General features: G+C 46.6%; 1 protein-coding gene and 1 long non-coding RNA gene across 2 annotated transcripts; one reads left to right on the forward strand and one right to left on the reverse strand.

The window, feature by feature from the left end:
* Positions 1–41039: 41039 nt before the first annotated feature.
* Positions 41040–43051, forward strand: LOC138657891 (uncharacterized). Its single transcript, XM_069745500.1, has 2 exons — positions 41040–41721; positions 42198–43051. The coding sequence occupies exons 1-2, from the start codon at positions 41278–41280 to the stop codon at positions 42996–42998; spliced, it is 1245 nt and encodes a 414-aa protein (XP_069601601.1). The 5' UTR covers positions 41040–41277; the 3' UTR covers positions 42999–43051.
* Positions 43052–43211: 160 nt separating this feature from the next.
* LOC138657892 (uncharacterized) lies at positions 43212–44636 on the reverse strand. Its single transcript, XR_011317242.1, has 5 exons — positions 44269–44636; positions 43929–44015; positions 43706–43846; positions 43549–43620; positions 43212–43346 (listed from the first exon to the last, which is right to left on the reverse strand). It is a non-coding gene; the product is annotated as an uncharacterized lncRNA (long non-coding RNA).
* Positions 44637–72089: the final 27453 nt, after the last annotated feature.

The raw sequence follows: 72089 nt of genomic DNA on the forward strand, positions 1-72089 counted from the left end.
CTGGCACACAAGCCCAGAGGCCAATATTAATCTCCCTTTTTTCAGGGAAAATTTATAAAACAAAAAAAAAAATTAAATAGGCTTTCTATGGCCCACTATTTGTGAGAGAGATGGCACGCTCAGGGCTGGCACAGATGGCACGCTCAGGACTGGCACACAAGCCCAGAGGCCAATATTAATCTCCCTTTTTTTCAGGGAGAATTTATAAAACCAAAAAAAAAAATAAATAGGCTTTCTATGGCCCACTATTTGTGAGAGAGATGGCACACTCAGGACTGGCACACAAGCCCAAAGGCCAATATTAATCTCCCACTGTATTTTTATCAGGGAGAATTTATACACCCCACAAAAAAAAATACAGAAAAATGAAAAGGCTTTCTATGGCCCACTATGTGAGAGAGATGGCACACACAGGGATGGCACTCTAGCAGAAATGCCAAATTGCCAATCTTAATCTCCCACCAAAAAAAAAAAAAAAAAAAAAACAGGGAATGTCCTACAATTACTATCTCCCTGCCTGCAGTAATCTCAGCCAGGTATGGCAGGCAGCTACTATCTCCCTGCCTGCAGTAATCTCAGCCAGGTATGGCAGGCAGCAATAAGGAGTGGACTGATGCACAAATGAAATAAAAAGTGTGGACAAACAAAAAAGATAGCTGTGCAGAAAGGAAGGAACAAGAGGATTTGTGCTTTGAAAAAAGCAGTTGGTTTGCACAGCGGCGTACACACAGCAATGCAGCTATCAGGGAGCCTTCTAGGGCAGCCCAATGAGCTACAGCGCTGAGGGGAAAAAAAAAAAAAAAAAAAATTCCACTGTCCCTGCACACCGAGGGTGGTGTTGGACAGTGCAAATCGCTGCAGCACAAGCGGTTTTGTGGTTAATGGACCCTGCCTAACGCTATCCCTGCTTCTGACAAAGCGGCAGCAACCTCTCCCTAAGCTCAGATCAGCAGCAGTAAGATGGCGGTCGGCGGGAACGCCTCTTTATAGCCCCTGTGACGTCGCAGACAGCAAGCCAATCACTGCAATGCCCTTCTCTAAGATGGTGGGGACCAGGACCTATGTCATCACGCTGCCCACACTCTGCGTTTACCTTCATTGGCTGAGAAATGGCGCTTTTCGCGTCATTGAAACGCGACTTTGGCGCGAAAGTCGCGTACCGCATGGCCGACCCCGCACAGGGGTCGGATCGGGTTTCATGAAACCCCGACTTAGCCAAAAGTCGGCGACTTTTGAAAATGTTCGACCCGTTTCGCTCAACCCTAGCTGTGGCCACTTCCTGTGCTGCTGTTATATAAACTGCGCATGACCGCACGGCCATGCGCTAGTATTGTTTTACAATTGCTTATGTGTGTATGTTGTGAGTGCAAGTCGTCCTTGGAAACCCCTACCCTATTGAATGTCTGTTCGCGGAAGGTGTATGGCTGCTACCTAGCGCCCGACTTAGCCTACAGCACTAACACACATCACAGCGTCCTGTAGCTGTGCCTGCCAGTACGGCGCCGTGCGCCTGCCTTGCGCTTTCCATACCCGAGTCTGGGTGGTTAGTGGCGTCCGTTAGTGCGGCATCGCTCGCACTCTTGTGCACATATTGCTTAAGGTTCTCTACACACCCAGTTGCGGTGTTACGCCAGCAAGGGTCTAATCGGGCTCCAATCCCTTCTGGGGTTAAGTCCGCTGACCACTTGCTCGCGCACTAGTGCGGTACTGCGGTCCTGTGAATTAACAGGATCGCTTTCTTCACGCTGGGTGAGGTTTAACCCACGCGTGTATACTTTAGTGTACCGCCATATTGTCTGCTAATTGCTAGCAGCAGGTTCTCACCTGCACGGTGGACCCCGGACTGCGAACGCACCTTTATCATCTGTCTTGGTGCGTTCCGCCAGTCCTAACAGAATACTAGCGCCAGGGTCTGGCTAGTAAAATGGCGGACGATCAGCGTTTACAGCGGTACATCCAGCAGTTTGAGGGAAGGTTGGCGGCTTTTGAGCGTTCAACCTCAGCTGTGGATGTTACTGCTGTCGCTGTTCAGGCTGCAAGTGTGGCTGCAGCTACCTTGTCCACTGCCGCTCCTGTACCGACGCTATCTCGCCTCCCGCTACCAGAGAAATTTTCTGGTGACAGTAAGTCCTGTAGGGGTTTCGTGAGTCAGTGCTCAATACATCTCGAGCTTCTGGCCTCTCGTTTCCCTACAGAGCGGGCTAAGGTGGGCTTTATAATTTCCTTATTGTCGGACAGGGCGTTGCAGTGGGCTACGCCGCTGTGGGAGCGTGGCGATCATGTGGTGCAGAGTGCTCCGTTATTCCTGAGCACTCTGAAACAGGTCTTTCTTGGACCTCGTGTCACCCATGACACGGCGCTCCAACTGTTGGCACTGACTCAGGGCTCGTCCTTGGTCAGCCTTTTTGCCGTCCATTTCCGCACTCTGGCATCTGAGCTGGAGTGGTCGGATAAAGCCCTTATCCCTATATTTTGGAGGGGGCTGGCTGACCACGTTAAGGACGCTCTGGCCACTAGGGAGATTCCCGCCACACTGGAGGAGTTAATAGCAGTATCTACTCGCATTGACCGCCGTTTTCACGAGCGGAGGTTAGAGCGAGCCCAGTGTAGGCAGAGGTTTCGGCTGGCTCCCACCTTCGCCAAACCTTTGGAATCTCCAGTTCAGGCTCCTGAGGTTCAGGAACCTAAGGTGGTGTCACGAGCGGGATCTAAGTCCCAGACTGCTCGTGCACTCCAGGGTTGCCAGGTTTGCCAACAGTCAGGACATCTTGCCACCAGATGTCATCAGCGGTCGAGGAAACGTCAGCGTCTAGTGGTAGTAGGTGGAGGTGCACTAGACACTGCGACGTTTGCCTCCAAATTGTCCTTTAAGGGGACAATTACCTTTGGCTCATCCTCCCACTCGGTAGACCTCTGCGTGGATTCTGGGGCGGAGGGCAATTTTATGTCTTCTGCCTTCGCCCAACGTCACGCAATACCCCTGGTTATGCTATCCCAACCAGTAACGGTACGAGTGGTGAATGGGTCGACACTCCCCGCACAGATAACACATCAGACCATCCCTGTTACTCTGTCCCTGTCGCCATCCCATCAGGAGATTATTTCTCTACTCGTCATTCCTGAGGGTATTGATGAGGTCCTGTTGGGGATACCTTGGCTACGGTACCACTCTCCTCACATCGAGTGGTCCTCAGGCAGAATTCTGGGATGGGGTGAATCATGTGGGGGTAGGTGTCACCGAGAGTGCGTTCAGGTTGCTACTACTGAGGTACCCGCAGATCTATCCTCTCTCCCCAAGCAATATTGGTCTTATGCAGACGTGTTCTCCAAGAAGGCGGCGGAGACCCTTCCGCCCCATCGCCCCTATGACTGTCCTATCGATCTCTTGCCTGGTGCTGAGCCTCCCCGGGGTCGAGTCTACCCATTATCTCTCCCGGAAACGGAGGCAATGTCTCAGTACATACAAGAGAATCTGGCAAGAGGGTTCATTAGGAAGTCAGTGTCACCTGCTGGGGCAGGGTTCTTCTTCGTGCAGAAGAAGAATGGAGAACTACGTCCATGCATAGACTACAGGGGTCTTAATGCTATCACAGTTAAGAACAAGTACCCTTTGCCGTTGATATCTGAGCTTTTCGATAGGCTTCGGGGAGCTAGAGTGTTTACGAAACTAGATCTGCGGGGTGCTTACAACCTGATTCGCATCCGTGAGGGGGACGAGTGGAAAACGGCATTTAACACCAGAGATGGGCACTATGAGTATCTGGTGATGCCCTTCGGGCTCTGTAATGCACCTGCCGTTTTTCAAGACTTTGTCAACGACATCTTCCGGGATATGCTTTCCACCTCGGTTGTAGTCTATCTGGATGATATTCTCATCTTTTCTCCAGATATTGACTCCCACCGGAGGGATGTTGGCAGAGTCTTCGACCTCCTACGGGCAAACTCTCTTTACGCAAAGTTGGAGAAGTGTGTGTTTGAGCAGGAGTCCTTACCTTTCCTGGGCTATATCATCTCCGCCCAGGGATTGGCTATGGATCCTGCCAAACTACAGGCTGTGATGGACTGGCAAGAGCCCCATTCTCTTAAAGCGGTGCAGCGCTTTATGGGGTTCATAAACTATTACCGCCAGTTCATTCCCCACTTCTCAACTCTGGTGGCTCCCTTGGTAGCCCTCACCAAGAAGGGAGCGAATCCCAAATTGTGGTCGGAAGAGGTCTCCAAGGCCTTCACTTCTATTAAGTCCCACTTTGCTAGCGCTCCCATCTTACATCGTCCCGATGTGGATAAGCCATTCCTACTGGAGGTGGATGCCTCGTCCGTTGGTGCTGGAGCAGTCCTCTACCAAAAGGATGCTCAAGGTCGGAAGCATCCATGCTTCTTCTTCTCCAAGACCTTCACGCCAGCGGAGAGGAACTACTCCATCGGGGACAGGGAGTTGCTAGCAATGAAGTTGGCCTTTTCGGAGTGGAGACACCTTCTGGAAGGTGCGCGGTTTCCCTTCCAAGTTTACACGGACCACAAAAATTTGGTCTATTTGCAGACAGCCCAGCGGCTAAATTCTCGCCAGGCCAGATGGTCCCTGTTCTTCTCCCGGTTCCACTTTTCCCTGCATTATCTCGCCGGGGAGAAGAATATCCGTGCTGACGCTCTCTCTCGCTCCCTTATGTCAACTGAGGAGGAGGAAGAGGAGCCTCGGCTTATTGTCCCTTCCGAGAGCCTGAGAACCGTGGCGCCGGTATCGCTAGAGTCTGTGCCTCCGGGCAAGACTTTTGTGCCCATTAATTTGCGACCGGAGGTTCTCTCTTGGGCTCATTCGTCCAGGGTGGGTGGACACTTTGGGACAAAGAGGACATCTGAGCTACTGGCGAGGACGTACTGGTGGCCGCATATGGTCCGGGATGTCAGGGATTACGTTCTGGCGTGTGTCTCCTGCGCCAAAAATAAATCTCCGCGTCAAAGGCCAGCTGGTTTGCTCTATCCCTTGCCGGTGGCAGATAGGCCCTGGGAGATGGTCGGGATGGACTTTGTTGTGGGTTTGCCCAAGTCTCGCGGCTGTACCATCATTTGGGTCATCACCGATCATTTCTCAAAAATGGTGCATTTGGTGCCGCTGCCGCGGTTACCTTCTGCACGGGCCTTGGCAGCGTTGTTCATCAGACATATCTTCCGCCTACATGGTATGCCAGACAAAATTGTCAGTGACCGGGGTCCCCAGTTTGCGTCTCGGTTCTGGAGAGAGCTCTGTCGTCTTCTCAGTATTGAGTTGAATCTCTCTTCCGCTTATCATCCCGAGACGAATGGGTTGGTAGAGAGGGCCAACCAGACCTTGGTCACATACCTGCGACATTTTGTTTCAGCCAGGCAGGATGACTGGGCATCCTTGCTATCATGGGCAGAGTTTGCACTGAACAACGCCGTTGCCGACTCCACTGGACAAACCCCATTCCTCCTCAACTATGGTCAGCATCCACGGGTACCTGTGCCTATGCCCGTGTCTTCCGCCGACTCCAGGGTGGCAGACTGGGCTGTGGAGGCACGGGATATTTGGGACCGCACTTAGGATGCCATTCGGGCCTCTAAGGAGAGAATGAGGTCCTCCGCTGATGCTCATCGGCGCCCCGCCCCGACCTTTGCTCCTGGCGACTTGGTGTGGCTCTCCGCCCGTAACATCAGGCTGCGAGTTGAGTCCACTAAATTTGCTCCTCGCTACTTGGGTCCATTCAAGGTCCTCGAGCAGGTTAATCCTGTGGTCTATCGTTTGGCCCTTCCGCCACGCCTGGGTATCACCGACACCTTTCATGTGTCCCTCTTGAAACCCGTGTATATGTCCCGCTTTTCCGAGTCATCTGCTGGGACATCGGGTTCGTCTACGGACGATTATGAGGTGAACGCTATTTTGGGGTGCAAGGTGGTGCGTGGTAAAAAATTTTATTTGGTGGACTGGAAGGGTTATGGCCCCGAGGACAGGTCCTGGGAACCTGTTGAGCACATTCGGGCCCCGCAGCTCATTGCTGCCTTTGAACGTAGCGAGGCCCAAGGAGGGGGGGGCCCTAGGAGGGGGGGTAATGTTAGGGGTCGAGTTCCCGCTTCTGCACAGGGGGAATCTCGAGCCACTTCCGCTGCGGTCTCCCATTCTTGTCCAGCCGCAGTGGAGCCTGCTCAGCAAGGACGTCGGTCCCAGCGTCTTGCTCATTCTCACTCTGTTCTGAGAGTTAGTGCTGCTTCTCCAGTCTCTGCCTTTAAAGTCAGTGCTGGTCAGCAGCGAGCGGACTTCTCTGGGACTAAGTCCTTGTCTGCATGTACTGAGCATGCCCAGCGTAAGGTCTCCCGTTGGAGATCGAGGGTCATGTGCTCAGGCTCTGCAGCACATTCCATTGGTCCTCTTGGCAGGTCCTAGAAGGGCAAAAGTGCTGTGGCCACTTCCTGTGCTGCTGTTATATAAACTGCGCATGACCGCACGGCCATGCGCTAGTATTGTTTTACAATTGCTTATGTGTGTATGTTGTGAGTGCAAGTCGTCCTTGGAAACCCCTACCCTATTGAATGTCTGTTCGCGGAAGGTGTATGGCTGCTACCTAGCGCCCGACTTAGCCTACAGCACTAACACACATCACAGCGTCCTGTAGCTGTGCCTGCCAGTACGGCGCCGTGCGCCTGCCTTGCGCTTTCCATACCCGAGTCTGGGTGGTTAGTGGCGTCCGTTAGTGCGGCATCGCTCGCACTCTTGTGCACAGATTGCTTAAGGTTCTCTACACACCCAGTTGCGGTGTTACGCCAGCAAGGGTCTAATCGGGCTCCAATCCCTTCTGGGGTTAAGTCCGCTGACCACTTGCTCGCGCACTAGTGCGGTACTGCGGTCCTGTGAATTAACAGGATCGCTTTCTTCACGCTGGGTGAGGTTTAACCCACGCGTGTATACTTTAGTGTACCGCCATATTGTCTGCTAATTGCTAGCAGCAGGTTCTCACCTGCACGGTGGACCCCGGACTGCGAACGCACCTTTATCATCTGTCTTGGTGCGTTCCGCCAGTCCTAACATAGTGTTTGGATAAGAACCAAGCTTATGTATCCATAGACCTCTGAAAGGCAACAACTGGCAGACCTAATTTAAATATTGAATAAACACTTTATGTGCTGCTATCATCTGGTGGTGTGGAAAGGCATGTGCTAATCCAGACTTTATTCATTTTTTAGAAAGTGAGCCTTTCAGCATTCTCAGTTGACAGAAGAAAATGCCTGACTGTTATGACCCCGGCGGCACTAAAAACCAGCTCAGAGAAGACGCTAGCAGCAGAACAGCATGACACCTCCAAAGCATAGAGTGACAGTTCATGCCATGTGTTCATCTTTGGGAACCAATAATTGAAAGTCGAGGAAGAAATAGGGAGTATGGTGGTTTGGTTGGCAAGGTATTGCTTGGCCATCTTTAAAACCTTTTCCTTCCTTGTCAAAAACACTGGGATCATGCTGGATGCTGGACTGGTATCATGAAATTGTCCCACACCTTTTGTTAGGGGTCGAGTTCCTGCTTCTGCACAGGGGCAATCTCGGGGCATCTCCGCTGTGGTCTCCCATTCTTCTCTGGCCGCAGTGGAACCTGCTCAGCGGAGACGTCGAGCCCAGCGTCTCGCTCAGTCTGACTCTGTGCTAAGAGTTACTGCTGCATTTCATGCTTCTGCCATTGAAGCCAATGCTGGGCAGCAGCGAGCAGATGCTTCTGGGACTAATTCCTGCTTTTCACGTTCTGAGCATGCCCAGAGTAAGATCTCTCAGTGGAGATCGAGGGTCACATGATCAGATACTGCAGCTAGGACATTGGTCCTTCTTGAAAGGTCCTTGTAGGTGCTAGGACTAAGTCCTGCTTTGCACTCTGAGCATGCCCAGGGCAAGATCTATCAGTGGAGATCTGGGGTCACATGCTCAGGTACTGCAGCAACTCCATTGGTCCTTCTCTGAAGGTCCTAAACGTGCTGCAACTATTTAAGGCTCGCATGGCCGCACGGCCATGCGCTAGTATTGACTTTTGTAAACGTGTGTGTTGTGAGTGAAAGTCGTTCTTTAAAATCCCCTCCCTATTGTATGACTGCTCGCGGAAGGTGGATGATTGCTATCTAGCGCCCGACTTATCCATCAGCACGTTACACACATTACAGCGTCTAATTGCTGTGACCACCAGTGCGGCGCCGTGCGCTTTCTCTGCGCTTTCCTGACCCAAGCCTGGGTGGTTAGTGGTGTCCGCCAGTGCGGCACCACACGCACTCTCGTGCTTCTTAAATAATATTATTTCTGTCTCTCTGACACCCCAGTAGCGGTGTCGAGCGCATGAGGTCTTTATGAACTCAAATTCTGAGTCTTGGGATTGAGTTCTGAGACTCCTTGCTTGCGCTCTTGGTGCGGTACCATGGCCCTGTGACGCAACAGGGTTCGCTTCCTTCACACAGGGTGAAGTTAACCCATGTGTGTATTCACATTGTACCACCATATCGGGTGTCTCTACTAGCAGCAGGGTTTTCACCTACACGGTGGACCTCAGACTGCGAATGCACCTAACACCATTACATCTTAAACTTGGTGCATTCCGCCAGTCCCAACACCTTTGACAGTGTACCCATGCCTCTGTTGTGTGTCTCTCTGGTCTCAAATCCTTGATTGGGCAAGGTAGCATGCCCCCTTCTGCTAGTGATATCTGATGGGAATTTTTTACAACATATTTCCCACCTTCTGGTATAGCACCATTTTATAGGACCTCTCCACTTCAGAAAGAAGAGATGCAAAGTTCTCCTTGTAGCGTGGGTCTAGCAGGGTGAACAACCAGTACCCTTTTTTTCCCAAGATGAATGTAACGCGAAGGTCATGGGAAAGGCAGAAGTGCATAAAGTCGGCCATATGTGCCAAGCTCCAACACCTCCCTGCCTCCACCATGATGATGACTCTCCATATTTTCCTCTCTCTCCTCCTCCTCATTCCCATCCTCAGCCCATCCATATAGGAGATGGGACAAAGGTTTTGTGGCTACTAGACTCTGTTGCACTAGCCATTAGCTTCTGTTCCTTCCGTTCCATCTCTTCAGTATCCACCTCCTCAGTGTTACCCAATCTCTGCTAAGCAGATTAGATAATCAAATAAATAAGGCAGCACACTGCGGCGCTAAAACATGCAAACATGAAACATGAAAATTGAACTACATTACTGCATTAGAAATATGAAAAAATGAGAGTGTTTAGCGCATAATTTGGCCAATTCATGTGTACCTGGTAGCCACATTAAGGCATCTCTCGTATACCAGGACCTAGACATTCCTTTCCTCACTGAGAATAAACATCTTCATCTGAATGAGAACCTACTGTGAATCCTCTTCAAAGACTATAATCTCTCTTTCTCTGTGGAGGGGTAATGGTCCTGCTGCGATTAAAACACCTGTGGCTAAAAGGTGGAGTGCTCAGTCAGAAGGCTAATGAATACAAATTTCAAAAAACTGACCGTCACATCCAAACATAGAATAAGTGTTACTGTATACGAGTTGGTGACTCTAGGTAAAGCACCTGTTCACACTTATTCTATGTTTGGATGTGACAGTCAGTTTTTTGAAAGCAGATTAGATAAGGCTGGGCTGGCTAGAACCTTTCTGTGTTAGGTCTTCCTCCGTCCCCACCTGGTCTGCATGCAAAGGTTCATGTTTAATTGTGAGCAGCGACTGTTTAAGTAGGCACAGAGGCAGGATAGTTGCACTGACTAAGTTGTCATTGCCACTCACCTTCTTTGTGGAGTCTCAAAGTCTCTCTTCAGTTGTTATGTGTGTAGGCTGCCCTGAATTCTGAAGGGCATTTTCCAGCTGGTACTCAACCACTGGCCTCTTCTGCTCACAAAGCCTTTCCAGCATGTGCAGTTCCAGTGCGTGGTGACATCGCACAACAGTTGGTGAACTGACTGCTGTAGCACTGCCAGAGCGGCAGCAGCTGTTGCCGCCAACTTGTAGAAAAGGGCACAGACGCTGCATACCTTGACCAGAAGCTCTGGCAAGTCTGCGTAGGTTGTAAGAAACCACTGAACTACCAAGTTGAGGAGATGTGCCAGGTATGGTACATGTATGAGCTTGCCAAGCTTCACAGCCGCCACCATGTTACACCCATTATATCACACAACCATGCCTGGTTGGAGGTTTAGCGGCATAATCTACAGGTCTGTCTGGTTTGTTAATCTTTTAAGTAACTATGCCACGGTGTGCAGTTTGTCTCCTAGACAAATTAGCTTATGCAGAACCTTTTGCCGCTTCCAGCTTCTGGCTGATGTGGACGACGTGCTCTGAGATAGCACATCAGAGATGGAGGAGTGGGGTAAACCCTGATCAAAGTAGGGCTAACAATCCTCGGCATTGGGAGAACATGTGCCATGCCAGGGTGTGACTTGGCCAAAGCCTCCACAATGTTTTCCCAGTGTGCCGTCAGAGAAATGTAGCATCCCTTGCCACAAGCGCTTGTCCATGTGTCGGTTGTTAATTAGGCAATCCCAGTAAGTGTGTTTGTAAAGGCACAGGTGATGTTCCTGGACAATTGGTGGTACAATTCTGGGACCCCACATCAGGAAAAAAAGTGGTGGTTGGGGACAGACTACCAAGGGAAGGCTGCTGCCATAAGTGGGTGGAAAGCCTCCGTGTCAACAAGCCAAAAAGGAAAAATTTGATCAGCAAGCAGCCTGGAAATGTGTCCATTTAGACTATGGACTTGTAGGTGGTTGGCTGCAAACTTTCACTTTTTTCAATGGCCCGGGGTAGGAACAGCTGAATGCTTTGCTGGGACAAGGATTTGGAATTGCCTGATGATTGATGATATAGAATATGCAAGGACAGGTGCAGGGCAAGAGGCATTTGTGCCAGTGTTTTGGACAGGGGACAGGGGATTGGGAAGCACCTAGCACAGGGAAAGAGACAGTATTGTCAACTGATGGCACCAATTGTAGACACAGACATTCAGCCCACCGAGTCGGCTGGTTAGATTATATGTGCTTGATCATGCTGGTGGTGGTTAGTTTCTAAGTGGTCAGGCCCCTACTGATCTTGGCATGGCACAGGTTGAAAATGCCCATTTTGTTTATCTCAGAACCCTCTTTAAAAAATATTCCCAGACTAGGGACTAGAGATGACCAAGCCTTTCAAGGTTTGGTTTGGTTCGGCAAATGTCCCAATGTTCATCGAACATACCCGAACCCAACTGAATTCAATGGGAGGCAAACATATACACAACACCTTAAGGTGGGACAAAACACTTCCCAAAAAGCTCAAATTAGGGGCATTTACCATGACAAGTGGCACCAATTGATCCAGAGTACAAATAGCATTATTGTGCTGCATGGCTGCATGGGACAGGGCCTGGGACATTGCTTGGACCAGCATTTCTAGGTTATACATTGGTCAGTAACAGGTGGATAAGTGACTGGTGTAGGCCTAGTGCACATATGAAGGAGACTCAACTTGGAATACAAACATTACAAAAGTTTATGTCCAGACACCAGGAAAAGTGTCATCAATTGACCCACAGTAGAAATTTGAAAATGACACAGCAGCAGTCAGCCATGTGCCATGCATGAGGTATCAGGGTCTGGGCCAGCATTTACAGCTTTGAAGTGTAAAATTGCTTTGCTGGGAGCCCTAATACCTCACGGAACAGCTCAATTTTTTTTCCCAGCGCCACTCAGGAGGCCCAAATATCAGCTTGATAGAGCACTAATTTAAGAAAAATGTAAGAATAGTAGCACAGGTAGTTGACTGATCAATTGACCCACAGTAGAACATTTATAATGGCACAGAAGCAGTCAGCCATGGGCCATGCATGAGATATCAGGGTCTGAGAGGATTTAGAGCTTTGAATTAAAGTTTTAAATAAAGACGAGGTGGATAAAGGAGCAGTGTTAGCCTTATCTGCTCGGCAATTGGCGTGGAACCAATTTAGAGACAGTATGGGAGGCAGGGTGCTAGTGGATCTTCCTAGGGGTCTCCACCCCCTTTTCCCTAGTGTTTGGACTTCCATCCACTCTTTCCCTCATATTGCATTTATTCTTCCCACACTCTGCGTGACAGGATCATTATCCTCTTCATTACATGACTGTTGCGCACCCATCACCTATTCCTGCTCATCCTCCTCCATTTATTCCTTAACTCCTGCACCTTTTACAACAGTTTGTCTCGTATCCCGAATCGCCCTCGATCACTGTCATTCACCCTCCCATGGCATCCACCTGTGCAATGACAGTCCAAAATTTAGAAATATTGTTATCTCTTCTATATGCTCCTCTGCTTCCATCTCTTCCTCTGGGACCACCACTATTAAAAATGGGCTTTAGCATAAAAAGGTCCTTCATTAGTGCCCACTCACAAGGGTGAGTTGCATGATGTCCATACTGCATTGGCCCAGGATATTCAAAAGCACATACTGCACCAGCTCGTCACTGGTGCCGCAGTCGCTGCAACATGGGCAGAGTGGAATTCCACCATGTCGGCACATCACAAATCAAATGGTTAACCGGTAGGCTGAAAAACCTCTCTAGCTATATAAGTCGATGACCTGCAGATTGCGATTGGTAGAAGTAACTACAGAGCGACCGTGCTTTCTGCAGCAGCACATCCATGCCAGGATAGTGGTGAAGAAATTGTTGTACCACCAGAATGAGGACATGAGTCATGCAAGGGACGTGTGTGAGATTTCCCCGGCGTAGGGCTGCTACCAGGTTTGTACCATCATCGAAGACCTTCCCTTCCTCGTTCCAGGTTCAGTAGAGACAGTCTATGCTCTAACTCGGGCTGAATAGCTGTTCACAACTCTTGAGCTGTGTGTCTGCAATCTCTAAGGCATTAGGGTTGAGCGACTTTTACTTTTTCAGGATCGAGTCGGGTTTCGCGAAACCCGACTTTGTCAAAAGTCGGGTCGGGTGAAATCGGCCAACTGAAACACGAAACCCAATGCAAGTCAATGGGGAATAAAAGTCGGCAGTGAGTAGAGGACAGAAAAACACCTACAGAGCCCATTTTAATGTCAAAAACATCAATTCTTGTTACTTAAGCTTGTCAATCTTAATTAACCTTATAATAATAATTAGGTATTGAAAATTGGGGGTCATTTGGATAAAGTTGTGGGGGGGGAGAGGGCTGGCTCAATTTTTTCTTGGGCCCAGGAAATGTGGAATACGTCACGGCGGTGGAGCAGGGAGAGGTAAGTATTTCAACTTTGCAAGTGCTGTGATCCAGAGCAAGCAGGGGGCCCACTCGTTTGCATTGGCACTGACACAGGGCCCCTCAAAGTACGGCGTTGTGTTTGACGGCGGGGGTGCCTCCCACCGGCAGTGACACTTTTGCGTACTATGACGGGCCCTGTGACAGTGACGTCGCCAACGAGTATGCCCCCCCACCTGATGAAGGAACCTGCACTTTCATATGCACCTTCCTCTTTGTCCCCGTGTAAGGTGGTATAGTATGCGGGAAGGGGGACCTGACTTTCAGCAGGGTCAGATTCTGGCTGTGTAGAGTGCAAGGGGAATGTAGTGGTCTGGGTCAATGTACCAGCAGACCCATCAAGCAGTGGCTGGGTAATAGGCAGGATGAGGAGGAAACACAGATATAGGCCCAAAATAAAAAAGGAGGCTAAAAGCAGAAAAAAATTGGTAACAGGAGCAAACAGGCAGCATTGCTTTGTTCAGTGGAGGACAACAACAAGCAGCAGCAGACACTGTTAGTAGGGCCCAACCAAACTAGTAGGGCAAATACAGTTTCAAATTCTAAATACAGGCCGAAAGCCTGTAGATTGAAACTCAGCTTTGTTTCTTTGAGGAAACCAAGAGGCAGCAGCAGACGTCACTAGGCCCAAACCAAGAACCAGGCCAAATGCAGTTTCATATTGTTGATAGAGGCCGAAAGCCTGTAGATTGAAACTCAGCTTTGTTTCTTTGAGGAAACCAAGAGGCAGCAGCAGACGTCACTAGGCTCAAACCAAGAACCAGGACAAATGCAGTTTCATATTGTTGATAGAGGCCGAAAGCCTGTAGATTGAAACTCAGCTTTGTTTCTTTGAGGAAACCAAGAGGCAGCAGCAGACGTCACTAGGCCCAAACCAAGAACCAGGCCAAATGCAGTTTCATATTGTTGATAGAGGCCGAAAGCCTGTAGATTGAAACTCAGCTTTGTTTAGTAGAGGTAGAGTGGGCGCACCCACCTGTCCAGGCAAACGGCACTTGCACAGGTGCTTGCGCCAAGTGGTGACCACGGTCCTGTGGGGGGAGTCAGCCCATTTAGGGAGGTATAAAATGGCCTATGGTGGACATTCAGCAGCTGCAAATGGAGGAATTGGCAAAGTCAGTAAGAGGAGGGCAAAAGCGAGTCATTTATCACTAGTGTTGAGCATTCCGATACCGCAAGTATCGGGTATCGGCCGATACTCGCGGTATCGGAATTCCGATACCGAGATCCGATACTTTTGTGGTATCGGGTATCGGTATCGGATCCATAGTGAGGTGTAAAATAAAGAATTCAAATAAAAAATATTGATATATTCACCTCTCCGGCGGCCCCTGGACATCACGCGGGTAACCGGCAGGCTTCTTTGTTTAAAATGAGCGCGTTTAGGACCTGAGGAATGACGTCGCGGCTTCTGATTGGTCGCGTGCCGCCCATGTGACCGCGACGCGACCAATCAGAAGCCGAGACGTCATTCTCAGGCACTAAATTCCTCATTCTAGGAATTTAGGGCCTGAGGAATGACGTCGCGGCTTCTGATTGGTCGCGTCGCGGTCACATGGGCGGCACGAGACCAATCAGAAGCCGCGACGTCATTCCTCAGGTCCTAAACGCGCTCATTTTAAACAAAGAAGCCTGCCGGCTACCCGCGTGATGTCCAGGGGCCGCCGGAGAGGTGAATATATCAATATTTTTTATTTTAATTCTTTATTTCACACATTAATATGGATCCCAGGGCCTGAAGGAGAGTTTCCTCTCCTTCAGACCCTAGGAACCATCAGAATACCTTCCGATACTTGGTGTCCCATTGACTTGTATTGGTATTGGATATCGGTATCGGCGATATCCGATACTTTTCGGGTATCGGCCGATACTATCCGATACCGATACTTTCAAGTATCGGACTGTATCGCTCAACACTATTTATCACCCAAGCTACGTGTCAGCAGGGGAAGGTGGGGCAAAAGAATTGGCAATCCATGATTGGTTCATTTTAATGAAGGTTAGATCATCTACATTTTGGGTAGCCAGACGTGTCCTTTTTTCAGTCAGTATTGAACCAGCAGCACTGAAGACTCTTTCTGAAAGCACTCCTGGCAGCAGGGCAAGCGAGCTCCTGTAATGCATATTCTGCCAATTCGGGCCAGATGTCTAGTTTAGATGCCCAGTAATCAAAGGGGAATGACCTGTGAGGGAGAACATCGATAAGGGATGAAAAATAGTTTGTAACCATACTGGACAAATGCTGTCTCCTGTCACTTTGAATAGATGCAGCAGTCCCTGTTGTGTCAGCGGTCATTGAAAAATCACTCCACAACCTTGTCAGAAAACCCCTCTGTCCAACGCCACTTCGGATTTCTGCACCTCTAGCACCTCTGCCATGTTGCCCCCTACGGCAAGTGTGAGGACCATCAAAACCTCTGTGTGCTGGGAATGCCTGAACCAAATGGTCTACAAGAGTTGCTTGTTTGGTAGCCAATATTTGCTCAAGGTTCTCATGTGGCATGATGTTTTGCATTTTCCCTTTATAGCGTGGATCCAGGAGGCAGGCCAACCAGTAATCGTCATCGGACATCATTTTCACAATGCGGGGGTCCCTTTTTAGAATACGCAAGGCATACTCAGCCATGTTGACCAATGTTCCTGGTGTCAATTCACTGGTCCTGCTGGGTTGAGGAGCACTTTATTGGAAATCCACATCACAAGTGTCCTGCAAGAAACCTGTACCTGACCTTGCAACGCCACCAGTTTCAAGTGGCCCCTGAGAAGCATCCTCCTCCCATACATAGTCATCCCCATCATCCTCCTCCTCATCCTCTTCGACCGCCACCTCATCCTGGACAGTTCCCTGACCAGACAATGGCTGACTGTCATCAAGGATTCCCTCCTCCTCGGCTGCAGATGCCAGCTCCTTGATGTGCGTCAAACTTTGCATCAGCAGACACATAAGTGGGATGCTCATGCTTATGATGGCGTCGTCTGCACTTGCCAGCCATGTGCATTCCTCGAAACACTGAAGGACTTGACAGAGGTCTTGTAGCTTGGACCACTGCACACCAGACAACTCCATGTCTGCCATCCAACTGCCTGCCCGTGTATGCGTATCCTCCCACAAATACATGACAGCACTCCTTTGTTCACACAGCCTCTGAACCATGTGCAATGTGGAGTTCCACCTTGTTGCAACGTCGATAATTAGGCGGTGCTGTGGAAGATTGAGCGATCGCTGATGGTTCAGCATACGGCTGGAGTGTACGGGCGACCGGCGGATGTGCGAGCAAAGTCTTCGCACCTTCAGGAGCAGGGCTGGTAACTCTGGATAATTTTTAAGAAAGCACTGCACCACCAGGTTCAAAGTGTGAGCCAGGCAAGGTATGTGTTTGAGTTGTGAAAGGGCTATGGCAGCCATAAAATTCCTTCCATTATCACTGACTACCTTGCCTGCCTCAAGATGTACACTGCCCAGCCATGACTGAGTTTCTTGCTGCAAGAACTCAGCCTGAACTTCCACGGTGTGTCTGTTGTCGCCCAAACACTTCATTTCAAACACGGCCTGCTGACGCTTCCCACTAGCTGTTCCGTAATGGGATACCTCATGTGCAACACTGGCAGCTGCGGATGGAGTGGTCGTGTGACAGCGCTCTGTGGATGAGCTTTTGCTTCTGGAGGAGGAGGAGGAGGAGGTGGGGTGGCGAACGTCTACAGCCAACTGTTTCCTAGATCGTGGGCTAGGCAGAACTGTCCCACTATTGCTGTCCCCTGTAAACCCTGCATCCACGACATTAACCCAGTGCACCGTGATGGACACGTAACATCCCTGGCCATGCCTACTTGTCCATGCATCTGTTGTGAGGTGCACCTTCCCACTGACAGACTGCCTCAGTGCATGGACAATGCGGTCTTTGACATGCTGGTGGAGGGCTGGGATGGCTTTTCTCGCAAAGAAGTGGCGACTGGGTAGGTCATAGCGTGGTACTGTGTAGGCCATCAGGGCTTTGAAAGCTTCACTTTCAACCAACCGGTAGGGCATCATCTCTAACGAGATAAGTCTGGCAATGTGGGCGTTCAAACCCTTTGCACGCAGATGTACTTTCGTTTCCTAACGAGTCTCTTCTAGGGTGAGCTGGACTGGAGAGCTGCCTATGGTGGAACTAGCGGTGGTGGTGGTTGTGGACATCGCAGATTGAGAGTGAGTTGGTGATGTTGGCCTACATACAGTGCTTCCTACCAATAACCTTCTGACTCCCTGACTGCTTTGGCCTAGCGACGATCCCTCCACATTTGCTGCTGGTGTCCTAACCGGTGGGCTTACAGTGAGGGAAGCAATGTTGCAGTGCTGACTACCTTCATTCAGACCTGGTGCACCAACGGTACGGGACGTTAGGTAGTTAGTCCAGGCTTGCAAGTGCATGCTGTTTAATTGTCTACGCATGCACGTTGTATTTAAATTGTTAAGAATCTTCCCTCTGCTAAAGGTCTTTGAGCATTTTTTACAGATCACTTTTGACTGATCATTGGGATCTTGGTCAAAAAAATGCCACACTGCACTCTTCCTACTATGGAATTCCTTTTCAGGCATTGCATGCTGTGCAACTTTCACAGGATTGCCACGCTGTCCTAAAACTGGTTTTGTCAAAGGTTTTTTGCCTGATACGCGCCTGCCAGATGACAGCTGTTGCGATGTAGATTGGTGCTGCTGTGGATAACCCTCCTCTGCTTCTGAGCTAGTGGCAGCGCCACCCTCTTCCCCCAATGGCTGCCAATCTGGGTCAACAACTGGGTCATCTATCACCTAATCCTCCTCAATGTCATGTGCACCTTCCTCAGTGTCACCGTGTAAGGTGCTATAGCGTTCGGGACAGGGCACCATAGTCTCATCAGGGTCAGATTCTGGCTCAGCAAACTGCGAGGGCAATGTAGTGATCTGACTCGATGGAACAGCATCATAATCTAGCTGTGGCTGTGCATCAGTGCACTCCATGTCCGATTCTTCTTGTAATGGGCAGGGTACAATTTCCCTTTCTAACCCAGGCACGGTATGTGTAAAGAGCTCCATGGAGTAACCTGTTGTGTCGCCTGACGCATCCTTCACTTTTGGTTTGGGAGAAGGACACAAGGAAACGTCTTGTTCCTGACCGGGAGCATCCACTGACGACTGGCTGCTGTGACATTTTGAAGAGGAGGCCAAAGAGCTAGAGACTGAGTCAGCAAGGAAAGCCAAAACTTTTTCCTGCTGCTCCGGCTTTAAAAGCTGTTTTCCTACTCCCAGGTAAGGGAGCCTTCGAGGCCTTGTGTAGCCAGACGATGATGCAGGCTCAACACCTCCAGCCTTAGGTGCTACTGTGCTTTTGCCACTACCACCAGATGCAGCACCACCATCAGTACCAGCTGACAACCCCCGCCCACGGCCTCTTCCACCAGACTTCCTCATTTTTGGGGGGGAGACGCAGAAGCACAACTCTGGCACAGTGGTATAACAGTAAACTATGAACGTGGAAGAAAGTGGCTGCCTGATATATATGACACACTAGCAGTACAGCAGAATATACACTGTGTGCGAATTTTAATCTCCCTTTTTTTGGGGGGGAGACACAGAACCACAACTCTGACCCAGTGGTATAACAGTAAACTATGAACGTGCCAGAAATTGGCTGCCTGATATATACGACACACTAGCAGTACAGCAGAATATACACTGTGTGCGAATTTTAATCTCCCTTTTTTGGGGGGAGACACAGAAGCACAACTCTGGCCCAGTGGTATAACAGTAAACTATGAACGTGGCAAAAAGTGGCTGCCTGATATATATGACAAACTAGCAGTACAGCAGAATATACACTGTGTGCGAATTTTAATCTCCCTTTTTTTTGGGGGGGGAGACACAGAACCACAACTCTGGCCCAGTGGTATAACACAACACTATGAACGTGCCAGAAAGTGGCTGGAATTATTATTTAAAAAAAAAAAATAAATAACAAGCTCCCTACAATGAGCTCAGGACAAGTATGGCAGCAATAAAAAGGACTGCTTAACACAAAAATGTGGACAAATAAACAAGATAGGTAACTGTGCAGAAAGGAGCAACAGGAATTTTGCTTTAAAAAAAGCAGTTGGTTTGCACAGCACCGTGCACACAGCTATGCAGCTGCTGCACTAAAATACGACCTCCACTGTCGCTGCACAAAAAGGTGGTGTGGGACAGTGAAAATCACTCCAGCACAAGCGGTTTGGGGGTTTATATTTCCTCCCTAACTCTGTCCCTGCTTCTGACTAACTGCAACAACCCCTCTCCCTATGCTCAGATCAGCAGAAGTAAGATGGCGGTCGGCGTGCACGCCCCTTTATACCACCTGTGACGCCACAGACAGCAAGCCAATCACTGCCATGCCCTTCTCAAAGATGGTGGGGACCGAGACCTATGTCATCACGCTGCCCACACTCTGCGTCCTCCTTCATTGGATGAAAAACGGCGGTGACAGCATCATATGAAACGCGACTTTGGCGCTCTGATCGTGTACCGCATGGCCGATCCCACTGTAGGATCGTTTCGGGTTTCATGAAACCCGACTTTGCCTAAAAGTCGCCGATTTATGAAAATGACCGATCCGTTTCGCTCAACCCTATAAGGCATATTAATTTAAAAACTGCCTGACTGCGGTGATCCCTTGCTGCACAGTACAGAGTTAAGGGGGGATACTCTGCAGCTGAAGGGCCTAGAGGAGATGGAGGAGCCAGAAGCAGTGGAGGAAGTGTTAAATACAGAGATTTGTCCCACAAGCTTTGGGGATTAAAGACATGTGGCTCAGCCCCTGGACACCCGCTCTCACAGCTACCAGAGTCACCATATGGCACAAATATGGACTTAGAGTGGTTTCTTGGTATCTAAATGCAAGCAATATTGATAGGGATTTAGGTGCATTATTGTTACAGCAGTTGGAATATACCCTGCTCGCAATTAGAGTTGAGCGACCTTGACCTTTTTAGAGTCGAGCCGGGTTTTGCGAAACCCGACTATGTCCAAAGTCGGGTCGAGTGAAATCGGCCGATTATGACGTAAAGTCGGGATCGACCGAAACACGAAACCCAATGCAAGTCAATGGGGCAGCATAGTCGGCAGTGAGTGGGGGCCAGGAAAACACCTAGAGTGCCCATTTTAATGTCAAAACCATCCATTCTTCTTAATGAAGCTTGTCAAGCGTAATTTACCTTATAATAATTGGAAGGCATTTGAAATTGGGGGTCATTTGGCTAAAGTTGTGGGGGGTAGGGCTGGTTCAAGTAATTAGTGGGCCCAGGAAATCTGGACCACGTCACGGCAGTGGAGCAGGGAGAGGTAAGTATTTCAACTTTGCAAGTGCTGTGAACCTGAGCAAGCAGGGGGGGCCCACTCGTTGGCATTGGCACTGGCACAGGGCCCCTCAAAGTACAGCGGTGTGTTTGCACGGCGGGGGCGCCTCCCACCGGCAGCAACACTTTTGCGTACTATGAGAGGCCCTGTGCCAGTGACGTCGCCAACTAGTATTCCTCCCCCCACCTGATGAAGGAACCTGCACTTTCATCTGCACCTTCCTCTTTGTCCCCGTGTAAGGTGGTATGGTATGCGGGAAGAGCAACCTGACTTTCAGCAGGGTCACAATGTTGTTGTGTAGCGTGCACGGGGAATGTTGCGTTATGGGTCAATGTACCAGCAGACTCATCTATCACTGGCTGGGCAATGGGCACGATGAAGTGGCAACACAGATATAGGCCGAAAGAAGAAAGTGGGCTAAATGCAGTTCAAAATTGGTAACACAGGAATAACCAGGGGGCATTGCAGTGGAGGACAACTGGAATGAGAGGCTGACACAGAGAGTAGGGCCAAATCAGTAAGTAGTCGAAATGCAGTTCAAAATTGGCAACCGTAGTAAACAGGCGGCACAGCTTTGTTCAGTGGAGGAGAACAGCAAGGAGTGGCAGACACCGATAGTAGGCCCCAACCCAACTAGTAGGCCAAATGCAGTCTTACATTAACAACTACTTAACGAGAGGCTGAAAATGGAATTTCAGGACAGGAAACCAGGAGAACAGCAAGGAGTGGCAGACACCGATAGTAGGCCCCAAACCAACTAGTACGCCAAATGCAGTTGTTCCATTTAACCACAATTTAATGAGAGCCTGAAGATAGAAGCTCAGGAAAGGCAACCTGGGGAACACCTTGGAGTGTAACACACCATCTCTCTCCACCCCATACCCATTTTGTAGGCCTAATGCTGTGTACTTTTCTACAACTACTAAACGAGAGTCGGAAGACCGAAGCAATGGCAAGGAAACCTGGGGAACACCTTGGAGTGTAACACACCATCTCTCTCCACCCCATACCCAATTTGTAGGCCTAATGCAGCCTACTTTCCGACACCTACTAAACGAGAGCATGAAGATCGAAGCTCAGGAAAGGCAACCTGGGGAACACCTTGGAGTGTAACACACCATCTCTCTCCACCCCATACCCATTTTTTAGGCCTAATGCAGTGTACTTTTCTACAACTACTAAACGAGAGTCGGAAGACCGAAGCAATGGCAAGGAAACCTGGGGAACACCTTGGAGTGTAACACACCATCTCTCTCCACCCCATTCCCCATTTTTTAGGCCTAATGCAGCCTACTTTCCGACACCTACTAAACGAGAGCATGAAGATCGAAGCTCAGGAAAGGCAACCTGGGGAACACCTTGGAGTGTAACACACCATCTCTCTCCACCCCATACCCATTTTGTAGGCCTAATGCAGCGTACTTTTCTACAACTACTAAACGAGAGCATGAAGATCGAAGCTCAGGAAAGGCAACCTGGTGAAAACCTTGGAGTGTAACACAACCTGTCTCTACACCCCATACCAAATTTGTAGGCCTAATGCAGCGTAGTTTCCACCAACTACTAAACGAGAGCCGGAAGATCGAAGCTCATGAAAGGCAACCCGGGGAACACCTTGGAGTGTAACACAACCTCTCTCTACACCACGAAAGGGCTGATTCTTAGGAAGGAAGGCTGTTGTAAATAAGCATTGCGCGTCCGAGGGTGATTATATTCTTATTCGGTATCTACTCACCCTCGGACGCGCCATGCTTCTTGATTTGTAATTAATGTTTATTTGCAATGTGCTTTTGACTTACTCAATTATTTTTTTAATTATTGATTTTATTAAATTAATAGTTTAACATCTTATTGGAAATAATTTAAAGGAGACGCGACAGGACAACACTCGGTGGATGCCATATCTGTGTTAACAACTCCAAAAAACTTTCAGTTAACTTCTTGCAGGAGAAAGAAATTGTAGCTGTTGGACCTTTGTAGTACAGTTCCAGATATTTGTTGTGTGTTTGTTTTTATTGTTAAAATGTCTGCATTTGAGATCTCAACACGATCTTATTTTTTATAATCAAATTAATTTTTTAAATATTTTATTAGGTTGGTTCAAGGGGTACACGGGCCGCAGTAGACAGGTCAGTGGAGGCCTAGTGGAAGGAGGGACCGCAGATGCGCCACTGTTTCACCCATACACAATTAGTAGGCCTAATGCAGCGTAGTTTCCAACAGCTACTAAACGAGAGCCGGAAGATCGAAGCTCAGGAAAGGCAACCTGGGGAACACCTTGGAGTGTAACACAACCTCTCTCTACACCACGGAAGGGCTGATTCTTAGGAAGGAAGGATGTTGGAAATAAGCATTGCGCGTCCGAGGGTGATTATATTCTTATTAGGTATCTACTCACCCTCGGACGCGCCATGCTTCTTGATTTGTAATTAATGTTTATTTGCAATGTGCTTTTGACTTACTCAATTATTTTTTTAATTATTGATTTTATTAAATTAATAGTTTAACATCTTATTGGAAATAATTTAAAGGAGACGCGACAGGACAACACTCGGTGGATGCCATATCTGTGTTAACAACTCCAAAAAACTTTCAGTTAACTTCTTGCAGGAGAAAGAAATTGTAGCTGTTGGACCTTTGTAGTACAGTTCCAGATATTTGTTGTGTGTTTGTTTTTATTGTTAAAATGTCTGCATTTGAGATCTCAACACGATCTTATTTTTTATAATCAAATTAATTTTTTAAATATTTTATTAGGTTGGTTCAAGGGGTACACGGGCCGCAGTAGACAGGTCAGTGGAGGCCTAGTGGAAGGAGGGACCGCAGATGCGCCACTGTTTCACCCATACACAATTAGTAGGCCTAATGCAGCGTAGTTTCCAACAGCTACTAAACGAGAGCCGGAAGATCGAAGCTCAGGAAAGGCAACCTGGGGAACACCTTGGAGTGTAACACAACCTCTCTCTACACCACGGAAGGGCTGATTCTTAGGAAGGAAGGATGTTGGAAATAAGCATTGCGCGTCCGAGGGTGATTATATTCTTATTAGGTATCTACTCACCCTCGGACGCGCCATGCTTCTTGATTTGTAATTAATGTTTATTTACAATGTGCTTTTGACTTACTCAATTATTTTTTTAATTATTGATTTTATTAAATTAATAGTTTAACATCTTATTGGAAATAATTTAAAGGAGACGCGACAGGACAACACTCGGTGGATGCCATATCTGTGTTAACAACTCCAAAAAACTTTCAGTTAACTTCTTGCAGGAGAAAGAAATTGTAGCTGTTGGACCTTTGTAGTACAGTTCCAGATATTTGTTGTGTGTTTGTTTTTATTGTTAAAATGTCTGCATTTGAGATCTCAACACGATCTTATTTTTTATAATCAAATTAATTTTTTAAATATTTTATTAGGTTGGTTCAAGGGGTACACGGGCCGCAGTAGACAGGTCAGTGGAGGCCTAGTGGAAGGAGGGACCGCAGATGCGCCACTGTTTCACCCATACACAATTAGTAGGCCTAATGCAGCGTAGTTTCCAACAGCTACTAAACGAGAGTCGGAAGATCGAAGCTCAGGAAAGGCAACCTGGGGAACACCTTGGAGTGTAACACAACCTCTCTCTACACCACGGAAGGGCTGATTCTTAGGAAGGAAGGATGTTGGAAATAAGCATTGCGCGTCCGAGGGTGATTATATTCTTATTAGGTATCTACTCACCCTCGGACGCGCCATGCTTCTTGATTTGTAATTAATGTTTATTTGCAATGTGCTTTTGACTTACTCAATTATTTTTTTAATTATTGATTTTATTAAATTAATAGTTTAACATCTTATTGGAAATAATTTAAAGGAGACGCGACAGGACAACACTCGGTGGATGCCATATCTGTGTTAACAACTCCAAAAAACTTTCAGTTAACTTCTTGCAGGAGAAAGAAATTGTAGCTGTTGGACCTTTGTAGTACAGTTCCAGATATTTGTTGTGTGTTTGTTTTTATTGTTAAAATGTCTGCATTTGAGATCTCAACACGATCTTATTTTTTATAATCAAATTAATTTTTTAAATATTTTATTAGGTTGGTTCAAGGGGTACACGGGCCGCAGTAGACAGGTCAGTGGAGGCCTAGTGGAAGGAGGGACCGCAGATGCGCCACTGTTTCACCCATACACAATTAGTAGGCCTAATGCAGCGTAGTTTCCAACAGCTACTAAACGAGAGCCGGAAGATCGAAGCTCAGGAAAGGCAACCTGGGGAACACCTTGGAGTGTAACACAACCTCTCTCTACACCACTGAAGGGCTGATTCTTAGGAAGGAAGGATGTTGGAAATAAGCATTGCGCGTCCGAGGGTGATTATATTCTTATTAGGTATCTTCTCACCCTCGGACGCGCCATGCTTCTTGATTTGTAATTAATGTTTATTTGCAATGTGCTTTTGACTTACTCAATTATTTTTTTAATTATTGATTTTATTAAATTAATAGTTTAACATCTTATTGGAAATAATTTAAAGGAGACGCGACAGGACAACACTCGGTGGATGCCATATCTGTGTTAACAACTCCAAAAAACTTTCAGTTAACTTCTTGCAGGAGAAAGAAATTGTAGCTGTTGGACCTTTGTAGTACAGTTCCAGATATTTGTTGTGTGTTTGTTTTTATTGTTAAAATGTCTGCATTTGAGATCTCAACACGATCTTATTTTTTATAATCAAATTAATTTTTTAAATATTTTATTAGGTTGGTTCAAGGGGTACACGGGCCGCAGTAGACAGGTCAGTGGAGGCCTAGTGGAAGGAGGGACCGCAGATGCGCCACTGTTTCACCCATACACAATTAGTAGGCCTAATGCAGCGTAGTTTCCAACAGCTACTAAACGAGAGCCGGAAGATCGAAGCTCAGGAAAGGCAACCTGGGGAACACCTTGGAGTGTAACACAACCTCTCTCTACACCACGGAAGGGCTGATTCTTAGGAAGGAAGGATGTTGGAAATAAGCATTGCGCGTCCGAGGCTGATTATATTCTTATTAGGTATCTACTCACCCTCGGACGCGCCATGCTTCTTGATTTGTAATTAATGTTTATTTGCAATGTGCTTTTGACTTACTCAATTATTTTTTTAATTATTGATTTTATTAAATTAATAGTTTAACATCTTATTGGAAATAATTTAAAGGAGACGCGACAGGACAACACTCGGTGGATGCAATATCTGTGTTAACAACTCCAAAAAACTTTCAGTTAACTTCTTGCAGGAGAAAGAAATTGTAGCTGTTGGACCTTTGTAGTACAGTTCCAGATATTTGTTGTGTGTTTGTTTTTATTGTTAAAATGTCTGCATTTGAGATCTCAACACGATCTTATTTTTTATAATCAAATTAATTTTTTTTATATTTAATGATGTTGGTTCAAGGGGTACACGGGCAGCAATAGACAGGTCAGTGGAGGCCTAGTGGAAAGAGTGACGGCAGACAGGCATCAAAGGCCTAACATTGGGCTGGCTGTAGGCAAGTTAAAATTGGTTCCAGGGGAACACGGCCATCAGTGGCCTGGTCAGTGTAGTTGTAGTTGAAAGAACGGGACGCAGACAGGCTTCGAAGGCCTAACATGATAACATAGGGCTGGCTGTAGGCAAGTTAAAATTGGTTCCAGGGGAACACGGCCATCAGTGGCCTGGTCAGTGTAGTTGTAGTTGAAAGAACGGGACGCAGACAGGCTTCGAAGGCCTAACATAACAAACTTGGGCTGGCTGTAGGCACTTTTAAATTTGTTCCAGGGGTACATGGGCAGCAGTGTATGGTCAGTGGAAGTCTAGTGGAAGGAGTGACGGCAGACAGGCTTCGAAGGCCTAACATAACAAACTTGGGCTGGCTGTAAGCACTTTTAAATTGGTTCCAGGGGTACACGGGCAGCAGTGGTCTGGTCAGTGGAAGTCTAGTGGAAGGAGTGACCGCAGACAGGCTTCGAAGGCCTAACATAACAAAATTGGGCTGACTGTAGGCACTTTTAAATTGGTTCCAGGGGTACACGGGGGGAACTGTCTTGTGGCCGGCGGTACAGGCACAGGGCCCCTCATATTACAACGGTGTGTCTGACGTTGGGTGCGCACCACCACCGCCAGAGACACTTTATTGTACTATGAGGGACCCAGTGGCAGTGCCGTCGACCAAAAGCGGCCACACCCACCTCTTCAGACAAACAGCACTCTCAAGGGTCCAAGCGCAAAGTGGCGATACCACGGCCCCGTGTGGGGAGTTTGGCCATTTCGTGAGGTGGAAACATGTCGTATGCTGGACAATCAGGTGAAGAAAATTACGAGATTGGAAAAGTCATTCAGAATAGTCCACAGGCAAGACCTTTTCATAGGAAAGCTAGGTGTCAGCCGGGCAGGGTGGGGCAAAAGATTTTGAAATCCAGTTGTGGTTCATTTTAATGAAGGTTAGATCATCGACATTTTGGGTAGCCAGACGAGTCCTTTTTTCTGTTAGTATTGAACCTGCAGCACTGAATACTCTTTCTGATAGGACACTAGCTGCCGGGCAAGCAAGCTCCTGCAATGCATATTCTGCCAATTCTGGCCAGGTGTCTAATTTGGATGCCCAGTAATCAAATGGGAATGACGGTTGAGGGAGAACGTCGATAAGGGATGAAAAATAGTTTGTAACCATACTGGACAAATGTTGTCTCCTGTCACTTTGAATTGATGCTGCAGTACCTGTCCTGTCTGCGGTCATAGAAAAATCACTCCACAACCTGGTCAGAAAACCCCTCTGGCCAACGCCACTTCTGATTTCTGCCCCTCTAACACCTCTGGTCTGCTGGCCCCTGGAGCTCGTGTGAGAACGATCACGGGCGCTGTGTGCAGGGAATGCCAGAAGCAAACGGTCAACAAGAGTTGATTGTTTTGTTGCTAATATTAGTTCCAAGTTCTCATGTGGCATAATATTTTGCAATTTGCCTTTATAGCGAGGATCAAGGAGGCAGGCCAACCAGTAATCGTCATCGTTCATCATTTTTGTAATGCGTGTGTCCCTTTTGAGGATACGCAAGGCATAATCCGCCATGTGGGCCAAAGTTCCCGTTGTCAAATCTGCGGTTGTGCTTGGTTGAGGGGCAGTTGCAGGCAAATCTACGTCACTTGTGTCCCTCAAAAAACCAGAACCCGGCCTTGCCACGCCACCAATTTCCCGTGCCCCCGGGAAAGCTTCCTCATTAAAAATATACTCATCCCCATCATCCTCCTCATCCTCCACCTCCTCTTCGCCCGGTACCTCGTCATGTACACTGCCCTGACCAGACAATCGCTGACTGTCATCAAGGCTTTCCTCTTCCTCTGGTGCAGACGCCTGATCCTTTATGTGCGTCAAACTTTGCATCAGCAGACGCATTAGGGGGATGCTCATGCTTATTATGGCGTTGTCTGCACTAACCAGCCGTGTGCATTCCTCAAAACACTGAAGGACTTGACACATGTCTTGAATCTTCGACCACTGCACACCTGACAACTCCATGTCTGCCATCCTACTGCCTGCCCGTGTATGTGTATCCTCCCACAAAAACATAACAGCCCGCCTCTGTTCGCACAGTCTCTGAAGCATGTGCAGTGTTGAGTTCCACCTTGTTGCAACGTCTATGATTAGGCGATGCTGGGGAAGGTTCAAAGAACGCTGATAGGTCTGCATACGGCTGGAGTGTACCGGCGAACGGCGGATATGTGCGCAAAGTCCACGCACTTTGAGGAGCAGGTCGGATAACCCCGGATAACTTTTCAGGAAGCACTGCACCACCAGGTTTAATGTGTGAGCCAGGCAAGGAATGTGTTTCAGTTGGGAAAGGGAGATGGCAGCCATGAAATTCCTTCCGTTATCACTCACTACCTTGCCTGCCTCAAGATCTACAGTGCCCAGCCACGACTGCGTTTCTTGCTGCAAGAACTCGGACAGAACTTCCGCGGTGTGTCTATTGTCGCCCAAACACTTCATAGCCAATACAGCCTGCTGACGTTTGCCAGTAGCTGCCCCATAATGGGAGACCTGGTGTGCAACAGTGGCAGGTGCGGATGGAGTGTTTGTGCGACTGCGGTCTGTGGACGAGCTCTTGCTTCTGCAGGAGGACGAGGAGGAGGAGGAGGAGGAGGGGGTGCGAACGGCTACAGCCAACTGTTTACTAGACCGTGGGCAAGGCAGAACTGTCCCAAACTTGCTGTCCCCTGTGGACCCTGAATCCACCACATTTACCCAGTGTGCCGTGATGGACACGTAACGTCCCTGGCCATGCCTACTGGTCCATGCATCTGTTGTCAGGTGCACCTTTGTGCTCACAGATTGCCTGAGTGCATGGACGATGCGCTCTTTAACATGCTGGTGGAGGGCTGGGATGGCTTTTCTGGAAAAAAAGTGTCGACTGGGTAGCTCGTAGCGTGGTACAGCGTAGTCCATCAGGTCTTTGAAAGCTTCGCTTTCAACTAACCGGTAGGGCATCATCTCTAACGAGATTAGTCTAGCTATGTGGGCGTTCAAACCCTGTGTACGCGGATGCGAGGCTAAGTATTTCCTTTTTCTAACCATAGTCTCATGTAGGGTGAGCTGGACTGGAGAGCTGGAGATCGTGGAACTAGCGGGGGTGCCGGTGGACATGGCAGACTGAGAGACGGTGGGAGATGGTATTGTTGCCGCCGGTGCCCTAGATGCAGTGTTTCCTACTACGAAACTGGTGATTCCCTGACCCTGACTGCTTTGGCCTGGCAAAGATACCTGCACAGATACAGCAGGTGGTGCGCTAAATGGTGGTCCTACACTGCCGGAAGGGATGTTGCGTTGATGACTAGCTTCATTGGCCGAGGGTGCAACAACCTTAAGGGACGTTTGGTAGTTAGTCCAAGCTTTCAAATGCATGGTGGTTAAATGTCTATGCATGCAACTAGTATTGAGACTTTTCAGATTCTGACCTCTGCTTAAGGAAGTAGAACATTTTTGACAGATGACTTTGCGCTGATCAATTGGATGTTGTTTAAAAAAATGCCAGACTGCACTCTTTCTAGCATCGGATACCTTTTCAGGCATTGCAGACTGAGCTTTAACCGGATGGCCACGCTGTCCTCCACCAGGTTTTGGCTTTGCCACGCGTTTTGGGCAAGATACGGGCCCGGCAGATGGAACCTGTGGCGATGTTGATGCCTGCTGCGGCCCCTCCTCCTCCTCTGCTTCAGAACTGCTGCCGCCTGCACCCTGTTCCCCCAATGGCTGCCAATCGGGGTCAAGAACTGGGTCATCTAATAACTCTTCTTGTACCTCCTGCGCAACTTCGTCTGTGTCACCGTGTCGTTCGGTGGTATAGCGTTCGTGATGGGGCAACATAGTCTCATCAGGGTCTGATTCTTGATCAGCACCCTGCGAGGGCAATGTTGTGGTCTGAGTCAAAGGACCAGCATAGTAGTCTGGCTGTGGCTGTGCGTCAGTGCACTCCATGTCAGATTCAACTTGTAATGGGCATGGACTGTTAACTGCTTCACTTTCTAAGCCAGGGACGGTATGTGTAAAGAGCTCCATGGAGTAACCCGTTGTGTCGCCTGCTGCATTCTTCTCTGTTGTTGTTTTTGCTGAAGAGGACAAGGAAGTGACTTGTCCCTGACCGTGAACATCCACTAACGACGCGCTGCTTTTACTTTTACCAGTTTCACGAGAGGAGGCAAAAGAGCTAGAGGCTGAGTCAGCAAGATAAGCCAAAACTTGCTCTTGCTGCTCCGGCTTTAAAAGCGGTTTTCCTAATCCCAGAAAAGGGAGCGTTCGAGGCCTTGTGTAGCCGGACGACGAACCTGGCTCCACAGCTCCAGACTTAGGTGCAATATTTTTTTCCCCACGACCACCTGATGCTCCACCACTACCACTACCCTCATTACCAGCTGACAATGAACGCCCCCGGCCACGACCTCTTCCACTAGACTTCCTCATTGTTTTAAAAACGTAACCAAACTAACGTTATTTGTTGCAGTCACACAACTTACACGGTGAGCTATAACTTCTGTATGATTTAGCTACCCCTTTACAGGTTAGTGAGACCACAGCGAAAATCAGGCCCAATGTTACACACTCTGTTTTTGGTGGCTGCAAATTAGAGAGATGCCCCACACGCAGGACTGTCACTGAAGCACAAATGTTAATATTAATGTCACACTATTATTTTTTTTTTATTTTTATTTTTTTCAGGAACACTTTAGAAACCCAAAAAAAAAAAAAAATAGATTTTTGCAGGGAGAATTTAGAAAACAAATGTAACAAACTATATGCTTTCTATGGGCCACTGAGTGAGAGATGACGCACACAAGAATCAGGAGTGGCACACAAGCCCAGAGGCCAATATTTTTCTACCAATGATTGATGGAGTTATTTTCTCTGGTAGATTTTGGAACCCAAATCAAGGAAAAAAAATATAGGCTTTCTATGGACCACAATTGGAGAGAGAGAGAGAGAGAGAGAGAGAGAGATGGCACACCCAGGAGTCAAGACTGGCACACAAGCAGAAAGGCCAATATTAATCTCCCATTTTTTTTTTTTTTTTTTTTTTTTTTCAGGGAGACTTTAGAAAAAAAAATAATAAAAAAAATATGATTTTATCAGGAAGAATTTAGAAAACAAATAAAATAAAATGATTTTTTCAGGGAGAATTTAGAAAACAAATAAAAACAAAAATAGGCGTTCTATGGCCCACTGACTGAGAGATGACGCACACAGGAGTCAGGAGTGGCACACAAGCCCAGAGGCCAATATTTTTCTACCAATGATTGATGTAGTTATTTTCTCTGGTAGATTTTGGAACCCAAATCAAGGAAAAAAAATATAGGCTTTCTATGGACCACAATTGGAGAGAGAGAGAGAGAGAGAGAGAGATGGCACACCCAGGAGTCAAGACTGGCACACAAGCAGAAAGGCCAATATTAATCTCCCACTGTTTTTTTTTTTTTTTTTTTTTTTTTTTTTTTCAGGGAGACTTTAGAAAAAAAAATAATAAAAAAAATATGATTTTATCAGGAAGAATTTAGAAACCAAATAAAATAAAATGATTTTTTCAGGGAGAATTTAGAAAACAAATAAAACCAAAAATAGGCGTTCTATGGCCCACTGACTGAGAGATGACGCACACAGGAGTCAAGACTGGCACACAAGCAGAAAGGCCAATATTAATCTCCCACTGTTTTTTTTTTTTTTTTTTCAGGGAGACTTTAGAAAAAAAAATAATAAAAAAAATATGATTTTATCAGGAAGAATTTAGAAACCAAATAAAATAAAATGATTTTTTCAGGGAGAATTTATAAAACTAATAAAACAAAAAATAGGCGTTCTATGGCCCACTGAGTGAGAGATGACGCACACAGGAGTCAAGACTGGCACACAAGCAGAAAGGCCAATATTAATCCCCCACTGTTTTTTTTGTTTGTTTTTTTTTTTGTTTTGTTTTTTTCAGGGAGACTTTAGAAAAAAAAATAATAAAAAAAATATGATTTTATCAGGAAGAATTTAGAAACCAAATAAAATAAAATGATTTTTTCAGGGAGAATTTAGAAAACAAATAAAAACAAAAATAGGCGTTCTATGGCCCACTGACTGAGAGATGACGCACACAGGAGTCAGGAGTGGCACACAAGCCCAGAGGCCAATATTTTTCTACCAATGATTGATGTAGTTATTTTCTCTGGTAGATTTTGGAACCCAAATCAAGGAAAAAAAATATAGGCTTTCTATGGACCACAATTGGAGAGAGAGAGAGAGAGAGAGAGAGATGGCACACCCAGGAGTCAAGACTGGCACACAAGCAGAAAGGCCAATATTAATCTCCCACTGTTTTTTTTGTTTGTTTTTTTTTTTTTTTTTTTCAGGGAGACTTTAGAAAAAAAAATAATAAAAAAAATATGATTTTATCAGGAAGAATTTAGAAACCAAATAAAATAAAATGATTTTTTCAGGGAGAATTTAGAAAACAAATAAAACCAAAAATAGGCGTTCTATGGCCCACTGACTGAGAGATGACGCACACGGGAGTCAAGACTGGCAAACAAGCAGAAAGGCCAATATTAATCTCCCACTGTTTTTTTTTTTTTTTTTTTTTTTCAGGGAGACTTTAGAAAAAAAGATAATAAAAAAAATATGATTTTATCAGGAAGAATTTAGAAACCAAATAAAATAAAATGATTTTTTCAGGGAGAATTTATAAAACTAATAAAACAAAAAATAGGCGTTCTATGGCCCACTGAGTGAGAGATGACGCACACAGGAGTCAAGACTGGCACACAAGCAGAAAGGCCAATATTAATCCCCCACTGTTTTTTTTGTTTGTTTTTTTTTTTGTTTTGTTTTTTTCAGGGAGACTTTAGAAAAAAAAATAATAAAAAAAATATGATTTTATCAGGAAGAATTTAGAAACCAAATAAAATAAAATGATTTTTTCAGGGAGAATTTAGAAAACAAATAAAACCAAAAATAGGCGTTCTATGGCCCACTGACTGAGAGAGAGAGAGAGAGAGATGGCACGCTTAGTACTGGCACACAAGCTCAAAGGGCAATATTAATCTCCCTTTTTTTTTCAGGGAGAATTTCTAAAACCCAAAAAAAAAAAAAAATAGGCTTTCTATGGCCCACTATTTGTGAGAGAGATGGGACGCTCAGGACTGGCACAGATGGCACGCTCAGGACTGGCACAGAAGCCCAGAGGCCAATATTAATCTCCCTTTTTTTCTGGGAGAATTTATAAAACCAAAAAAATATTTAAATAGGCTTTCTATGGCCCACTATTTGTGAGAGAGATGGCACGCTCAGGACTGGCACAGATGGCACGCTCACAACTGGCACACAAGCCCAGAGGCCAATATTAATCTCCCTTTTTTTCAGGGAGAATTTATAAAACCAAAAAAAAAATTAAATAGGCTTTCTATGGCCCACTATTTGTGAGAGAGATGGCACGCTCAGGACTGGCACAGATGGCACGCTCACAACTGGCACACAAGCCCAGAGGCCAATATTAATCTCCCTTTTTTCAGGGAAAATTTATAAAACCAAAAAAAAAATTAAATAGGCTTTCTATGGCCCACTATTTGTGAGAGAGATGGCACGCTCAGGACTGGCACAGATGGCACGCTCACAACTGGCACACAAGCCCAGAGGCCAATATTAATCTCCCTTTTTTTCAGGGAGAATTTATAAAACCAAAAAAAAAATTAAATAGGCTTTCTATGGCCCACTATTTGTGAGAGAGATGGCACGCTCAGGGCTGCCACAGATGGCACGCTCAGGACTGGCACACAAGCCCAGAGGCCAATATTAATCTCCCTTTTTTTCAGGGAGAATTTATAAAACCCAAAAAAAAAAAAAATAGGCTTTCTATGGCCCACTATTTGTGAGAGAGATGGCACACTCAGGACTGGCACACAAGCCCAAAGGCCAATATTAATCTCCCACTGTATTTTTATCAGGGAGAATTTATACACCCCACAAAAAAAAATACAGAAAAATGAAAAGGCTTTCTATGGCCCACTATGTGAGAGAGATGGCACACACAGGGATGGCACTCTAGCAGAAATGCCAAATTGCCAATCTTAATCTCCCACCAAAAAAAAAAAAAAAAAAAAAAAAGGGAATGTCCTACAATTACTATCTCCCTGCCTGCAGTAATCTCAGCCAGGTATGGCAGGCAGCTACTATCTCCCTGCCTGCAGTAATCTCAGCCAGGTATGGCAGGCAGCAATAAGGAGTGGACTGATGCACAAATGAAATAAAAAGTGTGGACAAACAAAAAAGATAGCTGTGCAGAAAGGAAGGAACAAGAGGATTTGTGCTTTGAAAAAAGCAGTTGGTTTGCACAGCGGCGTACACACAGCAATGCAGCTATCAGGGAGCCTTCTAGGGCAGCCCAATGAGCTACAGCGCTGAGGGGAAAAAAAAAAAATAATAACTTCCACTGTCCCTGCACACCGAGGGTGGTGTTGGACAGTGCAAATCGCTGCAGCACAAGCGGTTTTGTGGTTAATGGACCCTGCCTAACGCTATCCCTGCTTCTGACGAAGCGGCAGCAACCTCTCCCTAAGCTCAGATCAGCAGCAGTAAGATGGCGGTCGGCGGGAACGCCTCTTTATAGCCCCTGTGACGTCGCAGACAGCAAGCCAATCACTGCAATGCCCTTCTCTAAGATGGTGGGGACCAGGACCTATGTCATCACGCTGCCCACACTCTGCGTTTACCTTCATTGGCTGAGAAATGGCGCTTTTCGCGTCATTGAAACGCGACTTTGGCGCGAAAGTCGCGTACCGCATGGCCGACCCCGCACAGGGGTCGGATCGGGTTTCATGAAACCCCGACTTAGCCAAAAGTCGGCGACTTTTGAAAATGTTCGACCCGTTTCGCTCAACCCTACTCGCAATATCTTCATTTTTAAAAATGTTGTCTACAGGCAATCCAAGGCATAGCCATGGGTACTTGTTGTGCCCCCTCGTACGTCAATTTATTTCTAGGGGCAAGGGAGAGGAGCATCTTTGTTTTTGATTCTGTACCTCATTCCAGCCTGGTAACAGGCTGGATGAGGTACATTGATGACATGTGGTTCATCTGGGTAGGATCTGAAAGTGAGTTGATATCATTCATGAACATATTAAACACGAATGATTTAAACATTAAAGTCACTTATAAAGCTGGGAGAAATATTGAATTTCTTGATCTGTCCATTAATGTTGATGATAGGGGTTTTCTGTTTACAGATTTATATAGAAAGCCAATATCAACAAACTCATTTTTGCATGCGAAATCATCACATCCACCAGCAACCATTAGGGGAATCCAGACAGGGCAATTTTTGCATGCCAAACAAATTTGCACTAATCCTGAAGATTTTGAGGCACAAGTAGCAGATCTTACCCGTAGATTTTATGAGAGGAGCTACAGCAAGAAAAACATAAAAAGAGGATACAAACGGGCTTTAAATACATCAAAGAATGTTCTCCTATATAAAGAAAAAAAAGCCACGAGAATTAGATGGACCAAATGAGGTCCGCATGATCACAATGTACCACAACAAATAGCATCAATTTAGAAATATTTTCAATAAATATTGGAACGTACTACATACTGACCCTATTTTAAAGAAGATACTACCTGAGAGACCACTTATAGTGGCAAAAAGATCAAAAAATGTATGTGACATTTTGGTTCACAGTTTGTATCTAATGTTAATTCAAATCATGCCACCAACTCAGGCTTTTACCCATGTATATTGTGTAAAGTATCTCAATCATACCAAGACTAAAAACTTCTCTAATTTTGATAATTCTAAAGTGTATACCATAAGAAGACAGATGTACCTCCTGTGGGGTAATCTACCATGCCACATGTCCATGTAATAAGATCTACATTGGTTTAACAACAAGGGAACTAAACATTCGGACAGGTGAGCATGTTAGGGATATCATAAATGCCATGACGGTGGAAGATGAATCGACCCTCAAAACCCTCCCCAAACATTTCATGAAATACCATCAATGTAATCAAAGGTATTAATTTAGTATCACTGGGGATAAGAGGTGGGAATATGGGCAAAATTTTGGCACAAGTAGAGAGTCGGTGGATTTACCATTTGGGCACTCTAGTACCCCAGGGATTAAATGAGAGTTTTGGCTTCGGTGCATTTTTGTGAATATATTGTCATTGTTTTTGACAAGGAGGTTTTTAGGGGTTGGGTGGTCTTTTGTCTTTTTTATTTTATTTTAGTTTATTGTTCAATGTATTAAAGGTTATTTGTTTTCCCTTCAGAATTAAAAGTCAGCATTGCAGGATATGTTCACATCACCTATCGATATCTTGGTCCATCTGATGGTCGATGGTTTCTGTAGCTGAAGAAGTTAATCGAAATTACCACTCCTTGTGATGGATGGCTTGGAGGCGTTCTTTATGCCTCATTCAGTATGCCTGGGAAATTATGGAAATTCGATATCCTAGAAGTAACCAAGTTTTGGAACCACTTCATATGAATTACGACTCTATTTGACATACTATGGACTGTATATCACCTGGTAACAAAGCGTTTGAATAAGAAAATATGCAATCCAAATAGCTAAGCATTTGAGTGAATTTTGGACTCGATTTATTTTTATTTTTTGGTTACCTGTGATACGGGGTTCAGAAATTATCCTCAATTGACCAGGATATGTCTGTTAAATATGGTGATAAATATTGACATTATTCATGTGATGTGGACAATCTATGATGTGATAACTTTAAGCATCTTGTGGTTGAGATATCCCCATGTGGACCGATATGCCTGTACTTGGTATACAATGTAGTATATGGGTTTTTAATACGGGTATTTATAAATGCCTATGGGCTAAATTTAATTATTTGGGATATTATATTTCTATAGTCACTTTTTCACCCTTTTATCGCATATCTCAGTGTCAATTCACTTTTAACATTAACTTTAAATCAGTAGTTTACAGCATACTCAGTTTGTTCTCATTCACAGCACTATTTTTATTAATATTCATAATTTTATTTTCAGCATTATTACACATAGTATAATTAATACACTTAACATACACGGCATCACAACACCCACGGTATTACATCATCATGTCCGGGTTTCACACTGAGACTGTGCACATGCGCTTCTCTAAATAGCTCTAGATGTCTTGCCTCTGGCACTCACAGTGACGCTGGACTTTCGCTCTGTCTCGCGCAGAGTGGAATGCTTGCGTTCCACCAGCCGGAAGGGGGAGGTCTCTTTGTGAGTGACGCAAGCACCGGATGTGTTGACAAGTCTCAGGATATACACAGGTTTCCATGGACACAGGTGCATTAACATACCGGCTCATCACATCGGCTTTTTTGATTGGACATGTAAAAAGGCCTTCTGGCCTCCTCACTAAATGCATGCCCCCGGAAGAAGATTAGGTGAAACACGCGTTGGGGTGAGACGCAGCAACACTCACACACCACTCAGGTACTATATGATTATATGTACTTTATTTATATTTATAAGACAACACTATGCACATGGACACTTTAGTGAATTGGGTCTATATGTGGTAATGTGGGAAACTGATCTTTGCTAGGTTGAATTATTCAGGCTCTATGAGTGTCACTTTTATTCAATACCTGCTTAGACTTGCTTAGACTATTTTCAGTTTGTTTTCCATAGGCTCCATGTGACCACATCATTTAGTGTTACAAATTGTTTTATGTGAATTGGTGTGTGTTTTTCTGCTGAAGATCCTTAGTCGTTTTTTGAGGCATCCATTATGTGTTATTTACATAATTTTATACATATTCTTTTGTGTATTAAACTTCTTTGATTTTATGTATACATTTCATGTGCCTTCATTGGTTCTTGGTATAATAGTTAAGTACGGAGTGTGACCTAGGTTGATTAGGTTGTGAGAACTAATATGTATACCCAGAGACACCCAGTGCCTAGTCAGAAAGATGTATCATCTCTGCCCATGTTTGCTCATCAGGTGTCAGTGGAGAAATGCATCCTGGCAAACATAGATTTTTTCAGGGAATGGGTGATGTTGTCTACCACATGCTTGTGTAGTTCAGGCATAGCTATCTTGGAGTAATGTAATGGTGACTAGGCAACTGGTAATGGGGGATGGCAACAGCCATCAACTTTTGAAAACCATTTGTATCCATCAGGCAGAAAGGCAGCATTTTTGGGCCAACAGATTGTAGATGGTGAAGCACAAGCTCTTAGCTTTGGCATGTGTAGGAGGAAACAATCTTTTACGTGACCACAAATGCGGCACCGATGGCTGGCTGCTGCACTGAGAGAGAGTGGAGAACGGTGACCATGACAAATTGCTGGACTTTGAGTGAGGTGCAGGCGTAGGTGTTATGATGGATTGAGAAAGGTGTGGTGCACTCATTGAAACAAAAACAGCAGGCATCTCCACTTCTGTAACAGCTGACGGACTCTCACTCACTCCAACTGTAGGGGGTAAAGAAGTGGAGGTTCTGGAGACCTGTGTGAGAAAGAAGACTTGGCATGGTGATGGAGGAGGGAGATGCAGCAGATGCCCGCTAATCCGCTTTTTAGCACAGTATGATTCCCAGACTAAGGCATGTTGATCGCGCATGTGCCAGTTCATGCATGTAGTAGTCAAATTATTGTAATTTTTGCCTAAACTGAGTTTTTTTTGCAAAGTTGTTACATAACATGAGTTAGGTCATCCTTTGCAGTCTCAGAAAAGACCCAGGCTAGACAACCCTTGTTGCCCCTGCAGACTGCAGACTTGCAACCGGTGCTGGCCACAGCCACAGTTATGGCTGAGGATGCAATGCTTGTTGTGGTTGCATCACTCCATGTTTGTGCTGCAAGCCGCAACATAACCTCCTTATCTTCCTCCTCCCCCACCTTCTCTGCTGATCTACTGCACTGTGTAGCTGTGGGTTCACACCAAGTAGGATCTACAAACTCATTTTCATCCTCTCTGTTTTCCCATTCCTCGCCATGAGAGTCACACTCCTCCTCTCCCTGCCCTGACACCACAGTACAGTCCCCGTGCGGCTCTCGGAAACTGAGTCTCATCAGTATCACCTCCACCCCCGGAGGTTAATATCTGATGACGAGGGTCTGGTGGATTTTCAAGGACCCTACTTTGTCCGGCCCCGGATCCAACGAGAAAAAAATCCAGGCATTGTTGCAGATGCCTTCTTCATCTGAATTCTTTGAATCTTTGGAGCACACTTCTGCTGCCCATTGAATAGAATGTGTGAAGAGCTCTGCAGACTGGCCCATCTGTGGTTCCCCACAGTCAGTTGAGCAGTTGGAAAGTTGTGACATGGGAGAAATAAGGATGATTGAGGTGCCATCTCTGCTGATTTTACTGTGTGTGATGTTAAGGAGGTGGAGAGGCCACTTGATGCTGCACCTGCCATCCACTGGAGCACATGTTCTTTCTGAGCCTCATATTTACGGCGTACCACTGTGCAGCTGCCAAAGAAAGAGAGTTGAGTAACCCATCCAGTAACAGATGTTGTCAGTTGTCTTTTGATAGTACGAGATGGTGTTTGTTCAGTTGAGCTTTCAGTAACATTAACACTTAAACCACATACACGTTGAACACCAAGCCTATTCCCCCTTCTACCACAACCCTGCTTTTTCCCAATCTTGTTGTACGTACCCTTGCCCTCTTTCAACCAGCTATTTCACAACTTTCAGTCACCTGTCACTAAATGAACAATCACTATTTATTTTCTTAGAGAGTGAGCCTGAACAACAGCCTTAACGATTTTGATTAGCAAATGGGATCTATCGGCTGAACCCCAATATTAGGCCTAACCATTTTGATTAGCAAAAGGGGTCTCCTGATTTCTGACTGCAAAACAGTTTTAGTCAAAATGATTTGGATTAGCCAGTAGGGCTAAAAGAATTGGCAAATGGGGCCTCGTGGCTGAACCCCACTGTTAGGCCAAATGATTTTGATTAGCAAATGGGGCCTCCTGATTCCTGACTGCAACACAGTTTTAGCTTGCACAATCCTAATCCTAATGTTTTGCAACACCATTTCTATATCGTTTGGCTGCATCCTGCAGCGCATTTGTTCAGAGACCTGGTAAGATAAGCGGCGCTGCCCTTTTTCAGCTGTACAATCCTAATTAATACCATAAAACTTCTGTCACTGCCATTGCATAACCAGGCCAGCCACTCATCTCCTGCCTCCCACTGTGTTTTATAGTTCTACACTACACTGCTTTTGCCGACTTCACACAAAAAATTACCACAAGGATATAACCATTGGTAGAAAACAAAGTACATAAATAGAAGATAAAACATGAACATATTATTAAATAATAATACAAAAATTGATTTTTGTCAAAAAGTTACACATTTACAATAAAAGGTGCTACCTTTGCAGGTTTCACAGTGTCATAAATCTCCTTGCCTGCCCCATCCTATTTGTATGCTTAGTGGCTTTTGCCACTGCCTCTGCACATCGATGCCAGCCACACATCTCTAGGCTGCACATTGTGCTTTGTAATGCAATACTGTACTGCTAATGACCCTAAATTTCCAGTCATTACCTTGCCTGCCCTGTTCTAAATTTCTACTGTGTGGATTCTCCTGCTCCCACTGCACAGCCAGTGACACAGCTTCTGGCTACAGATTTCGTTTTTTAGTGCTACACTGTACTAACAAAGGTGTGCACGATATTGTATACGATGTAAAGGGCGGAGGAGTTGGCTACGTAGGAGCGCTGAATTCTCCACCTCCCAAGTGCTGATTGGGCGGTACAATACTGTGCGCTCATTCGACAAAGGACTATTGTTCCCAGCGGATAAAACCGGAGCTCTCGAGCGCGCTATTCATTTCTCTCTGTAGCACGTGCTGTAAACAGAACTCCTAAATTCGCTGGATTTCCTGGACTTTTCTTCTACTACTAGACTTTTTCCGCAAAAGGTATGTATAACGCTTCAGCGTAGCATATGTTGCGCTTCAACGTGGATAAACGCTGTAGCGTGGTCGATTGTTCCTTTATGGAGAGTAGGGTAGGCCTGAGAACCTCAGGTACACAGCTGTAGCGTGGCCCAATTAATTCTTTTACAGATCGAGATGGTTGACTGCTCCATTTAATACCAGTAGTAAAATATATAGTTATTAGATCAATGGTCAGAACATTGTTTTGTAAGCACGTGTATTTATTGTACGTTTGATTTCTTTTTAGGAACTATGCTCACTTCCGATGAGAGTTCTGTTGTTGCTGCTGCCCTGGTGTTTCAGGCAGCACGTCTCCAAGAGGAGAGACGTCCTAAACGAAAACGTCGCATGTGGACCCGGAGCTGGCTGCAGAAAAGATCCTCATTGTCACACATGGGTCTCATAAGAGAGTTACGTGACAATAACCCTCATGATTTCAGAAACTACCTTCGGATGTCGGAGGAATCCTTCAAAATAATACTGTCTGCTGTTATGCCACTCATACAAAGGTGTGATACGCCGATGCGTGCAGCCGTGCCCGTGGATGAAAGGTTGGCGGTGACACTGCGGTTCCTGGCAACAGGAAGGTCTCTTCAGGATTTGCAGTTTTCCGCTGCTGTTTCCAGACCTTTCCTGAGCGTTGTGATTCCGGAGACATGCGAGGCCATTGTGCGCAGCTTAAGGCATTATATGGAGGTACTACTATATTTTATTGGCTGCTGTGTTATGTCGATATATTATACTAGCTATTTAACCCGTTCTACGCCCTGTTTACGCGCATTTCTATTGGTATATGTTCTACATCCTATCATGTGCTGCTCCCATCCTGCGTCCCCATTCAGACATGTGCTGCTGTGATCCTGCGCCTCCATTCTGACATGTGCTGCTACCATTTTGCGGCTCCATTCTGATATGTGCTGCTCCAACCCTGCGCCACCCTTCTTTTATTTGATGCTCCCAACCTAATTTTATTGATTATATAATTTAGATATATTGTTTAGCACCCCCTCTGAGTCACCGAAGCCATCTGATAAAATGGCTGCCTGCATACTCAGGGTTGTTGACTTTGTTATACCCATACTGCGCCTCATTCACTGTAGGATGTCCACATGAGAGTGTATGTGCATAATATATTTGACCTAATTTGTACATGTTTCCTTCTCATCTTGCAGTTTCCCAAGACGGCGGATGAGTGGAAGAGGATTGCTTCCGATTTTGATGAGCTGTGGCAGTTTCCAAACTGCGGTGGTGCATTAGATGGAAAGCATGTGCGCATCACGCAACCAGCCAACTCTGGATCCTTCTTTTTCAACTACAAAGGATATTTCAGTGTGATCCTCATGGCCCTTGTCAATGCGAACTATGAGTTTGTCGATGTAGATGTTGGCATGAATGGTCGAGTCTCCGACGGTGGTGTTTTTGAACACACTTCATTTGGGGAAAGCTTGAGGAACAATGAACTGCTGTTGCCACTAAATGAAGACACAAAAGCAAACCTAAATTTTGTCTTCATCGCTGATGAAGCTTTCCCTCTTCATCCACATTTGCTGAAGCCATTTGCACAGAGAACACTCACACCGGAGCGCAGAATATTTAATTACCGGTTGTCGAGGGCCCGTCGTGTGGTTGAAAATGCCTTTGGGATTATGGCAAATCGGTTTAGAGTGTTCCACACAGCTATCAACTTGAAGCTGCCGTCTATAGACTTTGTGGTTTTGGCATGCTGTGTGCTCCATAATTTCCTGAGACGTCATGATACGAGCTCCTATTCTCCTCCTTCGTTTATTGATGCAGTGGATGCAAGAACCGGAGATATTGTGCCCGGGGAATGGCGTACACAACCTGATAATTTTACAGCTCTTCAAGCACTTGGATCTGGCAGGCAGGCAGACGATGCAAGGGACTGTCGCGAAAAATACTGTCAGTACTTTAATGGTTCTGGAGCTGTACCCTGGCAGGATCGCGCCGTATAAAAAAAAATTTTTTTTGCTTTGCTGTCATATAAACCTCTCTAACTTAAAGTAAATGTGATGCCTATTAAATGGTGCTGTTAACCCTTATAGCTTGGTAAACATTAAAGAAAGAATGCGAAGATTTTTGGTTTTTTTGGTAACAATTTCTTGGTTTAAAATTAATTAACAACTAAATATAACATAACCAAAAAAAAAAAAATTATCTCCTTCCACGGCCCAAGAGGTGTCGCAGCGTCACGCCCTGCTGCTCTACTTGAGCCTGGAGGAGCGCTGCTGTCTGCTGCAGGAGCGCTGCTGTCCGCTCCAGGCGCAATTGTCTCGCCAGGAGCTCTCTTACGGTGGGCGGTTCTGTGGATAGAAGAGGTTGGAGAACCAACGTTGAATCCGCTGAAAATACATCTCGACCTCTGTGGCAGGACCAAATTTTGTGTGTTGTAAATTTCTATTTGGTCTGGCACCACAGGGCAATGTTAATTTTATTAAATTTTACAGTTTTAGTTGTCTATTGTGACATCCAGCAGAAAACCACTCGTATTATGTTGATACTTACGGAGAAGGGACGCCGGTTCCTCATTGTCAGAACCAGAGGTGCTAATTTCCCATCCCAGCGATCTTGACAGTGCTGCAGCACCGAAAAGGAAATAATAACAGATCTGGTTAACTATGGAACACGCCGTTGGGAAGCGCTCGCTGTTTTGGTCACTTACGTATGTTAGCTTCTGGGGAGAATGGCGCCGACCCGGGGGAGGAAGAGGAGTGTCGGAAGGGAGGTGTTGAGGGTGGTGTAGGGGTGCGAGGCCGTCTGCTGTCTGGTGGAGGCGTGGTAGGCCGCTGTGTCATTACTGCGTCTGTAATGTATTCAAATATTACCGCTACCCTCTTATGTCCCTTATGCAGTTGAAAAACTGTAATCAATGATTGTTAACTTACGTGACGTCCCGGGCTCTGGGCTCCCGCTGGTGGTGGATGCTGTGGTGCTTCTGGCAATGGCAGGTACCTGTTGCCGCCGCTGTCTCTCTACACATAAAGTTAACAAACGCAATCTTTAAATACACATGTAGAGTGCTGCAGATCAAAGCTAACAATATACTGAAACATAAAATTTATATAACACTTCACAGGGGTGCGAGGGTGCATGGTCGCAACAGATGGTGGAGGCGTGTTAGGCCGCTGGGTCATTACTGCGTCTGTAATGTCTTCAAATATTTCAGCTACCCTGTTATGTCCCGTGTGATGTTAAAAAAAATGCAATCAATGATTGTGAACTTACGTGATGTCCCGGACTGTGGGCTGCCACTGGTGTCTGAAGATGTGGTACTGGTGTCAATGGTGGGTCTCACTTGCCGCCGCCGCTGTCTCTCTACACCTAAAGTAAAGAATCACAATGTTTACACACAAATGTTGAGTGCTGCAGATCAAAGCTTACAATATACTGAAACATAAAATAGAGATCACACTTTACAGGGGTGCGATACTCTGACATGTCTGTGGGCTCTGGTGTTCAATGGTCTTCCTGTCTTTGGAAAACGTATCATTTCATCAGTAGGCCACCCTCCTCCGATAATATTTTTGGTCAATTGAGAAACTAAAAATTACGGACATCTTAATAATTTCAAGATGGTGGTTGAGATTAGGGAACCCGACAAGTTTTCTCACGGACAACGCATATTCTGCTTGGAAAATAACTAAATTTTTAAAAAAACGGGGCATGTGTTTTAATGCATTTGAGGTGAAGTTGGCAACCATGAGCGCAAGCCTCCCTCACAAACCCCCCCCTCCTGACAGCGTGCATCTCCCAATCCCCCCATACTAGTACTTGCCTCGCCTTGCCTCCGCACGCAACTCAGCAAACATTTGTGGCGTTTTATAGCGGAGGTCAGCCCATTTTTTACGCAGTTGAAGCTGACTGCGGCAGACGCCAAACCTCCTCTCCATCATTCTGGCTATGTGGCCAAGCACTTCCCGCTTGTGGATGTGTGGGTGGGCAGGGCGGCTTTCCTGACCCTCATAATCCAGGGTATCCATCTGACTAATAAAAAAAAGGAGCTCTGGCTGCCCCAGAGGAGCAGAACGCAATCTCGCCGCCATTTTAGATGGAATGACCCTGAACAGCAACGCCCACAGGAGGAGCTTGACTACGCCGTCCTGCCGCCAGATCGGCTTCGCAATAGCGTTGCAGTTTATGGACAGCGTCACATTTGTGACGCATGAGCGGTACGGAATGAACGCACAGAGTAAAAGCCGTTCGAAGGATGGTTATATAACGCCGGAGCGTCACGTAATGTACGCTCGTGGTCTATGACGGCGTGATGACGTTACAGCGTTCCGGCGTGCCTGCGCTAGCTTGTTTTGGATCCCTGACATCCTGATAATGGCTGCCAGTCGCCGTGATCCTCCTATGGGCATCCCAGAGCTCAAGTTCCTTATTGGAACAATGGATAGGATGCAGTATGAAACAACAGGGCTGGTGCTGCACCGCAACCAGCACAAGGACGAAGTTGTCCGTGTGGTGTCTGAGGGCCTCAGGAAGCGGTTTGGGATAACTCGCAGTAAGGCCCAGATTGTGAAAAAATGGGGTGATCTGAAGTCCAAAAGCCCAGAGCGCCTGCAGGAGCTTCGCAAGGAGATTCGCAGAGGTCAGTACGCAGGTACCCAAAATTTGGGCACGCAGAAGGGTTAATTGGGTGATTCATGGGAATGGGGGGTACGCTGCATGGATTTGCATAGGCCTTTGGGCCAGTATGAACGTTGCAGAGCCACAAAGTGTCACAGCTATGTGGCAGTTTGAACGTTGCAGAGCCACAAAGTGTCACAGCTATGTGGCAGTTTGAACGTTGCAGAGCCACTATGTGCCACATCTATGGGACAGTTTGAACATTGCAGAGCCACTATGTGCCACATCTATGGGTCAGTTTGAACGTTGCAGAACCACTATGTGTCACAGCTATGGGGCAGTTTGAACGGTGAAGAGCACTATGTGGCACAGCTTTCTGCTGACCAAACTTTTTTTTTTCCTTCACAGAGGCCAAGAGACAGCGCCGCCGCCACAAGGCTTCCCACACGGCCTCTTCTGTCCCAGTGCCCTCCGGGTCAACAACAGATCCTAGTAGGTTCATACAATAATGTTATGAGGATTTGGTGGCAGGTCCCCTAGATCCCCCCCCCCCACCTGCAGTCACTGTTGACATTTATGTTTAAAAATTGTTATTTTTTTCCCTTCACAGAGGCAAAAACACAGCGTCGCAGCCACGAGGCTTCCCACACGGCCTCTTCTGTCCCAGTGCCCTCCGGGTCAACAACAGATCCTAGTAGGTTCATACAATAATGTGATGAGGATTTGGTGGCAGGTCCCCTCGATCCAACCCCCCCCCACCTGCAGTCACTGTTGACATTTATGTTTAAAAATTGTTATTTTTTTCCCTTCACAGAGGCAAAAACACAGCGTCGCAGCCACGAGGCTTCCCACACGGCCTCTTCTGTCCCAGTGCCCTCCGGGTCAACAACAGATCCTAGTAGGTTCATACAATAATGTGATGAGGATTTGGTGGCAGGTCCCCTCGATCCCCCCCTCCCCCACCTGCAGTCACTGTTGCCATTTATGTTTAAAATTTTTTATTTTTTTCCCTTCACAGAGGCAAAAATACAGCGTCGCAGCCACGAGGCTTCCCACACGGCCTCTTCTGTCCCAGTGCCCTCCAGGTCAACAACAGATCCTAGTAGGTTCATACAATAATGTGATGAGGATTTGGTGGCAGGTCCCCTCGACCCCCCCCCCCCCCCCACCTGCAGTCACTGTTGCCATTTATGTTTAAAAAATTTTATTTTTTTCCCTTCACAGAGGCAAAAATACAGCGTCGCAGCCACGAGGCTTCCCACACGGCCTCTTCTGTCCCAGTGCCCTCCGGGTCAACAACAGATCCTAGTAGGTTCATACAATAATGTGATGAGGATTTGGTGGATGGTCCCCTCGACCCCCCCCCCCACCTGCAGTCACTGTTGCCATTTATGTTTAAAAATTGTTATTTTTTTCCCTTCACAGAGGCAAAAACACAGCGTCGCAGCCACGAGGCTTCCCTCACGGCCTCTTCTGTCCCAGTGCCCTCCGGGTCAACAACAGATCCTAGTAGGTTCATACAATAATGTGATGAGGATTTGGTGGCAGGTCCCCTCGATCCCCCCCTCCCCCACCTGCAGTCACTGTTGCCATTTATGTTTAAAATTTTTTATTTTTTTCCCTTCACAGAGGCAAAAATACAGCGTCGCAGCCACGAGGCTTCCCACACGGCCTCTTCTGTCCCAGTGCCCTCCGGGTCAACAACAGATCCTAGTAGGTTCATACAATAATGTGATGAGGATTTGGTGGCAGGTCCCCTCGACCCCCCCCCCCACCTGCAGTCACTGTTGCCATTTATGTTTAAAATTTTTTATTTTTTTCCCTTCACAGAGGCAAAAATACAGCGTCGCAGCCACGAGGCTTCCCACACGGCCTCTTCTGTCCCAGTGCCCTCCGGGTCAACAACAGATCCTAGTAGGTTCATACAATAATGTGATGAGGATTTGGTGGCAGGTCCCCTCGACCCCCCCCCCCCACCTGCAGTCACTGTTGCCATTTATGTTTAAAAATTGTTATTTTTTTCCCTTCACAGAGGCAAAAACACAGCGTCGCAGTCACGAGGCTTCCCTCACGGCCTCTTCTGTCCCAGTGCCCTCCGGGTCAACAACAGATCCTAGTAGGTTCATACAATAATGTGATGAGGATTTGGTGGCAGGTCCCCTCGATCCCCCCCTCCCCCACCTGCAGTCACTGTTGACATTTATGTTTAAAAATTTTTATTTTTTTCCCTTCACAGAGGCAAAAATACAGCGTCGCAGCCACGAGGCTTCCCACACGGCCTCTTCTGTCCCAGTGCCCTCCGGGTCAACAACAGATCCTAGTAGGTTCATACAATAATGTGATGAGGATTTGGTGGCAGGTCCCCTCGACCCCCCCCCCACCTGCAGTCACTGTTGCCATTTATGTTTAAAAATTTTTATTTTTTTCCCTTCACAGAGGCAAAAACACAGCGTCGCAGCCACGAGGCTTCCCACCCCGCCTCCGATGTCCGTGCGCCCTCAGGGTCAACGGCTCAACACCCTAGTAGGTTCACACAATAATGTGATGAGGATTTGGTGGCAGGTCCCCTCTTCCCTCTTCTAAAACATTATTTATTTATGAATGCTGACAGCACCTTTTTTTCCATTAAAAGAGGCAAAGAAACAGCGCCGCCACCCCGAGGCATCCCAGTCACCGCAGTACTGTCCCCCTGATGCTCTTCCGGGCTTCTCTCTTTCGGAGAATATGTCCCCAGACGAGGTCTTGCCACGTAAGTTTTCCCTACACGTTAAAGATTGTCACTCACTGCCTCTCTCTATGTAACCCTGTACAGCAAGGGCCGTTTCAGAGCCTTCCGCCGCCTCAGATGTTTCATTCATCCTGTACGCTATTATGGGGATGTGATCACAGCCCACTATCAGGATAATACTGTGGTATTAATGTTAGGTTTTTATGCTTTGTCACCAACAGCAGCCGGCAGTGTGACCATCCTGGATGTAATAGCCAGGATTGAAAGGCTGTGCGAGACTCTGGCGCACATTCACAAGCAGCAGAATCTGGCAATCGTAGAGTTGCAGAAGATAAAGGACATGTGCCACCAGTTGTAGGGGGGACAATACTAAATAGTATTACTGGTTTTAAAAATGTTATGTTGTTAAATTAAAAAAAATTATTTAAACTAATATTCATTTTTTCTTTGTTTTAGTTAAGTTTACATTAGTTTGTTACGTTAATTTGTGCCCTCATACAGTGCTGTGATCGAGACACACCAATCAAAAAGTAGTGTTAGAATTTCTAACAAAAGCTTTTATTTGAAACATTATTTTAAAAAGACAATATAATAAAAAGGAATGTAAAAGAAGTGAGGCAATCACATATTATGATACGACGATTGTTCCGGCTGATAACTTTGGTGCCTGATGGGCGAAGCCATATGTGAAGGTATTGGCGTGTAGGAGTTATTAGGGGGTGGCTGGCCGAACTGGGAAACGTGAGCATTGTGTCGCATCGATGTCTGACACTGTGACCAACCATTGTAATTTGATGGCTCTGTCCGCTGTATTGGCCAGGAAGAGACCAAACAAGTGTTCTTGTCCAAATCGCCATCTGTACCCTTGTTTACTGCTTCCATAATCAGACGCTCTGCTAGTGTTCTTTGGTTCTCGTCCATTTTGGCCAGTTTGTCAACCACATAGTGTCCAAACCCCTGCAACGCAGGGCTAACATTGCTTGTCAACACCTTCTTTGCTAGGCTCAATAGTTCATGCGAGGCGTCTGAGGTGGCTTTCCGTTTTCTTGGACCTTGCCTCGATTGAGTCCTGGCAGGTGCAGCCTCCACTAAATCAGTTGTCGTGCAGTCCTGTGAACAGTCCAGTGTACTGTCCTGCGCACTGTCATCCTGGGGGGGAAAAAAAAAAAGTTATGAACCCGGCAACAAAAAGTTGTACCACCATAACCGCATCCAAACTATATATTCGTAGTAGGTAAAAAAAGGTTATAATATATTTTAAGCTTAGTAATATTCTTTAACCCTCCCTTTTATTTAATACTTTGAACTACACTGTTCTGACTGCTAGGGGAACCTGATGAATATTTTATAGTCTAAATAGTCTCAACAAGAGTACATCGGCAGCTTGAAGCGATACTATTTTCTATATTGCTTAGATGGTATGGTTTAGAAATATCGCCATTTCATACATATTAAGTTCCCCATATAATACTTTACTGCGACAGGGTTACTTATGTGTACATGTTTTTGTAATAACTTCAAACTGATGTGATAATCAGAAGTATAAAACATAAAATGCAGAGAAAATTTAGGTAATTATAGGACACATTGGTGAACTTTCGTCCAAAGAGCTACTTACTTGTAGCCCTTGTGACTCCTGCTCGGCGTGGTTCTCCGAAACTATTTGTTCCACAGGTGCCAACAAGCGAAGACACGTGGAAGTCCGTGGCACCTCTTGGTCCCTCAGAAAATTAAGATGTTCAAAATACCAAAGTTTTGGCACATAAACATCTTCAGTGGAAGCTCCGGACCTTGTAGTCTGAAGAACCTTGTTCAGCTCCTTCCTCCACACCGTGCGGAGCGCCTGGATTTTCTTTTTAATAACCGCTTCGTTTGCTGCCTCTTCTGGTGCATGACGATTGTAAAGCTCAATGAGCTTTAAGTAACCCTCCCTCCTCTTTTCCCTGTTACAATAGTCTGCAGATTTGATTTTCCAGAGGCAGGGAAAAGACTGGTAAATCTCCATGAAATCCCTGATGAACTCCACACGATTTGACATCTGAAAAATAATTATAAAAAAAAATTACACGGTTGACAAAGAGTCCTTTAAACAATACTTGTGCCAGTGTGCCAAACGCTTAACAACAGCAGCCACACAAAGCGCTCATGCCTACCATCGCTTGTTCCATCTGCCACGCCATAGGCCACCATAACCCAAAACAGTGTACCGCCCGCTTCCCTACAGCAGCCACACAAAGAGCTCATGGTGACCATACATTGTACCATCTGCCACGCTGTAGCTCACCAGACACAACCGGTCATAACCAGTCACAACAGCGTACCATCCGCATCGCTTCAGCGGCGGAACAAAGCGGTCATGCCGACCAAACTGCGTTCCATCTACCACGCTGTAGCCCACCAGTCCTGACCAGTCACAAACAGTCACAACAGCGTACCATCCGCATCGCTTGTTCCATCTGCCACGCCATAGGCCACCATAACCCAAAACAGTGTACCGCCCGCTTCCCTACAGCAGCCACACAAAGAGCTCATGGTGACCATACATTGTACCATCTGCCACGCTGTAGCTCACCAGACACAACCGGTCATAACCAGTCACAACAGCGTACCATCCGCATCGCTTCAGCGGCGGAACGAAGCGGTCATGCCGACCAAACTGCGTTCCATCTACCACGCTGTAGCCCACCAGTCACGACCAGTCACAAACAGTCACAACAGCGTACCATCCGCATCGCTTGTTCCATCTGCCACGCCATAGGCCACCATAACCCAAAACAGTGTACCGCCCGCTTCCCTACAGCAGCCACACAAAGAGCTCATGGTGACCATACATTGTACCATCTGCCACGCTGTAGCTCACCAGACACAACCGGTCATAACCAGTCACAACAGCGTACCATCCGCATCGCTTCAGCGGCGGAACGAAGCGGTCATGCCGACCAAACAGCGTTCCATCTACCACGCTCTAGCCCACCAGTCACAACCAGTCACAACAGCGTACCATCCGCATCGCTTCAGCGACGGAACGAAGCGCTCATGACGACAGTACATCGTTCCATCCACTATGCCCAAGCGGTCTAACATACCTCGAAGCTGCGGTGCAAAGCGTGGAATATTCTGTGAAATACTGAATCCGATGCCGACCAAACTGCGTTCCATCTACCACGCTGTAGCCCACCAGTCACGACCAGTCACAAACAGTCACAACAGCGTACCATCTGCCACATTGTAGCCCTCCAGTCACAACAGTGTACCATCCACTTCGCTTCAGCGGTGGAACGAAGCACTCATGCCGACCATACAGCGTTCCATCCACCACGCCCAAGCGGTTTACATACCTCGAAGCAGCGGTGCAAAGCGTGGTATATTCAGCGCAGTACAAAATTCCGATGTCCAGGTCCACCAAGTGTCCAAGTACGAAGTGAAGAAAGGAAATTTTGAAAGCAGTGAGGTGGCATTGGGAACAATAGCGCTCAGGTGACAAAATTTTCAACCAATTGTGTGCACAGAACCTTTGGCCTATCAGCACACTAGCTAGTAGCACAACACGCCCCTAGTGAACAAGGTCACGCACAGATTATGCAAAATTTGCTCTGAATCGTCTTGTGTGACATGACCGTACGACTGTCCCATACGACTTCTACATCGCAAATACGTCATGATTTTATCGCTTCAGCGCCGTGCATCGTGTAGTGTGACCGCAGTCTACGATGTTTGAAACGATAATTAAGCGACGATGCAACGTCACAAATCGTGCCGTCGTAGCGATGAAAATTGCACTGTGTGACGGTACCCTAATGCTGGGAAACTTACTCTCTTGAGTTTAACACAAACAGTTAAACAGCTCTAATATTAGTACTATTTAAAAAAAATATAGCTGGACAAGCCATTGCTTCTTCACTTTCAAAAGAGCAATCTTTTCCCTGCTCCCTTAAAAATGGATCGTTTGTCGACAGTTTTGATAAAATGTAATAATTTCATCATTTTAGGACTATCATTTTGTTGTGGATGCCAAAAATGGATAATGTTTTCATTTCCAGTTGAGTAGCCATTTCTTCTTCTTTTTCTAAACAGGATACCTATTTTGTTTCTTAAAGAAAAGGATAATTTTAGACAACTTTTGAAAAATGCATTTAATTTTCCTCTAGCACCACTTGTATATAAGCAACAGGAAGGAAGGTACAGTGCCTTGCAAAAGTATTCGGCCACCTTGAACTTTTCAACACAACAGGCAGGTCTGGGATACTGTTGTGTAGAAGTTTAAAGCCAGATTTGGAAACAAAATGATTTCCAAAACTTTAAACATCCCAAGGAGCACTGTGCAAGCGATCATATTGAAAAGGAAGGAGTATCATACCACTGCAAATCTACCAAGACCCGGCCGTCCCTCTAAACTTTCATCTCAAACAAGGAGAAGACTGATCAGAGATGCAGCCAAGAGGCCCATGATCACTCTGGATGAACTGCAGAGATCTACATCTGAGGTGGGACAGTCTGTCCTTAGGACAACAATCACTCATACACTGCACAAATCTGGCCTTTATGGAAGAGTGGAAAGAAGAAAGCCAGTTCTCAAAAATATCCATAAAAAGTGTCATTTAAAGTTTGCAACAAGCCACCTGGGAGACACACCAAACATGTGGAAGAAGGTGCTCTGGTCAGATGAAACCAAAATCAAACAGTTTGGCAACAATGCCAAATGATATGTTTGGCGTAAAGGTAACACAGCTCATCACCCTGAACACAGCATCCCCACTGTCAAACATGGTGGTGGCAGCATCATGGTTTGGGCCTGCTTTTCTTCAGCAGGGACAGGGAAGATGGTTAAAGTTGATGGAAAGATGGATGGAGCCAAATACAGGACCATTCTTGAAGAAAACCTGTTGGAGTTTTCAAAAGACCTGATACTGGGATGGAGATTTGTATCCCAACAAGACAGTGATCCCAAACATAATGCAAAATCTACAATGGAATAGTTGACAAAAAACGTATCCATGTGATAGAATGGCCAAGTCAAAGTCCAGACCTCAATCCAATCGAGAATCTGTGGAAAGAGCTGAAAACTGCTGTTGACAAACGATCTCCATCAAACCTCACTGAGCTCGAGCTTTTTGCCAAGGAAGAATGGGCAAGAATTTCAGTCTCTCAATGTACAAAACTGATAGAGACATACCCCAAGCAACTTGCAGCAGTAATCACAGCAAAAGGTGGGGCAACAAAGTATTAAGTTAAAGGGGCCGAATAATATTGCACGCCCCACTTTTCACCTTTTGAATTTCCACAAAAATTTCAAATAATCAATAAATTTCATTAAAATTCACAATTGTGTTCCACTTGTTGTTGATTCTTCACCAAAAATTTACATTTGGTATCTTTATGTTTGAAGCATTATATATGGGAAAAGGTTGAAAAGTTCAAGGGGGCCGAATACTTTCACCAGGCAGTGTATGTGCCTGTAAAAATGGATAATTTTTGGACCAATTTTCCAATTTAAGTAATCTAACAAGTTTGAAAGTGCAGTGTGTTGTCAAATAGACTGTTGGTCACGGTTACAATATATTACAATTCCGAAAGATATGCTCATCTTTTTATACTAGCTTTTACAAAAAAAGTTATTTACCGAGTTTAGATTTATTTTATTAAAGAGAACCTAACAGCAAAGACATGCTGCTTGTCCACAGGCTTTCAAAGTATTTTTTATATGAAACATTGCAACTTTCAAACATACATGGATGAAATCATACAGCCATTGTGTCATACATGATGCCTGTGGATATGTATTAGCTGTCAGGCTCCCTTTAAGCTCACCCCATCCTTTTCAACATGACATTCTATTGTTTTATATTGTCATTTTTATCATTATAAAGTATATTACGCTTTCCTTTGCGAAAATGTGTGCAGTGTATTCTGTATCATAATTCACACATAACTGTTGATAACCCACATGTATCAATCAGCATACAGAATATGTAATACGTCATTCCTAAAACGCTGAATTAACTTTTGCAATACCTTCATGTCAATCTGAAAGATATGTCTGACATGTAAAAAAAGATCCAGACATCATCCTTTACCATTTTTAAGGCTCCAAGGTATAATACAAAACTAGATTCTTGAACACAAATGAGTTTTCTGTTTTAGTTTGTCCCTAAACACTATAGGGTATGTCAAGTTTATGTGTTTTTTCAGCCTCATGTCTTTCTACCATAACTAATCGTGCATTATGTTTTTCTAGACTAGACAAAATTGGTGATGGATTGTACTTGCGAGAAATGAATGAAAAGGCAGCAAATTTGTAACAGTCAATTAGGCAACAAAGTAGTTGTTTTAAACATTCTAGTAGACCTTCAATCTGAGAGTCCATGTCATTTCAGGTCTAACAAGATTCCTTGTTTTCTTTATCTGCTAATATAGGAACTAGCAACAAGAAACACACCTTGTTTGAACATCTTTACATCTTTTAATTAATATTGACAAAGTTTTCAAACAGAATACAATACTTTTTCTGTCATTTTATGCCAGTGCTTTCAAATGTCACCTTGACTGACCAAGGCTCAAAGAATGTCTTGAAAGATGTTGATCACTTACTAAAAGACCACCAGCTGAGGTCATGCATTCCTTGAGCCATTTTGTGATGTCCATTGTTAAATTCACTAAAGAGTAAACATATACTTATCTGATCCCAAATCTTTATTTAAGGTGCAGGTATATTGAAAGTCTTGAAAAGTGAAGAGCCTATAGCATTGTGCTTTAAGAGAGCATATTAAACTGTTATGGGTCAGCTGAAAGAATAACATCACTAAGTGGTGCACTATGAAAATGAATGTGTTATTTATATAAATGATTTGGGATCATAATTTAATACAAACACAATTATAAGTTAATAACTGTGTAGAATTAAATGCTCACATGGGTGAAATAATTAATTTTACAGTTAATAGTAAAATATGAACGTGACTTGAGCATATTTTCTAACATGTCTAAGGCACATCTCTGAAATTATTGTTGAAACCTCTGGAGATAAAACAAACATAATTTAATAGATGGAAAAGGTGGCACTTAGACTTTAGCTTTAAAGGTATATTTATGAATTATAAAAAAAACACCACCCAGGTGGTAAAAAGAAAAATATAATTGTATTGAAAAATAAATATACACAAAAGATAGTAAAATAACAGGGAACACCTAATATTAGAGACACATAGTGAGCCTGGAGAAACCTATGACATAATACACAAGATGAGACCACGTAAAATAGCTAGGGATGAAGAGTAGTAAAGTGCAAATTCTAGCATATAATTTAATGTAAACCTATCACCACCATAGAAACTAGATTAGTTGGATCCCCAGTTTCTTAAATCCCTAATAGCAGTAACACAATACAGCTTAGTAAGAAGGTAATGTTAGCTGAAAGTTAGTAGATAGCTGCAAAAGAGGACCCAGGAACTTTGTTCACCACCCCGACACCATTTTGTGTTGCTTCTTCCGGGGTGTGTCTAGGGTGAGGAACCGTTGCCTTGATATACTTGTCACAATTCCAAGAACTACTTGCTCTTTCACTTTCTACTTGTCATGATCCGTTCCAGGGTGTAATCCTGTCTGCCCTTTTTCCAGGCAGATCATGTCAAGGGTTATCTTTGCTCTGCTTCATTCTGGGCTCAGGTTTGCTATTTAGCTCCAATGCATCCTGCTGGTGGTGTTAGCTATAGTTCTGCCTTCGGCATGTGAACCTGACTCTGATAGCTCTTGATCTGTCCTGCTGTGATCCCTGACTTGCCCCGTGTCTGTTGATTCCCTTTTTCTGCCCTTTTCCCAGTGTTTCCCTGTTTGTTGGTTTGATTCTCTGGTTTTTTACTTGGCTCGTATTCGGACTCGCTTCTGCCTTCTGTCTTTGTCTTATCCGCTTCTGACCGTTGCTGAATCCCGTGGCTTGTTCCTCACCACGTATACTGCTGCTACTATTAGTACTTCTGCTTCTTTTTTTGACTCAGCTTTCCTGACCAATCTCTCGCCACTTGGTTGCGTCTGTGTTGCTGCTCTGTGTGTGTAGTCTCACTTCCCTCTCAAGCTCTCCCTGGTGGAATTTGTGCTATACTGCACTGCAGCAACATGACACTACTGCTACTGATTTCAGGGGATATCTCCCCATCCCTGGTCCACGATCCCCCAACCTCAACCCCTCCCCCACATCACATCGAAACCTTACTAACCTGATTAACATTAGTTGTACTCCTTCATCTCCCTCTTTAATTGTGTTCTCTGGAATTCATGGTCTGTATTCAATAAGCTTCCTTTCCTGCACAACTACTTTCTGAACAACTCTCTTAATCTCCCCTGCTGCCATTTCCCATGGTAGCTTACAATTCTCCCATTCCCCAAGAACCACAAACAGACTTCGTGGTGGAGTAGGAATCCCCTCTCCCTCAGAGTAGCGGTCAGATACCGGCCCCCAGGCTCACCCACCCACTTCCTTGACCATTTCTCTGCCTTGCTGCCCCAATTCATGTCCTCAGAGATACCAACCCTTATCTTGGGAGACTTCAACATCCCCGTTAACAGCCTCACTTCCACATCTTCATCCCAGCTTCTATCGCTAACCACTTATCTTGGCCTCTCACAGCTCTCAACCTCTGAGACACACAAAGATGGTAACACATTGACCTGGTCATTGTCCATCTCTGTTCAATCTCCTACCTAGATAACTCACCGCTCCCCCTCTCTGACCACAACATTCTCTCCTTCACGCTCACAAATCCTCGGCCACCCCTTAACACTCCTATCTACTGCACTTGCAGACATTTTCAAACTGTTAACCCTCTTACACTTTCTAACTCATTACACTCAGCACTGTCCCCAATCTCCTCTTATTCCTGTCTTGATCTGGCTGTTCACCACTACAATGACACTCTCAGAAGCACCCTTGACCAAGTAGCGCCCCTTACCCTCAGAACCTCCAAACACAGAGTAAAACAGCGCTGGCTCACATCGCTAACTCGATTTCTCCAGCGATGTTCTAGGAGTGCTGAACGCCTATATAGGAAAACTTGCACACCAGAAGACTTCTTCCACTACAAATTTATGTTAAAGACCTATAACTCTGCCTTTCACCTCATCAAACAGACCTACTGCACCACCCTGATCTCCTCACTAACAATCCAAAAAAACTCTTCGACACCTTTCACTCCCTCCTCAGTCTGAAAACTCGGGCCCTAATCACAGACATCTTTGCTGATGACCTGGTCTCCCACTTTATAGGAAAAATAGAGAATATCCATCAGGAAATTCGCTCCCAGCCACCAAGTGCTGTGACTCCCATCCCTCCCCACTTCTCCCCTGGCTAACTCTCCACATTTGATCTCATCACAGAAGAAGCAAGTCTCCAGGCTCCTCTCTTCTTCTCATCTGACTACTTGCACTGATGACCATTATTTCTTCACATCTCCTCCAGTCTCTCTCTCCAGTTGCCACTACTCACCTAACTACAATCTTTAATCTCTCCCTCTTCTCTGGTATTTTCCCCTCCTCCTTTAAACACTCTATAAAATCTCCATTATTAAAAAAAAACCCTCTCTCGATCCATCCTGCACAAATAACTACCAACCAGTCTTCAACCTCCCTTTCATCTTTAAATTTTTGGAGCGCCTGATCTTTTCCCACCTTACCCGTTAGCTCTCCACTCACTCCCTCCTAGATCCTTCACAGTCCAGCTTCTGCCCCCTATATTCGACAGAAACTGCACTCATCAAAATGACCAATGACTTTCAGACAGCAAATTGTAACGGTGACCACTCTCTGCTCATTCTTCTAGACCTCTCTGCAGCTTTCAACACTGTTGACTACCATCTCCTACTCTCTATGCTCTAGTCAATAGGCATTAACCCCTCTGTGACCTTAGACGTACTATCCCGTCGAGGTGCCCTGGGCCTATCTGATAGTACGTCATAGCGATCGGCAGCGCTCACGGGGGGAGCGCCGCCGATCGCGGCCGGGTGACAGCTGCTTATCGCAGCTGACATCCGGCACATTAACCCCCGGCACACCGCGATCAAAGATGATCGCGATGTGCCGGCGGTGCAGGGAAGCACCGTGCAGGGAGGGGGCTCCCTGCGGGCTTCCCTGAGCCCCCCGCAGCAACGCGATGTGATCGCGTTGCTGCGAGGGTCTTACCTCCTTCCCTCCCTGCTCCAGGCCCGGATCCAAGATGGCCACGGATCCGGGTCCTGCAGGGAGGGAGGTGGCTTCACAGAGCCTGCTCAGAGCAGGCACTGTGAAGGCTGCAGCGCTGCATGTCAGATCAGTGATCTGACAGAGTGCTGTGCAAACTGTCAGATCACTGATCTGTGATGTCCCCCCATGGGACAAAGTAAAAAAGTAAAAAAAAAAAAAATTCCAAATGTGTAAAAAAAAATTTTAAAAAATATTCCTAAATAATGAAAAAAAAAATATTATTCCCATAAATACATTTCTTCATCTAAATAAAAAAAAAAAACAATAAAAGTGCACATATTTAGTATCGCCGCGTCCGTAACGGCCCGACCTATAAAACTGGCCCACTAGTTAACCCCTTCAGTAAACACCGTAAGAAGAAGAAAAAAAAAAAGAGGCAAAAAACAACGCTTTATTATCATACCGCCGAACAAAAAGTGGAATAACACGCGATCAAAAAGACAGATATAAACAACCATGGTACCACTGAAAACGTCATCTTGTCCTGCAAAAAATGAACCACAATACAGCATCATCAGCAAAAAAATAAAAAAGTTATAGTCCTGAGAATAAAGCGATGCAAAAATAATTATTTTTTCTGTAAAATAGTTTTTATCATATAAAAGCGCCAAAACATAAAAAAATGATACAAATGAGGTGTTGATGAAATCGTACTGACCCGAAGAATAAAACTGCTTTATCAATTTTACCAAACGCGGAATGGTATAAACGCCTCCCCCAAAAGAAATTCATGAATAGCTGGTTTTTGGTCATTCTTCCTCACAAAAATCGGTATAAAAAGCGATCAAAAAATGTCACGTGCCCGAAAATGTTACCAATAAAAACGTCAACTCGTCCCGCAAAAAACAAGACCTCACATGACTCTGTGGACCAAAATATGGAAAAATTATAGCTCTCAAAATGTGGTAACGCAAAAAATATTTTTTGCAATAAAAAGCGTCTTTCAGTGTGTGACGGCTGCCAATCATAAAAATCCGCTAAAAAACTCGCTATAAAAGTAAACCAAACCCCCCTTCATCACCCCCTTAGTTAGGGAAAAATAAAAAAAAATGTATTTATTTCCATTTTCCCATTAGGGCTAGGGTTAGGGCTAGGGTTAGGGTTAGGGCTAGGGTTAGGGCTAGGGCTAGGATTAAGGCTAGGGATAGGGCTAGGATTAGGGTTAGGGCTAGGGTTAGGGCTAGGGTTAGGGTTAGGGCTAGGGTTAGGGCTAGGGTTAGGGTTAGGGCTAGGGTTGGGGCTACAGTTAGGGTTGGGGCTAAAGTTAGGGTTAGGGTTTAGATTACATTTACGGTTGGGAATAGGGTTGGGATTAGGGTTAGGGGTGTGTCTTTGTTAGAGGTGTGGTTAGGGTTACCGTTGGAATTAGGGTTAGGGGTGTGTTTGGATTAGGGTTTCAGTTATAATTGGGGGGTTTCCACTGTTTAGGCACATCAGGGGCTCTCCAAACACGACATGGCGTCCGATCTCAATTCCAGCCAATTCTGCGTTGAAAAAGTAAAACAGTGCTCCTTCCCTTTCGAGCTCTCCCGTGTGCTCAAACAGGGGTTTACCCCAACATATGGGGTATCAGCGTACTCAGGACAAATAGGACAACAACTTTTGGGGTCCAATTTCTCCTGTTACCCTTGTGAAAATACAAAACTGGGGGCTAAAAAATAATTTTTGTGGGAAAACAAAAAGATTTTTTATTTTCACGGCTCTGCGTTATAAACTGTAGTGAAACACTTGGGGGTTCAAAGTTCTCACAACACATCTAGATAAGTTTGTGGGGGGGTCTAGTTTCCAATATGGGGTCACTTGTGGGGGGTTTCTACTGTTTAGGTACATTAGGGGCTCTGCAAGCGCAATGTGACGCCTGCAGACCAATCCATCTAAGTCTGCATTCCAAATGATGCTCCTTCCCTTCCGAGCCCTCCCATGCGCCCAAACGGTGGTTCCCCCCCACATATCGGGTATCAGCATACTCAGGACAAATTGGACAACAACATTTAGGGTCCAATTTCTCCTGCTACCCTTGGAAAAATACAAAACTGGGGGCTAAAATATAATTTTTGTGGAAAAAAATATTTTTTATTTGCACGGCTCTGCGTTATAAACTGTAGTGAAATACTTGGGGGTTCAAAGCTGTCACAACACATCTAGATGAGTTCCTAAGGGGGTCTACTTTCCAAAATGGTGTCACTTGTGGGGGGTTTCTACTGTTTAGGTACATTAGGGGCTCTGCAAACACAATGTGACGCCTGCAGTCCATTCCATCTAAGTCTGCATTCCAAATGGCGCTCCTTCCCTTCCGAGCCCTCCCATGCGCCCAAACGGTGGTTCCCCCCCACATATGGGGTATCAGCGTACTCAGGACAAATTGGACAACAACTTTTGGGGTCCAATTTCTCCTGTTACCCTAGGAAAATTACAAAACTGGGGGCTAAAAAATAATTTTTGTGGGAAAAAAATTGTTTTATTTTTATGGCTCTGCATTATAAACTTCTGTGAAGCCCTTGGTGGGTCAAAGTGCTCACCACACATCCAGATAAGATCCTTAGGGGGTCTACTTTCCAAAATGTTGTCACTTGTAGGGGGGTTTCAATGTTTAGGCACATCAGTGGCTCTCCAAATGCAACATGGCGTCCCATCTCAATTCCTGTCAATTTTGGCATGAAAAGTCAAACGGTGCTCCTTCCCTTCCGAGCTCTACCATGTGCCCAAACAGTGGTTTACCCCCACATATGGGGTATCAGCGTACTCAGGACAAATTGTACAACAACTTTTGGGGTCCAATTTCTTCTCTTACCCTTGGAAAAATAAAAAATTGGGGGCAAAAATATAATTTTTGTGAAAAAATATGATTTTTTATTTTTACGGTTCTGCATTATAAACTTCTGTAAAGCACTTGGTGGGTCAAAGTGCTCACCACACCTCTAGATAAGTTCCTTAGGGGGTCTACTTTCCAAAATGGTGTCACTTGTGAGCGGTTTCAATGTTTAGGCACATCAGTGGCTCTCCAAACGCAACATGGAGTCCCATCTCAATTCCTGTCAATTTTGCATTGAAAAGTCAAACGGCGCTCCTTCCCTTCCGAGCTCTCCCAATGCGCCCAAACAGTGGTTTACCGCCACATATGGGGTATCAGCGTACTCAGGACAAATTGGACAACAACTTATGGGGTCCAATTTCTTCTCTTACCCTTCGGAAAATAAAAAATTGGGGGCGAAAAGATAATTTTTGTGAAAAAATATGATTTTTTATTTTTACGGTTCTGCATTATAAACTTCTGTGAAGCACTTAGTGGGTCAAAGTGCTCACCACACCTCTAGATAAGTTCCTTAGGGGGTCTACTTTCCAAAATGGTGTCACTTGTGGGGGGTTTCAATGTTTAGGCACATCAGTGGCTCTCCAAACGCAACATGGTGTCCCATCTCAATTCCTGTCAATTTTGCATTGAAAAGTCAAATTGCCCTCCTTCGCTTCCAAGCTCTGTCATGCACCCAAACAGTGGTTTACCCCCACATATGGGGTATCGGCGTACTGAGGACAAATTGTACAACAACTTTTGGGGTCCATTTTCTCCTGTTACCCTTTGTTAGGACTGGCGGAACGCACCAAGTACAAGATGAAATGGAACTAGGTGCGTTCGCAGTCCGAGGTCCACCGTGCAGGTAAAAACCCTGCTGCTAGTAAGACGGACTATATGGCGGTACTACAAGTATACACGCCCGGGCTTACTGCACCCTGCGTGAAGGAAGCGATCCTGTTGCGTCACAGGACCGCGGTACCGCACATAGAGCGCGAGCAATAAGTCAGCGAACTCAACCCCAACTAGGATTGAAGTCCGATTAGACACTTGCTGGCACAACACCGCAACTGGGTGTGTAAGGAAACTAAATAATAATATAAAGGCACAAGAGTGCGTGCGGTGCCGCACAGACGGACGCCACTAACCACCCAGGCTTGGGTCAGGAAAGCGCAGAGCAAGCGCACGGCGCCGTACAGGCGGACACAGCAACTGGTAGCTGTAATGTGTGTTACGTGCTGTTGGATAAGTCGGGCGCTAGATAACAAACATACACCTTCCGCGAACAGACATTCAATAGGGAGGGTATTTAAAGAGCGACTTTCACTCACAACACACACACATATTTACAAGACAATACTAGCGCATGGCCGTGCGGTCATGCGCAGTTTATATAGCTGCAGCACAGGAAACAGCTACAGAAGTTTTGCCCTTTCAGGACCTGCCAAAAGGACCAATGGGATGTGCTGCAGTACCTGAGCATGTGACCCTCGATCTCCAACAGGAGATCTTGCCCTGGGCATGCTCAGTGTGTGCAAATAAGGACTTAGATCCAGAAACGTCCACTCGCCGCTGCCCAGCACTGGCTTCAATGGCAGAAGCAGGAAAAGCAGCAGTAACTCTTCGCACAGAGTCAGACTGAGCGAGACGCTGGGATCAACGTCCCTGCTGAGCAGACTCCACTGCGGCTGGAGGAGAATGGGAGACCGCAGCGGAGACGGATCGAGATTCCCCCTGTGCAGCAGAGGAAACTCGACTCCTAATATTACCCCCCCTCCTAGGGCCCCCCTCCTTGGGCCTCGCTACGTTCGAAGGCAGCAATGAGCTGCGAGGCCCGAATGTGCTCAACAGGCTCCCAGGACCTGTCCTCGGGGCCATAACCCTTCCAGTCTACCAAATAAAAATTTTTGCCACGTACCACCTTGCACCCCAAAATAGCGTTCACCTCATAATCGTCCGTAGACGAACCCGATGTCCCAGCAGATGACTCGGAGAACCGGGACATATACACGGGTTTCAAGAGGGACACATGAAAGGTGTCGGTGATACCCAGGCGTGGCGGAAGGGCCAAACAATAGACCACAGGATTAAACTGCTCGAGGACCTTGAATGGGCCCAAGTAGCGAGGAGCAAATTTAGTGGACTGAACTCGCAGCCTGATGTTACGGGCGGAGAGCCACACTAAGTCGCCAGGAGCAAAGGTCGGAGCGGGGCGCCGATGAGCATCGGCGGAGGACCTCATTCTCTCCTTAGAGGCCCGAATGGCATCCTGAGTGCGGTCCCAAATATCCCATGCCTCCACAGCCCAGTCTGCCACCCTGGAGTCTGCGGAAGACACGGGCATAGGCACAGGTACCCGTGGATGCTGACCATAGTTGAGGAGGAATGGGGTTTGTCCAGTGGAGTCGGCTACGGCGTTGTTCAGTGCAAACTCTGCCAATGATAGCAAAGATGCCCAGTCATCCTGCCTGGCTGAAACAAAATGTCGCAGGTATGTGACCAAGGTCTGGTTGGCCCTCTCTACCAACCCATTCGTCTCAGGATGATATGCGGAAGAGAGATTTAACTCAATGCTGAGAAGACGACAAAGCTCTCTCCAGAACCGAGACGCAAACTGGGGACCCCGGTCACTGACAATTTTGTCTCGCATGCCGTGTAGGCGGAAGATGTGTCTTATGAACAACGCTGCCAAGGCCCGTGCAGAAGGTAACCGTGGGAGCGGCACCAAATGCACCATTTTCGAGAAATGATCGGTAATAACCCAAATGACGGTACAGCCACGAGACTTGGGCAAACCCACTACAAAGTCCATCCCGACCATCTCCCAGGGCCTGTCTGCCACCGGCAAGGGATAGAGTAACCCAGATGGCCGTTGTCGAGGAAACTTATTTTTGGCGCATGAGACACACGCCAGAACGTAATCTCTGACATCTCGGACCATATGCGGCCACCAGTACGTCCTCGCCAGTAGCTCAGATGTCCTCTTTGTCCCAAAGTGTCCACCCACCCATTACGAATGAGCCCAAGAGAGAATCTCCGGTCGCAAATTAATGGGAACAAAAGTCTTGCCCGGAGGCAAAGACTCTAGCGAAACCAGCGCTACGGTTCTCAGGCTCTCGGAAGGGACAATAAGCCGAGGCTCCTCTTCCTCCTCCTCAGTTGACATAAGGGAGCGAGAGAGAGCGTCAGCACGGATATTCTTCTCCCCGGTGAGAAAATGAAGGGAAAAGTGGAACCGGGAGAAGAATAGGGACCATCTGGCCTGGCGAGAATTTAGCCGCTGGGCTGTCTGCAAATAGACCAAATTTTTGTGGTCCGTGTAAACTTGGAAGGGAAACCGCGCACCTTCCAGAAGGTGTCTCCACTCCGAAAAGGCCAACTTCATTGCTAGCAACTCCCTGTCCCCGATGGAGTAGTTTCTCTCCGCTGGCGTGAAGGTCTTAGAGAAGAAGAAGCATGGATGCTTCCAACCTTGAGCATCCTTTTGATAGAGGACTGCTCCAGCACCAACGGACGAGGCATCCACCTCCATTAGGAATGGCTTATCCACATCGGGACGATGTAAGATGGGAGCGCTAGCAAAGTGGGACTTAATAGAAGTGAAGGCCTTGGAGACCTCTTCCGACCACAATTTGGGATTCGCTCCCTTCTTGGTGAGGGCTACCAAGGGAGCTACCAGAGTTGAGAAGTGGGGAATGAACTGGTGGTAATAGTTTATGAACCCCATAAAGCGCTGCACCGCTTTAAGAGAATGGGGCTCTTGCCAGTCCATCACAGCCTGTAGTTTGGCAGGATCCATAGCCAATCCCTGGGCGGAGATGATATAGCCCAGGAAAGGTAAAGACTCCTGCTCAAACATACACTTCTCCAATTTTGCATAAAGAGAGTTTGCCCGTAGGACGTCGAAGACTCTGCCAACATCTCTCCGGTGGGAGTCAATATCTGGAGAAAAGATGAGAATATCATCCAGATAGACTACAACTGAGGTGGAAAGCATATCCCGGAAGATGTCGTTGACAAAGTCTTGGAAAACGGCTGGGGCATTACAGAGCCCGAAGGGCATTACCAGATACTCATAGTGCCCATCTCTGGTGTTAAACGCCGTTTTCCATTCGTCCCCCTCACGGATGCGAATCAGGTTGTAAGCACCCCGCAGATCTAGTTTAGTAAACACCCTTGCTCCCCGAAGCCTATCGAAAAGCTCAGATATCAAGGGCAAAGGATACTTGTTCTTAACGGTGATAGCGTTAAGACCCCTGTAGTCTATGCATGGACGTAGTTCCCCATTCTTCTTCTGCACGAAAAAGAACCCTGCCCCAGCAGGTGACACCGACTTCCTGATGAACCCTCTTGCCAGATTCTCTTGAATGTACTGAGACATTGCCTCCGTCTCCGGGAGAGATAATGGATAGACTCGACCCGGGGGAGGCACAGCACCAGGCAAGAGATCAATAGGACAGTCATAGGGGCGATGGGGCGGAAGGGTCTCTGCCGCCTTTTTGGAGAACACGTCTGCATAAGACCAATATTGCTTGTGGAGAGAGGATAGATCTGCGGGTACCTCTGTAGTAGCAACCTGAACGCACTCTCGGTGACACCTACCCCCACAAGATTCACCCCATCCCAGAATTCTGCCTGAGGACCACTCGATGTGAGGAGAGTGGTACCGTAGCCAAGGTATCCCCAACAGGACCTCATCAATTCCCTCAGGAATGATGAGCAGAGATATAATCTCCTGATGGGATGGCGACATGGACAGAGTAAAAGGGATGGTCTGATGTGTTATTTGTGAGGGCAGTGTCGACCCATTCACCACTCGTACCGTTACTGGTTGAGGTAGCATAACCAGGGGTATTGCATGACGTTGGGCGAAGGCAGAAGACATAAAATTGCCCTCCGCCCCAGAATCCACGCAGAGCTCTACCGAGTGGGAGGATGAGCCTAATGTTATTGTCCCCTTAAAGGACAATTTGGAGGCAAACATCGCCGTGTCTAGGGTACCTCCACCTACTACCACTAGACGCTGACGTTTCCTCGTCCGCTGGGAACATCTGGTGGCAAGATGTCCTGACTGCTGGCACACATGACAAACCTGGAGTGCACGAGCGGTCTGGGACTTAGATCCCGCTCGTGACACTACCATAGGCTCATGGGACTCAGGGGCCTGGACTGGAGATTCCAAAGGTTTGGCGAAGGTGGGAGCCAGCCGAAACCTCTGCCTACACTGGGCTCGCTCTAACCTCCGCTCGTGAAAACGGAGGTCAATACGAGTGGATACTGTTATTAATTCCTCCAGTGTGGCGGGAATCTCCCTAGTGGCCAGAGCGTCCTTAACTTGGTCAGCCAGCCCCCTCCAAAATATAGGAATAAGGGCTTTATCCGACCACTCCAGCTCAGATGCTAGGGTTCGGAAGTGTACGGCAAAATGGCTGACCAAGGACGAGCCCTGAGTCAATGCCAACAGTTGGAGAACCGTATCATGGGTGACACGAGGTCCTAAAAAGACCTGTTTCAGAGTGCTCAGGAATAACGGAGCACTCTGCACCACATGATCGCCACGCTCTCACAGCGGCGTAGCCCACTGCAACACCCTGTCCGACAGTAGAGACACGATAAACCCCACCTTTGCCCGCTCTGTAGGGAAACGAGAGGCCAGAAGCTCGAGATGTATAGAGCACTGACTCACGAAACCCCTACAAAAATTACTGTCACCAGAAAATTTCTCTGGTAGCGGGAGGCGAGATAGAGTCGGAACAGGGGTGGCAGTGGACAAGGTAGCTGCAGCCACGCTAGCAGCCTGAACAGCGACAGCAGTGACATCCATAGCTGAGGTTGAACGCTCTAGAGCCGCAAACCTTCCCTCCAGCTGCTGGATGTACCGCTGTAAACGCTGATCGTCCGCCATTTACTAGCCAGACCTTGGCGCTAGTATTATGTGTTACGTCCGCTGCACATACTTACCCGGCTTCTCCCATCCCTCGGCGCACTCGCGATCCTGTCCCTCGCCGCTCTGCTTCCTCCTTCGCCGGCTCACGGCGTCCGGTCTCTCTGCGCATGCGCGGTCGCGTCGCAGAGCCTTCTGGGAGGTCGCGACCCGGTGGCTCCGCCCCAATATGGCGGCGCCCATCGGGTATTTCTTCCCGGCGTCTTTCCAGGAAAGACGCCTTTGCCTTGTAGGTGCACTGTCTGCCGTCAGTGTCCCTATGCCCTAGGCTCCCCTGTATTTGTATCTTTTCCCTGCTTAGTGTTCGCTTTGTCTCAGTGTTGTGTCCTGCCTAGTCCCGTGTTCCTGCTGTGTCCTGCCAAGTTCCGTGTTCCTGCTGTGTCCTGCCAAGTTCCGTGTTCCTGCTGTGTCCTGCCAAGTTCCGTGTTCCTGCTGTGTCCTGCCAAGTTCCGTGTTCCTGCTGTGTCCTGCCAAGTTCCGTGTTCCTGCTGTGTCCTGCCAAGTTCCGTGTTCCTGCTGTGTCCTGCCGAGTTCTGTGTTCCTGCTGTGTCCTGCCAAGTTCCGTGTTCCTGCAGTGTCCTGCCAAGTTCCGTGTTCCTGCTGTGTCCTGCCAAGTTCCGTGTTCCTGCTGTGTCCTGCCAAGTTCCGTGTTCCTGCTGTGTCCTACCAAGTTCCGTGTACCTGCCGTCTCCTGCCAAGTCCTGTGTTCCTGCCGTGTCCTACATCGTCTCGTGTTCCTGTCATTAACAGTTAAGTCCTGTTTTCCTATTATTCCCCGCCATTCCAATACTCTGTGGTCTCCTTCTTTATCTTGGGTCGTCCCTTTGGCTCTAGCTGTTGTGTCTCCATTCCCCCGAGGTCCTGCTCCTAACACTCCCTGTATAGGGGGTGATTCCATCTGGTCCGCTCGACCCCGGGGGCTCTAGAGTCACGACCCAGAGGGTCCACTCTCGGATTTCTGTCCGAATCCCTACAGTAGGCAAAGGCCATGGACCCCGCTGGGGCCTCTGCTGCGCAAAAAGAGCTACTCTTTTTGCGGGAGAATCAGTCCCGTATTATGTCCTTTATGAAGGCTATGGATTCTCGCCTGTCTACGCTCCTGCCCTCTGATCCCGGCAACGCCGCTCTACTCGTTGGCTTACAGCAAGAGTTAGCTCAGCAGCGTGACACCCAGGCTCATATCCTCAGTTATATGTCTTCGATTGACGATCGCCTGCTTTCTATCCAGACAGCCGCTTCTACCTCTGCTTCTGCTTCCCACCCTCCACCCCGCTTGGCTAAACCACCTTGGTACAATGGGGATCCTAAATTCTGCCGAGGATTTTTAAACCAATGCCGTCTTCACTTTGAGCTTCTGCCCCAGCATTACCCAACGGATCGGTCCAAGGTTGCTTTTTTGATTTCCCATCTGGAGGGTGCCGCCTTGGCATGGGTATATCCACTCTGGGAGCGAGACGATCCCCTAGTCTCCCGGTTGTCTGAATTTTTGGAGACCTTCCGTCTTGTTTTTGACGAACCTGGTCGTCTGGCCTCCACTACGGAGGCTCTATTGTCTCTCAATCAGGGATCTTTATCCGTGGGTCAGTATGCTATTCAGTTCCGCACCCTCTCCTCTGACTTAGGCTGGAACAATGAGGCGTTAGTGGGTGCTTTCTGGCGGGGTCTCTCTGGGCGCATAAAAGATGAGTTAGCTGGTCGGGACACCCCTACGGTTTTGGAGGATTTAATTTCTTTAGCTACCCGTATTGACCTTCGGTTCCAGGAACGCGCCCGGGAGCGGAGATTTCTTCGTCCTTCTCCTGCCACCCGTAAGCCGCTCAGCCCACAGCCTAGAACTTCCTCTCTGGCGTCTGCACCTGAGCCTATGCAAGTGGACCGTCTTAAGATGTCCGAACAGCGACGTAAAGAGAGGCGTACTCAGGGTTTATGTTTTTACTGCGGGAGTGCTGCCCATTTATTGCGGTCTTGCCCAGAACGTCCGGAAAACTTCTCCGCCTAGGTCAGGTAAGAGAGGCCTCCCTAGGTGTGTGTGATCCCTCTCAACCCCTCACTTTGTCCGTCCTTTTGCATATTGCTGGCAAGGGCATTTCTTTGGATGCTTATGTGGATTCTGGCGCAGCAGGGAATTTTATCAGGTTGGAAGAGGTTTTGAAATTCTCCGTTCCAGTCAAAACCTTAGAGGCTCCTGTGATTCTTGCATCTGTGGATGGTAGACCGTTACAGGAGACCATTACTCAAGTAACACTTGAGGTGGAACTTCAAGTTGGGGCTCTGCATAAGGAGAGAATTGCATTTTATGTTTTAGCGGGTCTGTCTCATCCTATGCTTTTAGGTCTTCCTTGGTTACGGAATCATGAGCACACTTTAGATTGGCGCAGTGGCAATATTTTGCGCTGGGGAGAGCTTTGTCGGGAACGTTGTCTGCTGCCGGTGCGTCCTGTGGGTTCTTCCTCTTCTTCTTCTTCTCCTTCCTCTTCTTTTCCCGCCTTACCCTGTGTCTACAGCGCTTTCTCTGATGTCTTCAACAAAAAGGAGGCTGAGGGTCTTCCGCCTCACCGTCTCTATGATTGTCCCATAGATCTCGTGCCTGGAACTACCCCGCCCAGGGGAAGAATCTACCCTCTCTCTCCTGCTGAGACACAAGCTATGTCTGAGTATATACAAGAAAATCTAGCTAAAGGTTTCATTCGCAAGTCTTCTTCTCCCGCCGGAGCACGTTTTTTTTTCGTGAAGAAGAAGGATGGTTCTCTTCGTCCCTGCATTGATTATCGAGGCCTAAACAACATCACAGTGAAGAACAAATATCCTCTGCCACTCATTCCGGAACTCTTCGATCGTCTTCGAGGAGCGCAAATTTTTACCAAATTGGATTTACGTGGCGCTTACAATCTGGTTCGAATTCGCGCAGGCGATGAGTGGAAGACCGCCTTCAATACTCGTGACGGTCACTATGAATACTTGGTTATGCCGTTTGGTCTCTGCAACGCCCCTGCGGTTTTCCAGGAATTTGTGAACGATGTATTTCGGGATCTTCTCTACTCCTCTGTCGTAGTTTACCTTGACGACATTCTCATCTTTTCTCCGGATCTCTCCACTCATAGACGAGATGTCCGCCGTGTTCTGCAACGGCTAAGGGAGAATCATCTGTTCGCTAAGATTGAGAAGTGCGTCTTTGAGCAATCCTCGCTTCCCTGTTATGTTTGCTAATGACAGGTGTTATGAAGGCAATCCAGAAACACAGTGTGCTTAGCGATCAGAGCGCACACAGTGATCTGACAAATACCCAAAAATACAAGAACGAGCTCTGAGACGTGGAAACTCTGTAGACTGCACACCTGATCCTATCCTAAACACAACTAAAAGCGGCTGTGGATTGCGCCTAACAACTACCTAGGCAACTCGGCACAGCCTAAGAAACTAGCTAGCCTGAAGATAGAAAAATAGGCCTGACTTGCCCCAGAGAAATTCCCCAAAGGAAAAGGCAGCCCCCCACATATAATGACTGTGAGTAAGATGAAAAGACAAAACGTAGGGATGAAATAGATTCAGCAAAGTGGGGCCCGATATTCTAGGACAGAGCGAGGACAGTAAAGCGAACTTTGCAGTCTACAAAAAACCCTAAAGCAAAACCACGCAAAGGGGGCAAAAAAAACCCACCGTGCCGAACTAACGGCACGGCGGTACACCCTTTGCGTCTCAGAGCTTCCAGCAAAACAAAAGACAAGCTGGACAGAAAAAAAGCAACAAAAAAGCAAAAAGCACTTAGCTATACAGAGCAGCAGGTCACAGGAACAATCAGGAGAAGCTCAGATCCAACACTGAAACATTGACAAGGAGCAAGGATAGCAGCATCAGGCGGAGTTAAGTAATGAAGCAGTTAACGAGCTCACCAAAACACCTGAGGGAGGAAGCTCAGAAGCTGCAGTACCACTTGTGACCACAGGAGTGAATTCAGCCACAGAATTCACAACAGTACCCCCCCCCCTTGAGGAGGGGTCAACGAACCCTCACCAGAGCCCCCAGGCCGACCAGGATGAGCCGCATGAAAGGCACGAACAAGATCGGAAGCATGAACATCAGAGGCAAAAACCCAGGAATTATCTTCCTGAGCATAACCCTTCCATTTAACCAGATACTGGAGTTTCCGTCTAGAAACACGAGAATCCAAAATCTTCTCCACAATATACTCCAATTCCCCCTCCACCAAAACCGGGGCAGGAGGCTCAACAGATGGAACCATAGGTGCCACGTATCTCCGCAACAACGACCTATGGAATACATTATGTATGGAAAAGGAGTCTGGGAGGGTCAAACGAAAAGACACAGGATTGAGAACCTCAGAAATCCTATACGGACCAATAAAACGAGGTTTAAATTTAGGAGAGGAAACCTTCATAGGAATATGACGAGAAGATAACCAAACCAGATCCCCAACACGAAGTCGGGGACCCACACGGCGTCTGCGATTAGCGAAAAGTTGAGCTTTCTCCTGGGACAAGATCAAATTGTCCACTACCTGAGTTCAGATCTGCTGCAACCTATCCACCACAGAATCCACACCAGGACAGTCCGAAGACTCAACCTGTCCTGAAGAGAAACGAGGATGGAACCCAGAATTGCAAAAAAATGGAGAAACCAAGGTAGCCGAGCTGGCCCGATTATTAAGGGCGAACTCAGCCAACGGCAAAAAGGACACCCAATCATCCTGGTCTGCAGAAACAAAACATCTCAGATATGTTTCCAAGGTCTGATTGGTTCGTTCGGTCTGGCCATTAGTCTGAGGATGG

The sequence above is a fragment of the Ranitomeya imitator genome, chromosome 1 (assembly GCF_032444005.1).
Source record: "Ranitomeya imitator isolate aRanImi1 chromosome 1, aRanImi1.pri, whole genome shotgun sequence".
NCBI lineage: Eukaryota > Metazoa > Chordata > Amphibia > Anura > Dendrobatidae > Ranitomeya > Ranitomeya imitator.

Coding starts and splice junctions, on each gene's coding strand:
- LOC138657891 (XM_069745500.1), top strand. CDS start 41,278: ATGCTCACTTCCGATGAGAGTTCTGTTGTTGCTGCTGCCCTGGTGTTT. Junction 41,722..42,197: donor GCTTAAGGCATTATATGGAG/GTACTACTATAT, acceptor CTCATCTTGCAG/TTTCCCAAGACGGCGGATGA.